This window comes from Chiloscyllium plagiosum, chromosome 7, assembly GCF_004010195.1.
Source record: "Chiloscyllium plagiosum isolate BGI_BamShark_2017 chromosome 7, ASM401019v2, whole genome shotgun sequence".
Taxonomy (NCBI): Eukaryota; Metazoa; Chordata; class Chondrichthyes; order Orectolobiformes; family Hemiscylliidae; genus Chiloscyllium; species Chiloscyllium plagiosum.
The window spans coordinates 47681476-47753564 of record NC_057716.1 but is presented as its reverse complement, the minus strand read 5'-3'; the positions used below and the strand labels follow the sequence as shown (position 1 = coordinate 47753564).

The 72089-nt window shown below is 39.0% G+C and overlaps 2 protein-coding genes across 5 annotated transcripts in view; both read left to right on the top strand.

The window, feature by feature from the left end:
• The window catches only part of LOC122551555 (mitogen-activated protein kinase kinase kinase 20-like), an 84752-nt gene extending 80762 nt beyond the window's left edge, over positions 1-3990 (top strand). For all 3 annotated transcript variants that reach the window (XM_043693613.1, XM_043693614.1, XM_043693612.1), the window contains exons 11-12: positions 2055-2190; positions 3211-3990. In XM_043693613.1, coding sequence (XP_043549548.1) covers positions 2055-2190; positions 3211-3531 — 457 coding nt within the window. In that variant the 3' untranslated portion in view covers positions 3532-3990. The remainder of the gene's footprint in view (positions 1-2054; positions 2191-3210) is intronic.
• A 22025-nt stretch (positions 3991-26015) lies between these two features.
• On the top strand, positions 26016-57602 carry LOC122551556 (mitogen-activated protein kinase kinase kinase 20-like). 2 transcript variants are annotated; one of them, XM_043693615.1, is made up of 6 exons: positions 26016-26101; positions 41093-41930; positions 43278-43394; positions 47877-47951; positions 52565-52709; positions 55413-57602. In XM_043693615.1, the coding sequence occupies exons 3-6, from the start codon at positions 43293-43295 to the stop codon at positions 56261-56263; spliced, it is 1173 nt and encodes a 390-aa protein (XP_043549550.1). In that variant the 5' UTR covers positions 26016-26101; positions 41093-41930; positions 43278-43292; the 3' UTR covers positions 56264-57602. The 2 variants fall into 2 exon arrangements, with proteins under 2 accessions (XP_043549550.1, XP_043549551.1); XM_043693616.1 differs by lacking the exons at positions 26016-26101; positions 41093-41930 and adding an exon at positions 41947-42069.
• The last annotated feature ends 14487 nt before the right edge of the window (positions 57603-72089 follow it).

Below are 72089 nucleotides of genomic sequence, written 5' to 3'. Positions count from 1 at the left end.
TAAACACTGTAAGCAGAACTAAACTTTGGAAAATCTTTGAAAAACAGATTCCTGGTTATGATGCAGCAGCTTCATGAAAATCAGGATAGACAAATACAACAGTGACCTCTCGAATCTCTTCTAAATCTTCAATGGTGTGAAACAGGGATATGTAGCAGCCAGAGCTCTATTCACCATTACCTTCAGCATGCTGCTGTAGAAGGCAAGAGAATAATTCCTGTGATAGTTCATGTCTTGCGTCCAGACTGATGGATTTCTTTTCAACTTCTGACATCTTCAGGCTCATGCAAACACACAAGAGGAACTCATGTGAATGTCTTCTTACTGATGACTGTGCTCTCTTGACTCACAGGCAGTCAGACATGCATTGGCGCCAAGTCATGGGTCCTTTATGAGCGCTTCCACCAATGCTACCACTGCAACATCCTCATGGTCTGCTGGCAGGGTCACATCACTAACATTGAAGTCCTGGAAATGGCCAAAATCACCAGGATTGAGGCTATCCTCCTGGAAGACCAGCCATGTTAGGTAGGGGATGAGGGCTGTGGAATGTGGTGGTAATGGGTTTGTATCTGTCTGGATGAACAACAGTTGCTTGCCCAAGACTGTTGTGTGGAGAGCTGGCCACTGGTAAATGGAACAGAGGGGCTCCAGGCAAAAAATTTGAGAAACTGCTGAAGTTACTCTCTGTGTGACACATTGACCATCGCTAGATTAGATTAGATTAGATTAGATTACTTACAGTGTGGAAACGGGCCCTTCGGCCCAACAAGTCCACACTGCCCCTTCGAAGCGCAACCCACCCATACCCCTACATTTACCCCTTACCTATCACTACGGGCAATTTAGCATGGCCAATTCACCTGACCTGCACATCTTTGGAGTATGGGAGGAAACCGGAGCACCCGGAGGAAACCCACGCAGACACGGGGAGAACGTGCAAACTCCACACAGTCAGTCGCCTGAGGCGGGAACTGAACCTGGGTCTCTGGCGCTGTGAGGCAGCAGTGCTAACCACTGTGCCACCGTGCCGCCCATAGTGGAAAACATCGGCCATAGATCATGGTTCCTGGAGATGCAACATCAAAAGTGCAACAGGGACCTTTGAGACTAATTAAGAACAAGAATGATAGATAAAAGGAGGAAAAGGATAGATCCAAATGTCTCCAGCAGCAACTTCACCTGCCTCTGCTTTGGGAGAATTTGCCAGTTTTGTGTAGCCTTGATTCAGCACCAATAAGCCTGCAAGCACTGAGTATACCCTCTCTAAAGTCTTCATCCACTAAACAATAGTTGGAAGTAGACATTACACAAGAAGTGATACAAATGGTAGAGTTTACTAGAAATGTGGTCTTGGAATGGCAATTGTGGACCATGGAAGCATTGGGGAGTGGGTCCTTAGGTGTGTTGTTCAACGCTATATGTTAAAAAAAAAACTTCTGCTGGAAAACATTTTTGCAAGAAGAGGATAATGAGTAAAATAATGTAGCAAAATAAATGTGCAAAGTAGGGAATTGCCCAGAAAATTTATAGAAGCTATTACATTGTTTGGTCCATAAATTTACATATTTATCGGTATACTTCTCTGTATAAACAAAATATGCATAGTGATGAATTACTATGTATCCTTAAATGATGTTTATTGATTTGCTTAGCCTTGTTAACCATTGTCTGCTTTAAAATTCTCGTTTAGAAATAGCCGAAGATTGTTGTGCATGGAGCTAATACAGTAATACTATAACAAGACTGGGGGATTGTGGCTAAGATATGCCACCAGTCCCAGTTATGGTAACCATTTTACAGTGACACTGGGAAAACCTCCATGCAAAGTTTCTGTTACTAGTCTGTTTCAATCTATAACAAGGTGCCTTTAAACAAATACTTTATATATTTATATTTATAAATATTTTGCACGTGTCTAATTCAAAATATTGTGGCACCAACCCAGTATTTGTTCTGATTATCTAGGAAGACAGTGAAATTTAATTAGGATTTAAGTGGGAATCTAAAACAAATTTATTCTCGTTAACAAGTGCTGTAATTGTTTCCTACAGATGTGAGATAGAGGCCACTTTAGAAAGACTAAAGAAACTGGAACGAGATCTGAGCACAAAAGAACAGGAGTTGAAGGAACGAGAAAGACGTTTGAAAATGTGGGAGCAAAAGTTGGTGGAGCAGTCCAGTGCACCTGTAAGTAATCAAAGCTATATCATTAACTGTAATTTTTTAAATGCTACAACTACTATTCACATTTTCCTCTGCTTCAAAAATTACTTATTACACATGTAATAAAAATGTAATAAATGTTCTCCTGCATAAATGATGGATAATCTATTTTACCAGCAAGTATGGGGCAAAGTATTGACATACGCCCTCGGAAGCCCCTGTCCTTTATGGTGACATCACTCCAATTTCTTCACATTTTCTTCTAACTACATCATGTGATTTTCTGGCAAATGAGGGAAAAATAATTTTCCCTATTCAACCACTGGCCACAGCATTCCAGTAAACATTTTACAGTTTTACGTAAGCTTAGGCAATTGAAAAATCTCAACTGTATAAGGTCTTAGTTTCACAAATTGTGTAAGTCCCAGACTGTCATAAATAATGACAATGTACATATTGGGTTTTCAACCTTATCCAGAAATGATTCAATTTAATGTGAGGATTCTTATTTAATAATCATCAAAACTTATGAAATTTCCTCTTAAAAGTTATTATGCCAGAAAATGTTGGGACAAAATGTATTACCCACATATACATATGATAGGAACAAAATGGCCCACATCTGTTAATTTACATCTGAATTTTAAGTTAATTAATTAAGATTAATAGTGTTCATCAAAAAAATCCAACAGAGTAGAGGAGGACTCCATTGGTTGTAGTAAATATTTTAAGTTAGCTGCTATTAGAAGATAAGTGAAAAAAATGTCTAAGACACCTGCAAGAGAAAGTGATGTGCTGTTACAAGGCCAGTGGTCACAAAAAACTTTCCCAATTAAGTTGGCTAGCTCATAGTATTACCCATTAAATGTGGAGGGGGACTTTACTGGAAGGTTAAGAATTGCTGCATATATGGTGAGTAATCACAAGCTAATAAAAAAATCAATTTTGTGCTTTTTCTAAATATTCTCCAATGCTGATATTTAATCTTTTGTTTGCTGTTGTGTTCATCTATGGTCTCTCTCTCTCTCTCCTCTTTTTACTTAGCTTTTCTTACCTCTTACTGCAAGGTTTTCTGAAGAGTCTTTCTATGAGTCTAAGACAGAGGAGTCAAACAGTACAGAGATGTCATGTCAGATCACAGCTACCAATAACGAGAAGGTAGATGGCATGAACGAAAGTCTGCAGAAAATGATGAGTGGTTTTGGCAATATCCTGTCTATGAACCTAGCAGGACCTGTCATGCAGTCTGGGATTCAGATAGATATGCAAGCCAAGCAGAATTCCTCCAAATCAACTTGTGTCAGAAAGGGGAAAAAAATCAATATGACAATGGATTTTGATCACTGGTCATATGATAGTAATTAAATCTGAGCACATAAAGCTTTTGAACATTATTAAAGCAACCAACTGTATTAGCCTAGTGAATGTTTGTTTTCCACAGCAATTCTAAACAATACAAATATTAATATATCCAGCTTAGTGTCTTATTTATGCTGTGAGCTTACAGTACTTTATTAAGCATAATGCATGGCAGAAATTGAAGCATTGTTACTTTATTAGAATATCAATCTAAACACTGAAAAGTAGTGCAGCCATTCATGAAACGAAATGTTCTAAAGTTTAAAAAGTTAAAGATAATTGTAAGTAGAGTGTTTCGATATCAACTTTTCATTACCGGAGCTCATTTTTATAAGACCTGAAAATATTTATACAACATTTGAGATTATTTACAGTTTGAAGGCTGTTTTAATATGGACGTCTTTTCTGTGTTTTGTGTTACCTATTTTCTATTCCTTTTTTCAATAAACTTAATTTAGTAGCTTATTCACAATTGTCTGGGTTCTCTTTCCTTCAGAGTAGTAATTTTGAAAGAAAATATTTTGTATGCCTGTTTTCTAATACTGTGTATGCTACTTTCACTTCTACTTAGTATTCAGCTATTAAATCCATGCTTTTTAATCTATCCTGCTATACATATTCTAGATGCTTCTCCATGAGAACCTGGTCACCTTCCTAGTTAGTGGAACAGAGCCCTGCATTCTACTGCTGCTCAGTAAACCAGTATTTATGACTCCAAATTTTTAATAGGCTGTGTTTCAGCCATTTTTGAGACCTGAAATGCAATGTAAAATGAACATTTTGGCTGTTCTGACATGGATAATTTGATTCCTTTACATTTAATTTTATGTCTGAACACTAGTTGAATATATTGTTTAGCTAATATATTTGTTTGGGACATTGACCATTACAAATATTGTCCTGGCAAATGGATACCAAATACTTAATCTAATTACTACTATTTTATCATATTTTTATACACACTTGTTGAGAGTTTTTATCTTAGTCTAGTTTTGGAAAATAGAGCTAACCTTTTATTTGCAGTAAGTAACAAAGAAATGAAGATTATGGTCAATCAGTGACACAAGATAAAGAGAAATTGATCCACAAACCTAATTTTAATTGTATCTAATTAAAACAAAACTGACCTTAAAGGTGGAGTTAGTATTTCATTCCATTCATTGTATTAAACTTCTTTTGGTTTCCCTGATGTAACTTATTCTTGTGGCTAGAGCTCAAAATAATTGCTGATGTTGAACTAAGAGTGAATGAAAGTATCTCTGAAACCATAATAAGAAATTTTCTTTGCTGGAATTAAAGTTAGGTTTTATTGTCACGTACTCAAATACAGGAGTAGTGACAAATGTATAAAGTCACCATTTTCAGTGACACCTCAGGTACATAGGTGCCTAGGTACAAAATCTTAAGTATAACTTATAAAAATAAAGAAATAAAGTTTAAAATTCAGCATGACAGACCTTCTAAAGCAGACAAAGAGAGAGAAAAAATAAAAGCAGACAGAGCAAACAAGTCTGCACTGGACTTCAACTTGGGTCCATGCTGGGTTTCATCTGGAGGCTGGGAGTCCGCGTTGGTTTACTGCATGTGATTTTAGGAGAAAGTTAAGCCAGGATGACCTTGCAATCTCACATTAGCAATTAGAGTACTCTAGCCATTTAATAAGAAATTACAGAGTTTAATGGGAGGATAAAATAGGAGTAATATGAACACTGGCTTCTTTGTCACTCATGATTCATTCATTGCTCTCTACATATGGTTAATCAAAGGTATAATCAAAACCATATTTAATCTGCTAGTATCTCCGATGTTTAAAGTATTTTAACAGCTCTTCCACTTAAATTAACTTTAAAAAGGGGTTGTTTCAGTTTCCAGATGCATAATACAATCTGCCAAAATTTTTGCTATTTGCATTCTTCAGAATAATTCAGTAACCTAGTCAAGACTTTGTCGACAGCGCCTCATTCCTGAAGTCAAAACTGGAGTTGTGCACCTTTCTACTTTCTCTCTCTTTGCCCTTAGGCTTCCAGTTGTAATTAAAATTCAAAGTGCTCATAATACGCATGTGAAACATATTTAATTTTGCAGCAGGAAAGCTTCTCATTGGTGAAATATGGAGTAAGCTGACATCATTAGAATGCGAATTAGACAGTGAAAAGTGTACAAAGTCATCATTTCTGGTGCCATCTTAGATACAAAGGTGCCTAGATACAAATTTTAGTATAAGTTAGAAAAATACAGAAGTTAAAAGTTCAGCACTACAGTCCTTCTAAAGCAGAGAAAGAGAGAAAACAAAAGTAGACGGACCAGACATGTCTGTGCTAGTTTACTGTTTAAAAGAATGTTAAGCTAGGATGACCTTGGGATCTCGCATAAGCAATTAGAGTGCCCTGGTCTGAAGATGGCGGTGGAGTAGCAGCGCAGCATGCAGGCTTCTGCCTGGAGTTCATCTGCTCCATCCGCTTTTACATTTCTTTGCTCTTCTCTCACTGTTTTAAAATCCTTTCTGGAATCTACTCACCTTCCGTGGAGCAAGCGAGACCGACATGGTGGAGAATGAGATCCCTGGCATCTGTGGCTACAATGAGAACAGGCAGGAAATAGATTGAGTTTGCCACAGTCTGAAGGTGAGGTTCCCTTCAGGGGAGATATGGAGGTGGGACCCCCTCAGGAGCAGTATGGAGATGAGACACCCCCTCAGGGGCGGTGTGGAGGTGAGACCCCCTCCGGGGCGGTGTGGAGGTGAGATCCCCCCCTCAGGGGCGGTGTGGAGGTGAGACCCCCGCTCCGGGGCGGTGTGGAGGTGAGACCCCCGCTCCGGGGCGGTGTGGAGATGAGACCCCCACTCATGGGCAGTGTGGAGGTGAGACCCCCCCTCATGGGCGGTGTGGAGGTGAGACGCCCCCTCAGGGGCAGTGTGGAGACACCCCCCCCCCCAGGGGCGATATGGAGGTGAGACCTCCCTCCCCAAGGGCGGTGTGGAAAAGAGACCCCCCCCCTTCAGGGGCTGTGTGGAAATGAAACCCCCCCTCAGGGGCAGTGTGGAAATGAAACCCCCCCTCAGGGGCGGTGTGGAAGTGAGACCTCCCCTCAGGGGCGGTGTGGAGACGAGACCGCCCCTCAGGAGCAGTGTGGAGGTGAGACCCCTTCCTCAGGGACAGTGTGGAAGTGAGACCCCCCTCAGGGGCAGTGTGGAAGAGAGACCCCCCCCTCGGGGCGGTGTGGAGACAAGAACCCTCCATGGGGGCAGTGTGGAGGTGAGACACACACCCCCTCAGGGGCGGTGTGGAGATGAGACCCCCCCTCAGGGGCAGTGTGGAGGTGAGAACCCCCCTCAGGGGCAGTGTGGAGGTGAGAACCCCCCTCAGGGGCAGTATGTGGGTGAGACCTCCCCCCTTCAAGGGTGGTGTGGAGACGAGACACCCCTCGGGGTACTGTGGAGGTGAGACCCCCCCCTCGGGGGGGCAGTGTGGAGGTGAGAACTCCCCTCAGGGGCAGTGTGGAGGTGAGACCCCCCCTCAGGGGCAGTATGGAGGTGAGACCTCCCCCCTCAGGGGCAGTGTGGAGACGAGACCCCCCTCAGGGGCAGTGTGGAGACGAGACCCCCCCTCAGGGGCAGTGTGGAGGTGAGACCACCCCTCAGGGGCAGTATGTGGGTGAGACCTCCCCCCCTCAAGGGTGGTGTGGAGACGAGACACCCCTCGGGGTACTGTGGAGGTGAGACCCCCCCCTCGGGGCGGTGTGGAGGTGAGACCCCCCCTCAGGGGCGGTGTGGAAATGAAATCCCCCTCAGGGGCAGTGTGGAAGTGAGACTCCCCCCTTCCCCCCCCCCATCAGGGGCGGTGTGGAAGTGATACCCCCCCCCCTGTCAGGGGCGGTGTGGAAGTGAGACCCCACCCCCTCAGGGGCGGTGTGGAAAAGAAATCCCCCTCAGGGGCGGTGTGGAAGTGAAACCCCCCCCTCAGGGGCGGTGTGGAAGTAAACCCCCCCCCTCAGGGGCGGTGTGGAGACGAGACCCCCCTCAGGAGCAGTGTGGAGGTGAGACAAGAACCCCCCATGGGGGCAGTGTGGAGGTGAGACACACCCCCCTCAGGGGCGGTGTGGAGACGAGACCCCCCCCCCTCAGGGGCAGTGTGGGGGGGGGGAGTGCAGTGTGGAGGCAAGGGACCCCCCACTCAGAGGTCTGGTATGGATGCTTGAAACACTGCAATTCTGGACTTGTTTTTACTTCTTGGTTTTTCTCATTTATTCCTGAGATTTTGTACTTCGGTACCTTGTACTTAAGATGGCACCATAAGTGGCGACTTTGTAAACGTTTCACTGCACTGATGTGAACACATGTGACAATGAATCTAATTGACATTGCATCTACATGTAGCTTATTGAAGAGTCTCCTGGACAAACTGGGTGGTTTTGTATCACAGCTGCAACTTTCTCCCCAATTCTGTTTCCATTAACATAACATTTCAGAGCACAAAGGTGGCATGGATACTTTTGCAGTCCCTGTTTATTGATTATGCATATTAATGCCAAGTGCTGTACCCACCATTCTGTGGGACATGTCTGAACTTGCAGGATTAGCTGGCCCTCCCTTCTGTGAATTGTGATACTGACCCTACCTTTCATATCCTAATTTTGACTGACTAACCATACCACCTCACCCAGGTCACCAGGACCCTCCCACTCCTTCAGACCCCCAATCTTCCCCCCACCTTTTGTCCTCCTCTATATCCATTTCCTAACCTTCCATGCCTTGCATCCCACTCCACAACCCCCTTCACCATTGACTCCTCCTTTCCAGTCCTGAGTCTCCTTGCTCCCCTACATTGTGCCTAAACCAGGAAAACTGCTGTTCACATACAATAGTACAAATACAACAGATGCACATAAACTTCAGACAAAACTGTGAACCAAGCACCTTGAAAATCTAGTGCAATGCCGACTTTGCCCTGAAGATTGGACTTTAAGTTGTTTCACATTAATGAATATTCATACAATGCAAATAAATTTTAAAAAATGAATCCCTGCCACAGGCTGGTGTAATGCTAAAAGGCCACAAACACACCACTTATTTTTATCTAGTATCTCAACATGCCATCCAGAAATCAAAATTTTGCATCCTACCTAACTCAGTCAATCCATGTGCCATTTTAGCCTGAACATATAGATGCCAGAAAATCTCCTCATCCTAGTTTAAACTTGGAAAAATCTCTCCTATTGTATTTTGTTACAAATGCAAAGCTGTTATCCAATTTAAATCCAGCAAAATGGAAATGAAAGTATCAATAACAAATGGATTTGGATATGTACTCTCAGATTCTTAAATGATTAATGCAATTGTTTTATCATTTAGGTTCTCGATAATTGAATAGACTAATGATTTGCACACCTCGTCTGGCTCCATTTTAGGATTAACTTTTCTTATGAAAAAATAAATCTTCTTGTACCTTTTCTGCTATAGATTATTTACACAGAATTGTTCATGTTAACTTGTCCTCTACAGCAACTAACCATGCTAACAACAGAATTGTTTTAACGTGCCTCCTCATATTCTTTGTCTTAAGATGTGTGCAAATCAGTACAATCAGTATCAAAACAACTATCTCAAATCAAAGTAAATATTTTAGGTTCAATGAATGTAATTGGTGTTGTCCCTTCTAGTAGTCCATTTTTTTCATTATAAATAATGGTGACTTGGACCAATCTTTGCAACATCAAAAATGATTCAAATGACATCTATGTATATGGTGTCTTTAATGAACATCCAAAGCACCTCTATTTGAAATTGACAAAATATTTCAGTTGCAACATTTTTACTACAATTCCCAGTGTTGTAAGAACAAAATAAAATAGTGTATTCATTTTGTTATCTTAGTATTAATTAAATTAAGTAAAGCTGGACCATTAAGTATCAGTGGTCAGTGTGGAAAACTTCATAGATGAGAGTGCCACCTACTGGAAATAACATGTTTATCACAAGTGCATGGGGAAAAAAAATCAATTTTTCCATATTTAAGTTTAATTTCAGCTTAGCTCCCTCATTACTTAATGTAACACTGACCTGTTCAGAACAGAATCTTCAATTCACCTCCTGGTCTTTGCTGTGATTTATTTTTATCAGTTAGCAGTCCAAGTGCTTTCAGTGCCTTTTGTTTGCAGAAAGAAGATATCATCCAGGTTTCCTTCTAACTGTTAGCTATGACCATCTCAAAATGTTGCACAAAAGGGCAACCAGGCAAAAAGTGCAACAAGGCCAAAGGAAATATTAGGACAGGTGCTTAAAAGTTTAGTCAAAAGCTATGTTTTAAGGATCATCTTAAAGGAAGAGGTGGAAAACTTTAGGAGAGGATGCCAACGGTCAAGACCTAGACAGGAAATGACATAACCATCATTGGGACGAGAGGCCATAGTGGTGGATATCGGAATCACTAAGGCTTGTAGAGCTGGAGGAGTCATGGTATTGGGAGGGGGATCGATGGGTTTAGAGAAAGGGTGAATCCCAAATATGTAGGTCCACATATATAGTTCACATATATGCATACATGTATGCAATTAATTGGATGACTAGAGTCCCCATGGATGTATGCCACAATGTGAAGGATAAAAAGAAACTGATAAAAATTGATTTTTTTTCCTTCACAAGCTTGTTTATTCACAGTTAATGAAGTATTTTTGGAGTGTAGATGCATAATTATCGTTGCATATTATCAAACACATAAAGTGCATTTTTTATACTGTGTAGTTTTGCTTCTGTGTTTGCAAATATTGATAATTCAATTTACCTAGTATAGCTAATTATTACTAGTCCTATTTATTTCTGAATACCGTTCACTCTTTTTAGATAGCCATCACCAGAGTGGCATTTTGGGAACAGCAGGCAAAGATTTTCAACACTACTGACTAAACTATCTCTATTTTTTTACACTGCTGAGCATGGTTGAAAGCAAGTTAAAGCTAACCTCAGCTCGCCACATATGTTCCTGCAGTTTATTTTGGGTTACTAAATTCCATCTTGAGCAGCATAGTACTTCAACTATGGATTTCAATGAAAGACAATTCTAATTTATTTTTGGGAAGGTGGAAGAATATTTATTACCATGACCTGGCTGCTGCCCATTGGAGTTTTCACAGAAGCTAGCAAAATCTGCTCACCAACCATTAATTTATTTATTCAGACAAAACCAAAATTTGGATTCAGAAGATATATTGTAAGACATACTGGCATGTGTTGCATTTTTATTATTTAGTGTATGGTATCTCTAATCTTTCAATATTATAATTTCTAAAGAATACAAAACAAGTCTCTGTTTGCATGTTTAGTGGATTTTGATTTACCTCAGTATTTCCATATTATAATAATTTCCATATTATAAATTACTATTATACTTGAGACAAATTTAAAGGCAAGTATTGAGGAAATAAGTGATAGATTGAAGAGAAGATGCTACCTGTATTTATATAAATGATAGGTATTTAACATAAAGTGTTAACGTTATCTCACAATACAGCATAACTTACAATGCAAAGCATTGTGGCAGAAAGAGTTTTGTCCTTCAATGAAGACATGCACCATATCATAACAGTACAAGACTTTTATGTTTTATGACACCTATGAATGCAATGTGAATAATACATTTTCTCTGTCCTTTGTTATTTTCCCCTGCTTCTTTAACCCACCCAGGGTGAATAAGAAATCAATTTTTCTGCCAAGGTGTACAAGTCCATTTTTATATTTTAAAAGTATGTACATCACAAAAACTCAATTTTCTAAATGAAAACAAGAAAAAGATTATTGCAAGTACTGTATTTGGTTCAGCAGGACTGCATAATTACCTGTTGTCATTTTAACCACAAACATTGAAAACCAACACTTGCATTTCTTAGCTTTCAAAATGTTCCATAATTTCAAATAAATCTCACCATCGTATCTAAAACTCTTATACCGGAATAAGTTAAATTGTACAAACCTGCTTGGTGAGAGGGTGGCTTTAACAATAGCACAAAATTGAGGCCGGCCTTTGTAAATCACTTGCAGTTTTGACATTTGAATTAGAAGGCCAATCTCAATTGTGTATTAAGGAGGGTTTTTTTTTCCCTAATTCTCTCTTGTGAGTGATGTAACTGTTGATTAATTAAGAATTAAGTTAAATTACCAAAGTGCCATACTGATTATAATGTTAACTTTTTTTTTTAGACTTTGCATTTGGGAATTATTCACTAAAGGTTCTGAACATTGAATTTATATGCACTTTTAAACAATTCTAAATTAATAGTTGGTGAAAAATGTTCAGGCAAGTTTCTAAATATTAACAGTATTAAAATCACTGAAAATAATATTTTCTGCACAGGACTTTCCATCATCAATATTGATTATTAGAGGGGTTTTTTTCTGTCATTGAGAAAAGTTTTGTTCTAGAAATTGCTAAGTTACTTATTTAAATGTAAAATTGCCATAGTCTTACCAGACTATAGAGATGACTGGTGGGGGTTTAACCTGAGGGTCACTATGCCTAAGATGACAAGTGCAGGAATTGAACCCATACTGCTGGCATCACTGTGCATCACAAATAAGGCAGTCAACCAACTGAACTAATTGACACCTTATTACTTTCTTAACTAAAGTGACAGTATTATGTTTTGTACCAGAGTTTTTTTGATTAGATTAGATTCCCTACAGTATGGAAACAGGCCCTTCGGCCTGAAAAGTCCACACCAACCCTCCGAAGAGCAAACCACCCAGACCCACTCCCCTACATTTACCCCTGACTAATGTACCTAACACTATGGGTAATTTAGCATGGCCGATGTATGGATTTAAATGTTACTAAAACTTAAACAATGTTATAGCTTACTTCATTTTAACACAATTATAGTTACAAATTTGGACGTACAATAAATGAAAATCAATACCATGGCCCTAAGATAAGAAGATCGGTGAATTTTTAAAGGCAATGCTGTACATGAATGCTATATCATCGAATAATGCATATGAATTATGATTACAAAGTAGTGCCATTAAATAGAAATAAAATTATGTAGCTTTTAAATTCTGATGTTATTGTGAAAGAGATTATTACCCCCAGATACTTTACTGAAGCTATCCAACACAAAACATCTTGCATGTTTTGGTGAACCCCATTATAGTTGCAATAGATGTTTGAATTTCTAATCATTACTAGGTAATGTGGTCAGAACTTTTTAGAGACCAGAGCACTGTAAAATGAAAATCCAGTTCATAAGAATGAGCAACTTTTCTATTTGGAAAATATTAAGATGTAATTGTCTGAGGTGGTTCGGCATCTCTTTGAGTGTAGTATAAGTTCTACATCCGGGACCCAGATTAGAATTCTAATACTGACCAACATTCACATCTAGCTACCTAACGTCTGCAGTTGCCCACTCCTCAGGTCTGTTCTTGGGATTGTCTCTCTGTATCAATCCATTTCGCTTCAGAAGTTTGAAAGAATCATGTTGGAATTTTTGTAATGTACAATGCATTCCTCTTATTAATGAAGAAAAAATAGTGTTGAAATGTGTGACTTCAAACCTAAACAGTGCTACCCAGTTATAAGAGGAAGGTGTGGAATGAAGAGAGCTAAAAAAGGAGGAACTACAATGAAGATGAAAAACAGTGTTCTTCTTTAGAATGTTTTACAAAGTAGTTACCAACTGTGATATTAAAATGAACATCAATACCATGAAATTCCATCCCAATGACTAAATTAGAATTTCAAACTACTGCAGTGAATTTACTCAGCAGATGCAGGAAACTCAAATTTCCTCACAATTACAGTGCAAGAACCGACTTGCACTTTAAAAGCTGAGCAAGATTATGATGGTGGCAGATACATGAAGGTTTGACAGCCCGCTCTGATCTGTTTGAGATCCTGGCACAAAATCTCTGCCAACATGTTTTTTTTTTAAACAAGGCTATTATGACAGGTGATAATCAGAAATACATATGCATGGGATTCAGCATCTTCAATAAAGATAATAAATGGCCTTGTTACATAAAGTACTGTTAAAAAAATCACATCCCCAATTTTGTTTCACATGTAAGTTCTCATTTCTAACCATTTTATCTATTTGAACATGATCATATTGTAATGTCTATACTTTGCTTTTGTCATACAGTTGCTGCCCTCCTTGGATATATATTCTTGGACAGAAGAGGATGTGGTAAGTATATGGTTCAATCTTTCAATTTAAAATTTTGATGTATTATAACAGTTAAATTCAATAATATAGGACAAAGACTATTAAGATTAACAGATAACTAGATTAGTTAGGAATATAATTTATCATAACAAGGTTTAAATATTTTTTCAGCAAGGAAGATATGTAAAACTAAACATGTAATGTCCAAAGTTATGCAGCTTAGGTGGATTGACCAAGCAAAAATTGACCGTTGTGTCCAGGGATATGTAGACGAGGTGGATTAGCCAGTGTAAATGTCAGGATACAGTATGGGGCTGGGGCTGGGTTAGATACTCTTCAGAGGGTCAGTGCGGATTCAATAGGCTGAATGGCTTCTTTCCACATGGTAGGCAACTGTTTCTTAACTTTCCAATAAATATTTCTTCTATGGCAATTTTTTTTAGTTGGCATTAACATTCGATATTTATCTATGCTCACCAGTACTTGGAGTTGCAGAATAGGGGTATACAAAATTAGAAATTATATTTTTTTCCTGTCCTATATTTTAATTGCTTTCATTTTATTTCTTTTGTGCAGTATTTTTGGATACAACAACTATTAGATAAAGGTAATAAAAGTTGCTATCTGTTTGCATTACTTATTCCAGTTTTGACTAATTTTGCTGATGGTATTTAGTTTTGTTATTTTGTGATCATAGGTGACACAGATTGTTACCAGAAAGGTTATGCTGAATTGTTTAAAAGTCATCACATCACTGGAAGAAGGCTACTTTTGCTAGCAGAACAAGATATGAAAGATATGGGAATACAATCCAAAGGACATATCATTCATTTAAAGGTATTAAAGTAAGAAAGATCAGATGTGAAATGACAAATATTTCAAGCAAAAAAAACTGTATAGGCAATGCTTCAGAATCTTGAACTATAGACATATTAAATTGGTAAATATTCCAATCACCAGGTAATGGAGGCCAAGAATTAGAAGTTTTTTTCTCTTTGATATCTATATCAGAACCAAGTACTTTAGTATTTTCTATTTGTATTTCACACTTCCAACATTCATGCTTTATTACAGGAACAAAGCTATATGAATAGGCCTTTCAGGTTATTCGACCTGCCCTGACATTCTGGATTTGGGTGATCAACTCCTCAATGCCATTTTCCTTCACTGTCGCCATTCCCCACATCCCTTAATGTCATTAGTCTCTAGAAACTTAACAATTTCTGTCTTGAACTAGCTTGGTTAGTGAGTGTTCAAGGTCCTCTGGAGTAGAGAATTCCAGAGATTTAACATCATCTTGAGTGAAAAAAATTCTCTTCATCTCAGTCTTTATTGAATTATGATTCGGAGATGCCGGTGTTGGACTGGGGTGTACAAAGTTAAAAATCACACAACACCAGATTATAGTCCAACAGGTTTAATTGGAAGCACACTAGCTTTCGGAGCGACGCTCCTTCATCAGGTGACCTGATGAAGGAGCGTCGCTCCGAAAGCTAGTGTGCTTCCAATTAAACCTGTTGGACTATAACCTGGTGTTGTGTGATTTTTAACTTTATTGAATTACTCCGTCTTCTGTGATTGTGACTTACCGTCAGGAAAAACATCCCTTCTATTTCGACTCTGACGTGCCCTGTAAAAAAACTTTGTAAACTTTGATGAGATCTCCTCTCATTCTGCAAAACTTTGGAGAATATAGACCCAGTTTTCTCAATGCCTCCTAATAAGACAACCCTGCCACCACAGGGATTACTCTGGTGGGCTTCCATTGCACTCCCTCTGTAGCAAGAACATCCGTCCTTAGATAAGAAGACTCAGTATTTCAGGTGAGATCTCACCAAGGCTCCATATAACAGTAGCAAGACAATTTCTGTACTTGTATACCCTTGAAATAAATGCCAGTATACCATTCAGCTTTCTAATTGTTTGCTGCAATTGCATGCTAGATTTAGTGATGTGACTTGTAGATAATCCTTTGGACATCCATTGTTCCCAAACTCTCTCAATTTACAAAATATTCTGCTTTTCAATTTGTTCTACCAAAGTGAACTATTTCAAATTTATTTACAGTATATCCCAGCTGCCTGTTCAAGCCCATTTACTTAGCCTGTCCAAGTCTTCATGATGTCTTCTTGCATCTACCTCATAACTTATGATTTTCACCAGTTTAGGGTCATCAACAAAATTAGAAAAAATATAAACAGTCCCTACATCCATGTAACTTAAATAGATTTGACATCTGTGGACCAAGCACCGATGCTTGCAGTACCCCACAAATAACAGCTTGCTATTCTGAGAATGATCTATTTATTCCTGTTCTCTGCTTTCTTTTATTAACCAATTCTCAATCCATATTACCCCTAGTCAGATGCCCTCCAAATTTGTTTACTAACATCCTGTTTAGAAACTTAAAGTCCTTCCAAAAATCCAAATACACTACATCCACTGGTTTTCTTTTGTCTATGAAATTAATAAAATGTTCACAAAAACTCCAACAACTTTGTCAAACAGAGTTTCATTTTCATAAATCCATGTTGACTCTGCCTAATTTTGCCATTCTTTTCTAAACATTCAGTTATCATATTGTCTTTTAAACTTTCTCTTACCATTTAAGTTTCTTTATTAATTCCCTAAATATATTCTGCAAAAACCCCATTCCTGTGTGGAATGTTTAGTTGTACAGTTTTCTGAAAAAACTGAATGTTCGTGTTTCAGTTTCTGGCTTTACCCTGCTCACTGCAAAAAAAATCTTTGATATCAACAGAGGGAAAATAGGTTTCCAAATATATTTTAGGAGAAAATTCATTGCAATTTGGAATTCAGAGGAAATGCATTTATAGCAAGATGCAGAATGAATAAAATGTTTTGCTACACATATTTATGTATTCTCTGTCAGAATAACAAGATAGACTGAATAGCCTAATCCTGTCCTTATGTATCATTATATAAAAATAAAATGATTAAAAAAGAAATATTCATTTCTGAAGGATAAGAAGCTGCAGTAGTCAAAACTATTTGAACTACATCTAAAATATTTTCTGGTAAATTGACATGTTGACTGTTAGCATGTAGGTGAAAGTTGTTGAAAAGATGGAAGAGATTTCCTGCTGTTAACAGACCAATCTGTGCTCTCTTTCAGACTGAAATTGAAAAACTGACCCTTGACTACTTGAATCTATTTCACTTTCCTCCCTTAATCAAGGTAGGCAAAGAAAAGTAGTGTTATTTTCAAGTACAGTATATCTATTGTATTTTTTGCAGGCTTTACCAATTTTGTGTATGGAGCTTCATTGGTCATGATGCATTCTGGATCATTGTGATTCCTTTGCTTTTCTTTAACTTAAAATGCAGCTCTGTATTATTTTTAAAATATTAATGAGAAAATGTCATATGCAAAAGACTGACAGAAGCCTTATCACAACATGCATGCTATAGATCTATTAAGCACCTGCTGATAAGCTATAAATGTATTTTGAATTATTAGTTCCAAACTGTGAAGGTTTTCATATTTTGTACAGAATAATGTTGATTACTTGATCATGTGGGTCAGAGCTATAAGGGAATATAAAACCACTGTCTATGGTTTAAGATTTGTGTAGCACCCAGTGAACCTGACCACAAAACTAGCAAGCAATGAAATAAGCTAATTATTACACTCTGTGGTATAAAATTGATATAAGTTGTAATTGGCAGCTGTGCAATGTCTTTTTGCTGTGTTTCAGTTATTCATTAAATCTGCTGGCCCTGACGTAATCTTTATATGTAACATGTACAATAATCAACTGATTGTATATAAATGGAACAGAAACTGAAGATTTGGAAGAAAATACTTACTTTTATAAATTGAAAAACAGTATCTTCTCCACGTCTACTCTGTCCAGGCCTCTCAGAATTCTTCAAGTTTCAATGACATCTCCCCTCAAAATTCTAAACTCAATTGAGTACAGACCCAGAATCTTCAACAGCTCCTCATATGACAAGCTCTTCATCCCAGGATCATACTTGTAAGCTTCCTCTGAACTCCCTTGGAGGCTAGCACATCCTTCCTTAGATACGGAGCCAAAACTGCTCATAATAATGCATGCAGTCTGGTTCATAATATTGCATGCAATCTGACCAGAGCCTTACATAGCCTCAGCAGTACATTTCTGCTTTTACATTCTAGTCCTTTCAAAATGAATGCTAGCATTGCATTTGACATCCTAACTGCCAACTGAACGTGCATGTCAGACTTAAGAGAATCCTGAACAAGGACTTCAAATTTCTGTAGTTTTTCGCCATTTAGAAAATAATCTAATCCTGTATTCCTCCTACCAAAGTGCATAATCTCACACTTTCCCACATTGTATTCCAGCTCCCTCTTCTTTACCCATTCTCCTAACATGTCTAAAACCATCTGCAGCCTCCCCATCTCCTCAACACTACCTGTCCTTCCACCTATCTTTGGGTAATCTGAAAGTTTAGCATTAATACCGATTTGTCCAGATTGTTAATGTATAATGTGATATTGTGATCCTAACACAGATGCCGACATTAGTCACCAGCTGCCATCCTGAAAAAGACCTCTTTATCCCCACTCTCTGCCTTCTGCCAGTTAGCCAATCCTCTATTCTTGCCATACCTTACCCCTAACACTATGGGCTGTTAGCTTACTTAGCATCCTCCTACACAGCATCTTGTCAAAGGCTTTCTAGAAATCCAAATGGATCATGTTCACTGGCTCTCCTTTGTCTCACTCACTCATTACCTCCTCAAAGAATACTAACAGAATTGTCAGCTGTGATCTCCTCTTGAGCAAGCAGTGCTGACTCAGACTATATTACCAAGCACTTTCATGTACTCTGCAATCTCATCCTTAATAATGGACTCTAAAATCTTACCATTGACCAAGGTCAGGCTAAATTGCCTATAGTTTCCTGTCTTCTGCTTCCCTCCCTTCTTAGACAGGGGTATTTAATCAGCCATTTTCCAGTCCTTTGAAAGTTTGCACATTCTTCCCGTGTCTGCGTGGGTTTCCTTCAGGTGCTCCGGTTTCCTCCCAAGATCCAAAGATGTGCAGGTCAGGTGAATTGACTATGATAAATTGCCCATAGTGTTAAGTGCATTAGTCAAGGGTAAACATATGGTAGGCGAATGGATCTGGGTGGGTTACTGTTCGGAGGGTCAGTGTGAACTTGGGCTAAAGGGCCTATATCCATACTGTAGGGAATCTAATCTAATCAAACCTTCCCAGACTCCAGTGATTCCTGATATATCACCACTACGAACTCCACTACCTCCTTCAGAACACTGGGGTGTAGCCCATTTGGTCTGAGTGATTTATCTGCCTTTAGACCTTCCAGCACCTTTGTCCTTAGTGAAGCCCATTACACTCACCTCTGCCCTCTGACTCTCTTGAAGTTCTAGTGTGCTACTGGTTTCTTCCACTGTACTTAGTCAGATCCTCTGCCATTTCTTTGTTCCCAGTTAGAACTTTTCCTGCCACATTTTTTGTGGTCCGATGTCCACTCTTGTCTCTCTCTTACCTTCTATGTATCTAAAGAACTTTTGCAATCTTCTGTTTTATTACAAGGTAATTTATATTTCAATTTCATCTTCTCTCCCTTTATTGCTTTCTTAGTTGTCCTCTGCTAGTTTTTAAAGGCTTCCCTATTCTCTGGCTTCCCACTAATCTTCACTACATTATCTTTTGCTTTTACCATGTCCCTGACTTTCCTTTATCAGCCATGGTTGCCTCTCATAAGTATGTTTCTTCTTCCTTGGGATGAATTTCTGCTGTGCCTCCCAAATTACACCCAGAAACCCCTGCCATTGCTGCTCAGCCATTTTTCCTGTTAGGATCCCCTTCCAATCAACTCTGGCCAGTTCCTTCCTCATGTCTTCGTAGTTATTTTCAGTCTTGGAACAAATAGTGTTTTTTTTTATTTCAGGACTTTTGATCTTAGTTCTGTTCTGTAAATCCTTTCACCGCGATAGGGTCTTATATCTGTTAGTTATACGTTTTTCTGCTAACTTAGTTTCCTATATCATTATCTAATGAAACTTGAATCACATTTGTGTCCATCCTGGAGGACATCAGCTCTCTTGAAACTGGTACTTTCTTCCTTGTAGTATCCTAGATTTCTAGATCAAGCAATCACTTTCTAATTGACAGATGTATTATCTGTTTGCAGTAGACAAGCCAGTTTATTCTCCATGACATGCCTCCTATCTGTACACATTTTTCTGTTTCCAATGAAGTCAAATGTGGCCTATATGCCTCGAGTTGTTGTTCATATTGGAACTTTTCAGTGTCCTATTGTACTTGTATGTGAAGTAAACATTTTCAGAATCTCATGTTACTGAAAGATTGCTGCTCACACATCAACGTTTCTCTTACTGGCATTGAATGTTCTGTGATAGAAAACAGGATTGAACATTTTCATCAATCCTGTGAAGCTTGACTTCCTCAGTGTTGCTAATGTTAAATATTTCCCTTGTGCCAACATCAGTATTCTCACTAGATTTGATCATCTATTTGGGTTGCACCATGAGTCTGGAAAGCCCAATAGAGTCTTCTACTGATATAAAAGCAAAATACTGCAGAGGTTGGAGCTCTGAAATAAAAACAGAATGCTCTGAAGAAACTCAGCAGGTCTAGCAGCATCTGTGGAGAGAGAAACAGAGTTAATGTTTTGAGTCAAATATGACTCTTCATTAGAACTTGAGATTCTGAAAAGGAATCATTTGGGACTTGAAATGTTAACTGTTTCGCTTTCCACAGATGCTGCCAAATCTACTGAACTACTTAAGCATTTTCTGCTTTTCTTACTGAAGTCTTCTACTGCTTAGTCAATAATAGTTTGTTCCTGGTCTAGTGTTTGGTCAGTTGTTTGCATCTCTAAAAAGTTGTCAGTCTCCTCGAACTCTTCTAATGAAAGTTCAGGTCAAGATGTGTGCAGGTTCAAAGTGAAAATGTACACTTTTGTAACGATCCAATATGAGTCACATTATCATGTGACTTGCAACATTCCTGTGCTTCTGACAGTTATTCCACCTGTACCATGTCCTCATATCTTTGTGGACTTGAACTTTTACTTCTTCAGCCATGGTAACTGATTGGACAGAAACACTTGCCCCTTAATCTCATACAAAATCAACAGAATGAACATGAACAAGTTCTGTCTCTTCTTTCTCTTCCAGATTAGCTAATTTCCCTAGGAATGCCACAGGTACTTTTGTCAACAGAGGTACCTTGTTTAATGCAGGTATCTTTTCTATTAACAGTGGGTGTCCTAATCTGTAGACCTGTTACATGTGTGATCACTTGCTCTTGGACTGCTCTACAATTGTGAAGAAGAACAAAGAAAATTACAGCACAGGAACAGGCCCTTTGGCTCTCCAAGCCTGTGCTGATCCAGGTCCTCTATCTAAACTTTCCATCTATTTTCGAAGGATTTGTATCCCTTTGTTCCCTGCCCATTCATGTATCTGTCTAGATACATCTTAAATGATGCTATCATTCCTGCCCCTACCATCTCCACTGGCAACACGTTCCAGGCACCCACCACCATCTGCATGAAGCACTTTCCATGCATATCTCCCCTAAACTTGTCCCCTCTCACTTTTAACTCATGGCCCCTATTAATTCCCCTCCACTCTGGGAAAAAGTTTCTTGCTATCCACCCTGTCTACACCTCTCATGATTTTGTAGATCTCAATCAGGTCCCCCTCAACCTCCTTTCCAATGAAAATAATCCTAATCTACTCAACCTCTCCTCATAGCTAGCACCCTCCATACCAGGCAACATCTTGGTGAACCTCCTCGGCACCCTCTCCAAAGCATCAGCATCCTTTTGGTAATGTGGCGACCAGAACTGTACGCAGTATTCCAAATGTGGCCAAACCAGAGTCTTATACAACTGTAACATGACGTGCCAACTCTTGTACTCAATACTCCATCTGATGAAGGAGGGCATGTATTATGCCTGGCCACTCTACGGACCTGCATTGCCACCTTCAGGGAACAATGGACCTGAATACCCAGATCTCTCTGTACATCAATTTTCCCCAGGATCTTTCCATTTTCTGCATAGTTCGCTCTTGAATTGTGTCTCATTATAGAGTCATAGAGATGTACAGCATGGAAACAGACCCTTCGGTCCAACATGTCCATGCCGACCTGCTATCCCAACCCAATCTAGACCCACCTGCCAGCCCCTGCCCATATCCCTCCAAACCCTTCCTATTCATATACCCATCCAAATGCCTCTTAAATGTTGCCTCCACCACATCCTCTGGCAGCTCATTCTATACACGTGCCACCCTCTGCGTGAAAAAGTTGCCCCTTAGGTCTCTTTTATATCTTTCCCATCTCACCCTAAACCTATGCCCTCTAGTTCTGGACTTCCCGACCCCAGGGAAAAGACTTTGTCTATTTATCCTATCCATGCCCCTCATAATTTTGTAAACCTCTGTAAGGTCACCCCTCAGCCTCCAACGCTCCAGGGAAAACAGCCCCAGCCTGTTCAGCCTCTCCCTGTAGCTCAGATCCTCCAATCCTAGCAACACTCCCTAGGACCTTACCATTAATTGTATAAGTCCTCATTAAGTGTACAAGTCCAAAATGCAGCACCTCGCATTTATCTGAATTAAACTCCATCTGCCACTTCTCAGCCCATTGGCCCATCTGGTCCAGATTCTGTTGTAATCTGAGGTAACCCTCTTCGCTGTCCACTACACCTCCAATTTTGGTGTCATCTGCAAACTTAGTAACTGTACCTCTTATGCTCACATCCAAATCATTTATGTAAATGACAAAAAGTAGAGGGCCCAGCACCTATCCTTGTGGCACTCCATTGGTCACAGACCTCCAGTCTGAAAAACAATCCTCCATCATCACCACCCTGTCTTCTACCTTTGAGCCAGTTCTGTATCCAAATGGCTAGTTCTCCCTGTATTCAATCTGCATATTTTCCAGAAGTTTTGCAAATATTGCATTTCTGAGTGATTTCTGGGCATTGTCTGTGCATGTGAGGTCTTATTTTTGGACAGCAATGGCACTGTTTATAGCATCAGGTGATTGTCTTGCTATCTATGTAGTGTTATCACGCTTATGTAGAGTGTCCATACTGTATGAAGTGAATAGGTGCACTCGATCTTCTTCTTTCAGAATTTGTCCATGAGTCCTTCTGGTTTCTATGTCCACTTAAGTTTCGGTTGATAACTCCCAGAATATTGATGGTGGGATTTCAGTGACAGTAATGCTGCCAATGACGAAAGGAAACTGTTGGATTCTCTCTTGTTGGGGATGCCACTTGGGTGTCACAGCATGGGGACATTAAGTCAAAACATTAGTATTAGTGAATCATTTAATGGAAAAATAAACAGAAGAATAATATTAAGACTTTAGATACAATTTAAAACATCGTAGCTGAGAGTTGCAAATCAACATAGAAACAGGAGTAAGTCATTCAGTCCTTTCAGTTGTTCTGCCATTTATGCCTTGAGGTAATGGTTAATCTGAAACCCACTCTATATACCCACTTTTGCTCCATATACCTTCGTACTTTTGACTAACAAAATCTATGCAACTATTTCCAATTCTACCCCTACCCAGGTGTAAAAGCCAGCATTCCATTGTCCTTTTTGATTATTTTCTGAATTTGTTCATGACATTTCAGTGAAGTGTTCTTGGATCCCAAGATATATTTGGACCTGCACTTCAACCTCTTCACCAACAAGGAAGTACTCTTATCTACTTAGGAAGTAAATTAGTGAAGTACCTCAGATTTTACTAGGTTGAAATCCATTTCCATCAGTGCTATTTACAATGCTGCCTATCTTGTGGCATTGACAAATTTGGACATGTGGCTTGCTGCCCCATCTTCTGTGTCATTAATATATAAGGTGAATAGTAAGGCCAAACACAGATACTTAAAGGATATCACTCCTAATTAAAGTACCTTCACATCATTCCTATGTTCTTGCCTCCTTTTGCTCAGCCGATTTCTAACCAAGACAATTCCTTCAATTCCGTAAGCTTCAACATTAGCTAGCAGTCATTTATAAGAAACCTTCTCAAATGCCTTTTGGAAATTAATTGAAATGACATTCATAGATATTCTCTGGCTCTGTGCTAGTGGCTCTTGAATCCAGCAACTGTGTTGCTATATTATTTCCAGGTTTTATGACCAATTAGTATGATGACTGGCCATGAGAGGTGAATCTCAATTCTAGTATTTAAAGGATTACTCCAAATATTAAGTTTGATGGATCTTGGAGTTAGGAGAAATACAGAAGGAATTGACAGAAAGGATTCCATATGCTCAAAGGCTGTTTTTTGTTTTAAAAACTTCCCTGGAGATGATGTTAAGGACTATAGGGGCTTAGAGGGAGACATCCTTTGGAGAGATACTCTTTCCTTAGTATGGGAAGCTGAAACTTGCAATTGAAATGAAGATATGTGATTGGACGTGTCCATGAAGTCAATAGCAAAAGTATGGTGTGATTCATGTGGATTCAGTGCATGAAGCATTTTAATGGTGAAACAAAAGAGGAAAGATGAGTTCATTGCCAATTTCACACAGATTCCCACAACAACCCCAACTCTGTCTTCTCAAGCCTAATCCAGCACAGCACTCCTCATACCAATACACTTTATAGGGACACTCATCCTTCTCTGTCTTTGCAATTCCTCACATTCCATCGATTCATCCCACCACAGACATTCACTCAACTCTGCATGCAAAGTCATGTCTCTCCCTCATAGTCACCATCAACAAAAGCTGCCCATCTATTCATGACATGGAATTATTCTCACTCATAGACCTCCTCTTTGCCTCCTTGCAGAAAAAAAGGGCATAGAACACATTGAGAGGTAAAGAACAAGAATTAGCTGGCCAGCCATTAATCAGCTAACAACTGCAGTGGTGAAGGTGCTGGATATCGGTGTAGACTCAGCAATACTGGTCATCAGAGATAGGGCCTTCCTGCTACTTTGTGACAAATTAAATATCAGGCAGCACCTTGATGCACAATGCTTACTCATGTTATAAACAGTAAGTGAATGTGACTGCATAATGATCACTCAAGGCATTCTTACCTTGATTGGATTAATTCTACACCTTAATCTCCAGCAGGGTCTTCAGGCATTCCAGCAGAGGTAGTGTAGGGAATTTGACAGGTCCTCAGAGGGGATCATTCACTCATAAGGCACACCATCTCAGGACTCAAACAGGCCAGGCACAGTGCAGTTCCTTAGTTTGAAGAACTTTACCCTTCTTTACTAAAATTAACGTTAACTGGTAAGGTGTTTAATTGGGTTTTCATCTTGAGTTACACATTTCACAAGTGAGGAACATAGGAAATAGAAGCAGGAATAAACCATTCAGCCTTTGACGCCACTCCATCATTCTAGGTCTTGGTTAATCTTCTACGTCAATGCCATTTTCTACACTATCCTCATATCCCCTGATACTTTTTAACATCTTGAAATCTCTTGATCTCTATCTTGAATGTGCTCAATGACTGAGCGCCCACAACCCTCTCAGGTAGGGAATTGCAAAGACACATCCCCCAACTATACACAATATTCCAGCTGCAGTATCACCAAAGGTATATACAAGTCAGCATGACTTCCTTAATACTGTATTAAAGCCTTCTTGCAGTAGGAGGTAGGATACCAACTATATGTGTTAGCTTTCAGTGACTTCTAAATAAGGACACACATATCCCTTTGGACATCAACATTTCCCAATCTCTCACCATTGTCATCAGTATTAAAGTCAAAAACAAAATTTCTGCCTCAGTTTCTGTATAGTTTCAATACTTCAGGTGAGTCAAATGAGCATGCAATACCAACCACTGTCACTATGTGCTTAGGTAAATAGCTGCCATATCATCATATTTTGAGTGAGTCTACAGGACTTAGTGGTCTAAAGGTTTTAGAGGAACACCATTTGGTAATCTATTGAAAAGGAGCTCTTTCCTTGAAAAAATGTGTAATTTATTCCATGATAGTAACCAGGTGCAAGCAATATTAGTGAAATAGACATTGTTACTAAGACTATTGGGAAACCTTAGATGGCAATTCTGTCTCCTTCAAGATTCAGAAATGTTCTGCCTTTCCCACTCAAATCCTTATTGACATCATCAGGTTGGGTGGAGCTTAATTCAGTCTTCAGCATTAACCCTTTCAGAACTATTAAATTATACAATAATTTGTAATTCTTTGCAGATTTGTTTGCTAATGCTGCTGTATGTTAGAATGCTACAATACCTACTGCTCTTGTATAACTAAAAAACTTTGTTTGAAAAGCCAAATATGAATTATTAAACAATTTCTTTGAAGGATGAGGATTCTGAGGAGGATGATTTTGGAGAAAAAGTAGTGAATCTGGATCTGCTTTTCGGTTATCATTTAAAACCAGGCAGAGGATCTCAGGTAAATTGCTTCTGAATATAATTTATGTTGTTCTCTATTCGTTCTGTATAATTTGTTTATTTGTGGGATGAGGGCATTACTGTCCAGGCCAGAATTAGTGGCCCATCCCTAATTGCCAAGAGGGAAGTTAAGAGTCATCCACATTGCTGCGAATCTGGAGTCAAATGTAGGCCAGACCAGGAAAGGATGGCAGTTTCCTTCCCTAAAGGGGATTAGTGAACCAGATGTTTTTTTCTGACAATCAACAATGGATTCATGGTCATCACTGACTCTTAATTCCAGATTTTTCTTTTCATTGAATTCAAATTCCACCATCTGCCATGGCAGGATTCGAGCCCAGGTCCCCAGCAGATTATCTGGGTCTCCTGATTAACAGTCCACCAATAATACTACTAGGCCATCCCCTTAAATATGTCAGGTCTAGGAACCTTTGCTCGAGTTTCAACCTTAATACAGATTTCCTGAAAGATAGGAAGTACTATTGGTGTGAGAAAATGCTGAGAATTTATTCCCAGCAGAGATGTAGTAGTTGCTAGATGCCCCAAATAAAAAGATCTTACTATTAACCTTAGTGAGGCATTTTTGTTGCTTGCTAAAGCAAATCTATCCAGCAAGCCAACAAATTGACTAAACCCCACTTACCCACCATCAGTTGATTTGAATAATTATTCATAGATTAGATTAGATTACTTACAGTGTGGAAACAGGTCCTTCGGCCCAACACCGACCCTCCGAAGAGCAACCCACCCAGACCCATTCCCCTCCATTTACCCCTTCACCTAACACTACAGGCAATTTAGCATGGCCAATTCACCTAACATGCACATCTTTGGACTGTGGGAGGAAACCAGAGGACCCGGAGAAAACTCATGCAGACAGGGGGAGAATGTGCAAACTCCACACAGACTGTTGCCTGAGGGGGGAATTGAACCCAGGTCTCTGGCGCTGAGCTAACCACTGTACCACCGTGCCGGCCGTAAGTTTGTTTTACACCTTTCACCTTGGAAGCCAGACTAATATGAGAAGTGGAAAATTTGGTCATCAGATCCAAATTAAAGAAGTATCTGTTTTGGGGGGATGAATGTCATCTCTGCTTTTATTCCTTCAACATTCACAGTAAATACTTAGCAGCTTAGGTTAAGAATGGCATGGATGAGGACCATAAGGCATAAATCATGTGAAAAGAAACATAATGCAGAAGAAAAGTCTCAAAGCAAATATTGGATTTTTGCAACAACCGATCACTGCTTTGGTAACCAAGTACACTTGCAGCCGCGTGAGGTTGGAACACGTGATTTTGTGCCATTTGAAACTTCAGGCACAGTACACCATTCTTGGCAAAGGGTGATAAACAGGCTTTTTGTTCCGTACACTAACTACAGCATCTGATAACTGATGCATAGAGTTAGCAGACTCAGGCGTGTTTTATACTTAGATCGAAGACCACTGAAGATTGCCAGGAACAGTATGTTTTGGGTTCTAGTGGTGCTGTGGTGGTGTATCTCTGCCTGGACCAGAAGGCTCAGGTTCAAGTCCTACCTGCTTCAGAAGTTAGTTTAGTGACAATCTCAACTTATATTTTTTTAAAAATCGAGAATACCTCAAGTAATTTATAGAAGAAGCTTGATTTGTGACGTACAGTAATATACTGATACCTAGATTGTTCACATATTTGACATTATGCATATGCTTCTTCACCTTGCAGCTGTTTGAGACTGTCTTTCAGTGTATCTAACAAGATGGTGCATCTCAAAATCAGAGTTACAATGGAGAAATATACTTTCTGTTTAAATGTGGGTTGGGAAAGCACATATTTCCAAGTAGTATTGATGCTATCTTTGGACTTGTCTATGCAGTTAATAACCAGTCCGTGCAATCAGTCTCAAGTGCAAGCAGACCATAAACTAAATATGCTTCTCAAATTCTTTCTTGACTTTCGGCTATCCTTAAGAGGGTGCAGAGGAAATTTACCAGAACAGTTCCTGTTTGGAATGGTTGTAACTTCAAAGTTAAGTTGGAGAAGCTGGTTTGTTTTGCTTGGAACATAAGACATCAAGGGAATTTTATAGAGGTGTACAAAATTCATGACAGGTTTAAATAAGATAATCAATAAAAAATTGTACTCATTAGCAGATGATAGGAGACACGGATTTACGGTTTTGGACTGAATTGTGAATTAGATTTTGTTGTGAATTTGATTTAATTTTTTGTGTACTCAAGTACAGGAGTACAGTGAAAAGTGTAAAAAGTCATCATTCCTGGAGCCATCTTGGATATGAAGGTGCCAGATACAAAATCTTAGGTATAAGGTAGAAAAATAAAGAAATACGGTGATAGTTCAACATTACAGTCCTTCTTAAGTGCTTAGCCTCTGGTCTAGATTCTGGCACTTCCACCCTGTGCAGAGACCAACATCAACAGGAAGCAATCGGCCAACCTTGAGTCCCTTCGCTTGTTACCATGAGTCTGCACTGGACCGATCACAACAATGCAGTTGCCATGGGCCCAAACACACCTCTGCTTCCCCCACCAGGAACACTCTCTCGACTTCCTCCTCCTCCACTGCTCCCGCCGGGAGCACAAACTCGCTTCTCTCCGCTGCTAATGAGGAGAACATTCCATCAGATGTGCTGGACACCTTGGAGCTGTCAAAGCTTCTACAGAAGGTAAATAAGGTTAAAGTAAGAAAAGAAAGCAGAGGAAGAAGGAAACAACGTAAAAGCGGACAGAGTAGATGAGCTCCAGGCAGGAGCCCGTACACTGTTCTGCCACTCTACAGCCATCTCCCGGTGACTGGAGATGCAAGAGAGATGTGAGGAAGAACATTTTTTACAAAGCAAGTGGCAGTGAACTGGAGCTCACTACCATGAGAGAGGTGGAAGTGCACACAATAAATGCCTTCAAAAAGAAATTGAATGGATATTTGGGGGAAATAAACTTGCTGAGCCACAGAGATTGAATAGGAGAATGGGATTAACTGGATTGGTCTACAAAGTGCTGGCAAAAGCATAATGGGCCAAATACCCTTCTTCTGTACTGTAATGAGTTTATGACTGTGTATTAGTTAAAATTCAAAAGAAATAACCATTCTAACAGCAGGGCCTATTGTAAAGCACAGTGAAAACTCCCTGAATGGTGGCGATCAGAAGTAAAATGACAAGGTAAGATTAAACTTAAAAAACAGTGAAAATGAACTGGTAGATTTCTGATGAAGAGAGAAATAGAACAGTAATGGGAAACATTGGAAATAATCAGGAGAATGCAGGAGAAATATATTTCACTCATAAACAAAAACAAACCAGCCATAATATGCTGTCAATGTATGACGGAAAAGGTACCGAACAAGTACAGCTTTTGTCATAATAAAGGAAAGGTTCGCAAAAAGGACTTCAAAATGATTACAAATAAGTCAAAAATTCAATTAGAAAGGCCAAGTGAATCTATAAACTAACTTAACAAGGAGCTTAAAAAGTAATACTAAGCTATTCTGCCGACACATAAGTAACAAATGAAAAGTCAAAGTAGACACAACAGTGCGAAGGGTGACAGTTGATGATTTCATGATAATTACTCTGAAATGACAGAAATATTCAATAGTTACTGGTGTTTACCAGAGACCAACATGGCAGTCATGACATTAGAAGGAGAAATCAAAACGATATCAAGATATTTAATATAGCAAAGTGGTTAAGGCTAAATAATTGATCAGTTAAAATGATTAAGGACAAGATTACCAGTTTAGATGGATTGCACTTGTCGATCTTAAAACCAGGCAAGGGATATCAGAAAAACTATTATAAATAGAAAAATTAATTAGTAGTGGAAAAGACTGACAGGAGAAGACTGCTGACGTTTTTGTACTTAAAAAAGGGGATCGAACAAAGGAACTATAGACCAATTCGTTTAAAATTGGTGGGGAGGAAGTATAATGGGATTTTTACTTAGAAATGCAATAGATTAACATTGAGAAACAAAAAGAAAATCATACTAGTTAGAATGGATTTGAAAAAGGGTGATCGGTTTGTTCATCCTTCTCTGAAAGGTAACAAAAATCGTAGATTAAGTTAATGCAGTTGACCTAACACATTTAGATTTCAAAATGACTCCCATTAGAGTACAGTACAGCAGAGTAGACTCAATATTAAGGTCAGATTATTTGGAGTAATGGGACAAGTAGCAGAATTGGACAGTGTTACGTTATATTCTACAGCCAGCATATTTTTAAGAGGCACAGAGGGCTAAATCTGAGTAGATGAGGTCAATGCTTTTGATATAGGCTCTTTGGATTTCAGCAAGGCTTTTGATAAGGTTCCACATGAAAGTCTCATAGCAAGGGTAAGAGCCCAGATCCAATGAAACTTGGCAAAGTAGATGCAAAATTATGTGGCTGAACTCAGAGGGTGATGGTTGAGTGGTGTTGTACTGACTAAAGATCTGTGCCCAGTGGGGTCCCACTGTATTGGATCAGTATTGGAGCCCTTGCTGCTTGTGATTTATATAAATGATTTAGACTTGAATGTAGGAGGGTTGATCAATAAATTTGCCAATGATATAAAAATTGGGTGGTAAATAAGGGAGTATAGCCTTTGATTATAGGAGAATGTAGGTGGCATTCTAGTAATCTACTAATCAGTAGCAAATGGAATTCAGTGTGAATAAATATGAGGTGATGCATTTGGGCAGCACAAACAAGGCAAGGGAATAGATGACAAATGGTAACACCCTGAGAAACTAAGAACAAAGAACAATGCAGCACAGGAACATGCCCTTTGGCCTTCCAAGCCTGCATCACTGCATTTTGCTCTCCCACACTAAAACTGTTTTCACATACAGGATCAGTATTCCTCTATTCCCCTCCTATTCATGTATTCATCCAGCTTCTTGAATGCTGCCATTGTACCTGCTCCCACTATCTCCTCTGGCGATGCATTCTAGGCACTCACCAACCTTTGTGTGAAAAGCTTGCCGTGCACATCTCTTTTAAACTTCCCCCCTCACACCTTGAACCCACACACACAAATGATAGACCTTTCCCTGGGAAAAACCCTCATACTTTCAACCCTCTCCATACCATTCACAATCTTATAAACTTCTATAAGGTTGCCCCTCAACCTCCTGCATTCCAGTAAAAATAAACGCAGTCTATCCAATCTTTCTTCATAACTAAAATCCCCTATATCAGGCAATATTCTGGTAAATCATTTCTGTACCCTCTCCCAAAGCATCCATCAGAACTGTTTTCAATATTCCAAGTGTGGCTTAACTAAAGTTCTATAAATCGGCATCATAACTTGTCTATCCTTATACTCAGTGCCCCTTCCAATGCAGACAAGCATGTCATAAGCCTTTTTTACTAACTTATTTACCTTTGCTTCCACCTTCTGTGATCTGTGGATCTGCACACCCAGATCCCTCTGCTTACCATACTCTAAGGGTTCTGCCATTCACTGTATAATTTCCACCTGTACTTGACCTTCCAAAATGCATCACCTCACACTTGTCCAGATTGAACTCCATCTGCCATTGTTCCAAATTCACTTCATTAACTAGGTAACACATCCCAATGATGCCCATCTCATTCAGTGCTAGTCAGATGCTCTTCTTCACCGTAGGCATAAGTATTTGCCACTGTTGGGACATCGCAGGATTATTGGCCATGATGCCATCTTTAAAAGGTCATTTTGCATCCAGTCAAGTGATAGCAACCCAGAGATGCCCTCCCCATTTTGTGAAATTTGGCATGGCAGATAAAAGGAATTTGATGTGCCACTTTGCAATGGGGTGCTAGATGTCCTTGTGGACGGGGTAGTGCAGAAGAAGACCATCCCAGGACTGGCAGAGGAGACCATGATGCCAGACCCTAACTTAGTATGGGTTTACAATCTGCTTCAGTGTGTTCATAACCATCTGGAGGAATGCTGCAGGAACGTCAATGAGCTCCACACCACTGTGTAAGTGCCACTGTCTTCTCTCAGCCACCTCACACTCACTGTATCACTGTCACTGCACCTACCTCTGATAAAGGCTCATTTTCTCACACTCTCGCTAGTGCATGCAACATCTTTCCTCACTTACTCTCAGCCATCTAACCCCATCCCAGACAACTAACCTTTCATGACCTCTGTGCCTCCAACTCAGTCACTTGGGACACCACCTTGCCACTATTTGCACAAGTACCAACAGTTTTCATCTTACTCAATCCCTCGCTTTTCCTCATTTCAGTAGAAACCAGCATACAGCAGTGCAGAAGAAACCAACACAGATGGTTCCCCTAGTGAGGAGAGGATCCTTATCATGACCAGCCTGAGTGGCTGACTGACTGTTTCCATGCCCCCGGACTGATACTAGACAAAGCTCTTGAATGACTGTACCAGGATATCCTAACTGACAGTAACCCCCCGGACTTGATTGAAGGCTACTCCCCTTTGACACTGAGACATGACTATTTGGTTGAAGCAGTGTGTTTGCTGTGTAGGCTGCTGATGCATGCTCTAGGTATGACATTGAGTTAGGACAGTGTGTTACATCAAACTGTCTGTCCCTTTGCTGACATCCATGCCAATCTGCCTGGCTTTTTGTCTGCACTGAACAGCAAGGCAAGTGAGAAGTACTGTGGGCCTTTAAACTTTTTTGTGTTGGGGGGGGTGAGGGTGTGCAAAGGGCAAAACATCAATGGAAGGCAGGGTCCTGTGAGTATCTAGGTAGGTGCAAAGTGAGTGGGTGTTAAAGGAACAAGCAAGCAATCCTAAGAAGCTCACCGTAAACTGGGTGCTTGTCCCTGTATAGGCGAAAGTGAGGACTGTAGATGCTGGAGATCAGAGTCAAGATTAGAGTGGTGCTGGAAAAGCACAGCAGGTCAGGCAGCATCCGAGGAGCAGGAAGATCGACGTTTCAGGCCGGAGCGCTTCACAATTCCTGATGAAGGGCTCCTGCCCGAAACGCGATTTTCCTGTTCCTCGGATGCTGCCTGACCTGCTGTGCTTGTCCCTACATGCAAACTGTCCTTGCAGCAGCATTACAGTGGAACTAAGTTAAAGCTAAGTTAAATTGCTTTTGCATTAAAGTGCAAAAGCACATTTGAAGTGGATTGGAAATGGGCCCTGATGATACAGTGAGCATGTAAGGTGCACGCGTCTGCTGCCCTGGGGTGTGCCCTGAGATGTTGGTGACCGTGTCCAAGATGAAAGTTTGGAGAAGCAAGTGGCAAGCTGAGGTCACCAAGTACCCATTAAGACTTTAATTTGGGAATTCTCGGCATTTAGTTTCTTTCCAGAGGGTGAGAAAATGGGAACCTGCATATCAAAGAGGTGACAGAAGGTGGCAGTAAGGATAATGAAGCACATTAATCCCTGTTAATAGGTCTCACACTGCTCACTAGCAAGTATTTCATTTTGACATCCTGGACTTGGTTAAAAAGGCAACATTTTAGTCTCAGTATTGTAAATGGCTTCACTTGACAGCTCTTCTAAGTTTATCCAATTTCTTGCAAAAGCTCTCATCACTTGGGTTTGGGAGGATTGCACCCAACCTGTCAGAATGTGTTTAAGAGAGATGCTTGTATTATCATCACTGTGTGTGACCTGAAGGTATAAAGGTTTCCATCTTACCTTGTATCACTTGAAGTAATACATGCTACTTGAAGCATTCTGCTCTCCATAACCTCATAGCTTAAACCTATCTGAGACTTAAGTGCCTGTGAATGTAAGTATGTATAGAAAGCTTTGTTTTAACTGGCACCTTATTAACAGGAGCTCTTAATAAACCTGCAAAAGTTATACATTTCAAATACCATGATCTACATCGATATTTTGATTTGATTTATTATTGTCACATGTATTTAGGTACAGTGAAAAATTTAGTTGTGCATGCAATGCAGGTAGATCATACCTTACAAAGATCATCAGGTGATAGAACAGAGTGAGGAATACAAAGTTACATCTGTAAAGAAGGTGCACAAAAAGCAAGATCAACATTATCTTTGTACTTATGTTGTAAATTATACTTGTACGTAATATGGTGCCATATATAGCACCATTGAAAAGTTTTCACTGTAGTCCTGTACTTCTATTCTTGAGGAGAAGTGACAATAAAATTTATATCTGAATACACTATAACAGTGATGTATACACCTCCCTGAATTAACCTTGTATGGTTTTACATTGATTTTAGGAGATGCATTGATATTTTTACAGAGATTTTTTCAGGAATGTCGATATCTCGAAGCTTTGCATGGTCAAAGTTTATTATGGTTGTGTGTACCCATTGATTATCTGGAATCCTGGTCCCATTGGTGCCAGTTAATAAAAGGGTTGGTGTATACAATAGCTAGTTGTAATAAACGACTGTTGATTTCCTGAATACCTCCCTCATGCAATAATAAGGTATATGGGATATTTGCGATTATTAGCTGAGGCAGAGAGTTGAAGAGCAGGGAGGTTATGCTGGAACTGTATCAAATGTTTTAAGATTAGATTACTTACAGTGTGGAAACAGGTCCTTCGGCCCAACCAGTCTACACCAACATGCAACCCACCCATACCCCTACATTTACTCCTTCACCTAACTCTACGGGCAATTTAGCATGGCCAATTCACCTGGCCTGCGGGAGGAAACCGGAGCACCCGGAGGAAACCCATGCAGACACGGGAGAATGTGCAAACTCCACACAGTCAGTCACCTGAGGCGGGAATTGAACCTGGGTCTCTGGCGCTGTGAGGCAGCATTGCTAACAACTGTGCCACCGTGCTGCCCTGATGTTGGTTAGGCCACAGCTAGAGTATTGTTTTAAATTCTAGAATCCACATTATAGGAGGGATGTGATTAAAGTAGAGCGGGGAAAAAAGGAGATTTACCAGGATGTTACCTGGCCTGGAGAATTTTAGTAATGAGGAGAGATTGGATAAACTTGGGTTGTTTTCTTTGGAGCAGAGAAGACTGAGGAGGGACCTGATGGAGATGCATAAAATTATAAGGGCATAGATAAGGTAGATGGGGAAATAAGTTTTCCCCTTTGTGGAAGGATCAATTACCAGGGGCATAGATTTAAAGAGGTTTAGAGGGGATGTAAAAACATTTTTCATCTAGACATGGCAATCTGGAACTCACTGACTGTGAGGGTGTTAGAGACAGAAACTGACATAACATTTAAGAAGCATTTAGCTGTACACTTGCGATGCCAAGGTATACAAGGCTATGGGACAAATGCTGAAAAATGGGTTTGGAATAGTTAGGTGGTTATATTTTGACTAGCAGAGACTCAATGGGCCAAAAGGCCTTTTTTTCTGTGCTGTGTTCCTCTATGACTGTATGACCATGACATCCACATCCAATTTCTTAATTTACAAAGGATATTATAGGCGTTGCCACATCAGGTAAAATACCCTGCTAGAGGCAAAACATGAATCTAATAGCAACCTGGTTACAAATAGAAATCATAGTTTAGGCATTAAAGACAGGTATTCAGACCTTTAAAGATGCAATGAAGTGAGCAATTTGGGCTCAAGAATCGGAGGTGTAATTTCAAAATTGGGTGGTGTTAATGCAGAAGTGTGCAACAAAATATAGAAAGATGTTAATAAGCTTGGAGACAGACATGTAATTGGCAAATGAACAACAGTATGGATAAGTGGAAGGTAGTATGTTTTAGTAAGACGAACACAGAGGTCACATATTCATTTTAACATGACTGTATAAATAGGGAAAGAAAACAGGGTACAGATGCACAATTCACTAATTCACTGCAGTGGTGCAGATTAGTTAGACGATAAAAGAAGCAAAGGATCAGGGTTCATTTCCAACAGTGTAAAGGTATAACTTCTAGGAAGTTTGATTAAATTTGAATTTAGCTTTGGTTAACCCAGACGTGGAGTATTGCAAACACTATTTACCTCGACTTTATAGAAGGAATATAGGAACATTGGAGATGATGTAAAAACATTACTAGGATGATTCTAGAACTGAGAGGAAGTAGACTAATCTGTTGTTGCTGAGTAACTAGGCATTTAAGTCTTTATGTCTAGAAAAGAGAGGTTAAGGGGGTAAGCTGGTAAAGATCTTAAAGATCATGAGGACGATTCATAGAGTGGATGCAGAGAAAATATTTTTGCTTTCGGTAATATCTAAATTAGGGATCATAAATGTAAGTGAATCACAAAGAATTTAGGAAAAGGCACTTTACTCAGAGGAATGTTAGAATGTGGAACTCTACCACAAGATTTGGTTGGGTTGAGGCTAAAGGGAGAAATGATACCAATTGGCTTAAATTAAGATGAGTGAGACAAGGCTCAGATGAAGAGTAAACAACAGAATAAACCAATCGGATTATGTAGCACATTTTTAATTATGTAAATTCTAATCAAATAATTGTACCCAATGAAAACCAAGAAGATCAGAAACACAAGTTATCAATCAAATACAAAATTAATTAGCAACTTGTCAACAATGCAACTTCCTGCTTCCCCATCACTATCAAAAGCCAAGCAGTGCATCATTGATGTATTCCCAGCATTCTGAATCAGCACTTGCCCCTTCCCAAATTCCCACTTCCAAGCAGAAAATCTGACCTCATATTTAAAAGTCAGGATAAGGAGCAGTCTCAATAGTGTTACAGTTGGTATTTTAAGTTGTTGGTCTACAATGTGATGAAGCATGCTCTGTGTTCAGTATGGTAGAAGAAGTTGTAAGTTCTATAGTTGCGTGGTATTGATAACTTGTACAGTTTTTTTGAGGATAATTTATGATCTTCATTTCAGTAAACATGGTTGGTGAAGTATGCTGTTATTTCCGTGGTTTGGTGGAGGTTGTTAATTCTATTGTTCAACAGTAATTGTTAATTCTGTGGTTTGGAGGAAATTGTTTGTGTTTTGGAAAAGGCTATCATGCACTTTGTGGTTTAGTGAAGGGTTTATGGTCTGTGGTTTGGTAGAGGTGTGGTGGATGTTTCACATATGGTGTAGGATGTGTTTCATGTTTCACAAAGATAACATGCAGGAGATTTGTTACCTTGTGCTTTAGGTCTCTTTTATTCTACTTAATAGGATTCAAAGGAGCTGTGGTTGCAATATAGAACTCAAACTTTAAAATATATCCTCAATTTTATAAATATTGATTTATAAATATTCTTTTACTGGTATTGTATGCATTATGCATATTCAAATGAAGCTAGTTAGCACTGGGCAATTAAACATTTTTTGCACATTATTGTACTCAATGATTGAAATCTATTATAAGTCTAACACAGTGTACAGCTACCTTTACAAAAGTATTCCAAACCCATCTGCAAAACATATCATTCAGCTTTTTTTCAGACCTTCAGTTCTTATGGCTTATTTGAATGATATTGTTTAATTTGTGAATGTTTTGAGATATATCTTGTTTCGTCAACTCCTTGGAACTCCTGAAAATTCAAACTGCGCTTGAAATCCTCATTCACTGTCAGAGAAAACGTATCACAGATTTTAAGACAGTCAGTTATTGTGAAGATTTTTGATTTGCTTAACAGCTGATCTTTCATAACTTTTTAAGGTCAATACTTTATATTCTACAGAGTTGATTATTCATGTTTGATTTTCTGACATAATAAGCACTGTTTGATTCTAAAACTATGAGGTGTGTTTTCAATAAATAATCCTATTTTCTGCCTCCTTCTGTTAAGCTCACATTGTTGTTTCTAATACAACAGAAAGCAGCATTAAAAGTTAATGGTGGTATGCTGTCCTTGTTGCTATGCTTGTGAGGAATCTTGACTTTAGATTTGAAATCCTAGCAGTTACAATATTTTTTCAATAGCTTTGTAAATGCTAGTTTAAATTTTAAAATCACAATTTTCTGTTTATTTGTATACTCCAGTATATAGTGAAACACCAAATTGCTTCCTTAAGTTGCATTTTATTTTCATGCTTTTAGCTGTAAATGACTCATTTTGTGTCCTTTAAGGATCCTATATCACATAGGCAGGCCCCATTTAAAACTGCTGCGCTGAGGCTGGTTGAATATAATCAAAAATGCCCCATTTAGTCAGAAGTCATTTTCTTTTCAAAAGGCAAATGTTATTTAATCTTTCAGCTGTTCATTGTGCCATCATAAATACTTTCTTTTTGCTGCAGTTGTGGGGCTGAAATGAGCCCACTAATTGCCTCCTATTTCCAATGACATGTGGTGGTTTAGTGGGAAGAGAACGCAGCAGGGAGGAGGAAATAGGAGGCTGAGAAAATGAGAGCTAATTATTTTCACTTGCTCATGTCAGGTTGGTGTCAGGCTTGTTTTTACAAACTAGAAGGTTTAGCACTAAATAAAACAAACTGGCGTCATGTTTTTATATACTGGCAATGTCATGAAAGCAGCTGCACGGCAAATAATGCCTGCAATTGCATGGACACCATCTGACTTCCACTGTGTGTCTGTGCTAATGAGTATATCACAGTGGTGCCAAGTGAAAGGTGCTGAATTATGTATGATTCTTCATTAGTGCAGTAATAGTTCTGTACATCATTATGGGACATTGTTTCTCCTGAGGCGATTAAAAAAAAATCCTCTGTTCAAGACCTAGTAGTAACCCCTACATGCTAGTGAGGTCCACTTGTGTAGTTCTATGTGAGCAGCTTCCTGTAGATTCTTTTTATATATTTACAATTGTCCCAAGGGATGTTGGAACAGTAGGCAATGACATTGTAAACAGAATGGAGTAACACAGATTAACAGATACTTATCTGATCTCAGGCCTCATTTCCACTTAAAACCAAGCACAATGACATTTGCTGATCTGTAGACCAAGATAATGATGCAAAGTAAAAATGTTGGTAGGCTTAGATGTTTGTCAGATACTGTCAGTTAATATTAGCAGTTTATAAAGTTTTATTTCAGAACTTATAGAAATCCTTTAGGATTCTAAATGAAAATCTTTAATAATAAAGCTTAATTATTAATTTAAAAATCACACAACACCAGGTTATAGTCCAACAGGTTTAACTGGAAGCACACTAGCTTTCGGAGCACCACTCGGTCCTTCACCAGTCCAACACCGGCATCTCCAAATCATGATTATTAATTGTGATCCATTTCAAGTATGCCTCGATTTAGATGGATCCACAAACATTTGCTACCTTAAAAGTGTCATGATATGTTTCTATAATATAATGTTTTTTGCATATTAATCTTTGGACGTAGAAAGTGATGTGAGTTTGTTGATATCTTGCAGATCAAGTAGAGAGAGCTAAATCCTTTTGATTAGCTTATGCATCTTTCCTTTACTTACCTCATGCATTGTTCCCTAATTAAGATGTGAGAAATAGATATTTGTTCCAAGATTTCTGATTTATGGTTAATTGCCATGAAGCAAATGCCAAGTGGCTATGGATCATCTCAAGAAAAAGACTGTGGCTTTAGAAGGGCTACAGCACAGAGTCACAAGAATGGATATAGGTTCCAATTCTTTATATTCCATGTTTGGATAAACTTGAGTTGTATTATATTGAGCTTAGGAAGTTAATGAGTGCTTTAATCAAGGTATTTAAAGTGATATGGCTATTTGATGAAATGGCTTGAAAGAAACTGTTGCTTCCTGAGGCAACGTCCAGAGCAAAAGGGTGTTCTTAAGCTACAGAGCAAAGCCATTAAGAAGGAGGAGGTTTGGAAAACTGAAACTCTTCACAAAGGCAGTGTATGCTGGGTGAATTAAGGTTTTCTAGACTGAGGTTATTAAAGGGGATGAAAGATTAGGGGTAAATGGGACTGAGGTATAGATCAACCATAACCTAAACTAATGATTGGAAAACTCCACGGGCTGAATGGCCTGCTGCTATTCTTATACTTGCATGTTTTTACAGAAGAATTTGATTGTGACGAAAGAAGCCACCGCTGGCTGAAACATTCTTTCTGAGATGAGAGCAGAATTTAATTGCATGTAGTGGATTTTGAACAGTAATGGGAATGCATCATATCCTGAAGAGTCCCCATTTTTATGTTTTTCCATAAGGGGAGGCAGTGATTCACATCAGTTCTGGCTCAGTTGGTAGCACCTTTGTCTCAGAGTCACAAGGTTCTGTGTCCAAGTTCCTCGCTTGAGTGTAGTACTGAGGGAATGCTGACTGTCAAAGGTGCCATTTTTCAGATGAGGCTTTAAATCCAAGCCCGTCTACTTACTCAGGTGGGTGCAAAAGATCCTATTACATTATTTCACAGAAAAAAGTGGAATTATCCCTGGTGTCCTCACCAACATTTGTCTTTCAATTATTATTTAAAAAAACAAAATATTTTCTGTTTATTATCCTATTACTGTTGTGGGAGTTGTGGACAAATTTTCTGTTGCATTTCCTTCGTTAAAACAATAACCACATTTGAAAAGTACATTGTTAGTTGTAAACTGTTTTGAGATGTCTGGTCAGAGAAAAAAATCTCTGTAAATACATGACTTTTATTTGGTTGGCACTAGAAATTCACTGTGTGATGCAATACAGCATATGCACATAAGGCAGACCCTCCTTCACCCTGGTGACATTCCATTGTCAACAAAGTGATGATTTCACAAAACCTCTACAAGATGCCATATTTTATTGCTGCAGACATCTAGCAAATCTTGAAGTAAATCTTTAACATGTAGGACTGATTGAAATCAATGCAGAAAATCATATCATGCCCTGGGAGGTGAAAAAAAGTTGCAAAGCAGGATTCATTGTCATTGCTTCCATGGCATAAAATCCAGCAAATTGATGGAGGTTTGGGGAGTGGTTAGCCAGGAATCATTGTTTTGCACTATTAAGTTGCACGCATGGATTAAATATTACAAAAAACCTCACATAGTTATGTGATTTATATATCAGATTTTACAGATTAGTGAAGTGTGCACATTTTGGTGTAATGATCTTTCGGCAGTTGACTGAGAAAAATGGATACACAAAAGTATTCTCTTGTGAGTTGTATAGTTTTTGTGTTTTTTTCAATGTATCCCACGTAATTTGTACTCCAGTCTGCTTCTGTATATTTCTTCTCACCAAGGATGAAAGTTATCAGACAGATTTGCACAACTTTTCTGGAAAGGAGGGGGAAGGGAATCAAGAGGTCCACTTACACAATCCGCACAGTGCTGCCAACAGCGAACAAGCAGAAATCATCTGGTGCTAACAAAGGACATGTCACCTTGTCATGCCTCTCTTACAGAGAATGCAATTCCTATGTACATCATGAATAAGTATTGAAAGGGAAAGATTTGTGCCCTTTTGTCCACAAATGCATTTGTAACTCCATTTCTAACTTAAGCATGCAAGCACAGGGAAAATATCTCAATGTGGGCTCAAGTTGCAAATATATCAAATCACAGATAAAAATCAATTCTGTTTCTAACAGTCGTTTTAGTTTTGTGGGAAGGAGAAACATTCTTGATTTTGCATTAAAAATGAGAAATGTTTGATGTGCAAGAAAATAGAAAAGAATTTACATATTTTTTTAAGCTAGTATTATGGGAATAAAGAAGGATTTCTCAGATGCAAGTCCGTTGTACCTATTAAGTCTTTGTAATGTTTTATGCCAGTCATGGAAATGATCATGAAAAATGCAAATCACACAGTCTTAACAGTACAAAATGGCCAGTGATGCTATGTCAGCTGTTTGTAAAAACAGATGTTACTGGCTAGTTACATAACTATTTGTAAGGAAAATAAAGTGTGCATCAAAAAAGTGTTACCTCCTCTTTGTGAGTAACTGAATTACTTGATATGGTACTCGATCTCAGAAATCAGAGAGAATCCAAGTTTGGTTTCTTGGTCTGTGTGGATTGTTGATCACAGAGTGACGTCAGGGTCTCACAAATGACCTTAGTATGCCCTGATTTCTGAAGGTAAGAAAATTAACCAGGCTTTCCACTCCCGATCATTTCTATCGTCTGTATCTGTTGGCAACAGGATTAAACCAGGTTGCAACACTCTCTGCCAAATAACCCAGCAAGACCCAATATCTGGGTTTGTATATGAAAAGAGGTCATTTGATGAGATCGTAGAAAATTAATAGCATCAGTGGAGCTAAACCTGAGCACTGGACACCACAACCTGCAAAGGAAGGAAACATTTTGTGTAAACAGATGAGCTGCTTTAATCAAAGCCACATATTGATATATGTTTTCTGAATTACTCTGAAATCTCATTTATTTCTGTTTTGTAACATCTAGAAAAAGATCAATTTCTACAGTAGGTTTTACTTATGTTTCTGAATAACTGTTTCCTTTTGCTGCTTTTGTGAGGGAAAAGATTCAGTCTATTAGGAAATACAAGGTTGACTATGGCATTGCTGTACTGGTCAGTTAGTATTTATAAATATGTTGTTAATATTGCTGGATTTAAGTACCTTCAATCAGTTTCTCTACAGGTTGAAAGCAATTGTAGTGCAAGTTTGACAATTTAATACATGAGGAATGTTTTCACAATTTGGGGAATGTTTATTAATGGTAAATGTTTTTGTTTCGATTATATAATCAATTTCTACATCTCTCTGCAAAGAACTAATCCCTGGTGTATTTTTAACATAACACTATTGTATGTCTATAGCAGCCTCTAGGTTGTGCTGTTGAATCACCTTTCACATGGTGAATAATGTTTTGTAGATTTTCACTCGTACAAAATTAATTAAAATAAATAAAATAATTTCAAGTACTATTCCTTATATATTCCTAACCATATTAGAAAAATAAAGTATTGTGAAATTATATTTGTAATCCAATGTGCCCCTGAATAAGAGATTTGTAACAATTAAGGCACACTCTTCTGTATAACCATTATTTCTCATGTTTATAAACCAGAAAACGTGAACAATATATTTCTTCAATAAACTAAATCCCTGTTTGTAAAATAAAACAATATAAATTTGGTTAAATCAAAAAGAACTTTGAAATATAGAAATATTTAAAAGGTTAGTCTAATAGTAAATAAAAATAATTGTTTCAGTTTTGAAGTGTTTGAGCATTCAAGTATGACAAGAAATGTTTTTGAGTTTAATGCCAGGCCAACCCCATCTGACCAAGATCTGTTACCTGGTTTCACTTCTAATATTGCTTGTCATCATGCTTTTGAAAGAAGATACAGTTGGCATTTATATATGTCAAAATCTGACAGTAAAATAGATGTAAAGCTTCTCTTTGATGGGATGACATACTCATGTAAACCCTGTTACAACTTGTTTTTGTTCTTGTCAGGATTCTAAATGGAAAATGTATGTGGAAGTGGATGGTGACAGTGTTGCGTTGACCTATATCAAAGATGTAACTTTCAATGCTAATCGGCAAGACACAGATATAATTAAAATAACCAAGGTACAGATGTTTGTGCAGACCTTTTTGTAAATGTATTTCATATTGAGCATTTGAGTAAATGTATTTAAGCATTTTTCTGAATTAAGATGGGTGTCATGATATCAGCACAGTGGAGTCTAGTTTACAAGAATTAGAATTTCCTGCAATGTTTTTGGTCATACATTCTCCATGTTGCTACATTTATAGCTTTATGGTTTAAATGTAAATTATTTTTGGAGATAAAAATGAAGGAATAAATGGTTTGTATTTATCCCTTTTTGGTATTTCAGATCTCAACTATTAGTATTTCAGAACAATGATTGAATCGTGCCGCACAGTTGTAAAGATGTAATTTTTAATTTTAGATTACAGTGTATCTGATTATGTCAGTAGTAGCAATCTAGTCTCTGAATCTGAAGACTGAGAGTGCAAGCCCCATGCCAACAGATATTATTGAGACCCTTTCTGTCCATCCGAAAAAATTCCTTTAGATAACCCGAATGGCAAGAAAGTTCCTCTGATGGCCTAATCGATGTGTATTTCTCAAAAGGTATCACAAAGAGCAGATAAAATTCATTGAATTTAATTGTCTTGTTTACCTACAAACAAAAGCAACTTGAGAATAATTCATTTACGATGAAGTAACTCAAGATGTAAATCAAGTCTTTCTTATAGTAGTAATGCAGCATAATGACACTTGTGTATCATAGTGGAAATTTTATAGAATTACAACATTGACCCAACCTATTTATGTCAATGACAATCTTCATGACAGCAGCAGTCCTGCTTTCATGTGGCTCCTTTGTTTCCCAATCCCCTCGTATCACTTTTCTTCAACTACCTAATCCTTCTTTAACACACCGCATGGGACTGACTTTTATGGGATATCACTGAGCCTAGCCTCCATCCATCATCATAACTAGCTAAAACTTATTGGGGGAGGGTCTCACCCATGATTCCTACATCTGCCATTCAGCAATTTAACACTGGGAACAGTGTTAATTGTTTTAAGGCATTACCTCTACTCCAATCTTGTGAGGAAGACTAGTGTTTCTGAGCTGCCTGCCAATCCAATTGGTCACCAACTCTATAGTACCACCAGCATCAGCGAAAGTTGTAGGAAGTTCCACCACGCTGAGGAGCACAGGTAAATCCAGGGCTGGGTGCCTCAGCAGCAGTCAGAGATGTGGGGGAAATTTCATAGAATTACAACATTGACCCAGCCAACTGAGCTAACTGTTCTTTGTATGTATACCTTTGCTGAAAGTTAGGTAGCAGCTCCATACCTTCAAACACACTTTATGAATGAACATCTCCATGAACTTATCTGCTAGAAATCTGTGGGTAACTATAAATGAGGTGACTGACAAAAACTGTTACATCACTCCTCAGTGCAAAATCCAGACCTATGCTATAGATGGAAAAATTTGATTCTTTCAAGACCTCCCAAGGCTCCAGCTTCACGTACACCACCATAGTTTTAATCCCACTTTCCGATTTGACTCCATGTTCTTATACTTGTGTTTGTGTTTGAAAGGACTTCAATTCAACTACTCCTGATGGCAGAGAATTTCCATGTCCGAATCCCCTTTGTTTGAAAAAGTCTTCTCAAAACTTCCCTCTAACTCTTTAATGCACAATTTAAGCTCAAACATGATGCTAGCGATTCACTGTTTTAAAAAAATTGCTAATTAGGCTAGCATTTATTGCCCACTCCTACCAACTCTTTAGAAGGTGTTGGTGAGTGGCCTTCTTTAACGCATCATAGTTTCTATCATGATGTCTGTCATATGAATGCAACCTATAACTAGTTGCTGACATTGCAATGGACTACTTCTTGTTCAATACAATCCTTTCTGCAATTCTCCTCCCTATAAAAAAAAACCCTCATTACATTCCAGCTGCCAAGTTTTTGCCAACTCATTTAATCTGTCTACATCCCTTCACAACTCAGTCTTTGAGTCATCCTCACCACATGCCTTCCCACCTATTTTTGTGTCATCTGACAACTTGACATTCACTTTACTCGCTGTAAATAATTGTGCACCAGCACTAATCCCTCTGGAAATTCATTAATTACAGGTTGCCATCCTGAAAATACCCTTTTTATCCCAACCCTCTGTTTTCTATCAGTTAGGGACAAGGTAAGAAAAGAAAATAGTAATATGGGAAATGAGGATCAGACAAAGGCAGGAAAGGGCAACGAGAAGAAAAAACCTAAGAAAACAACACATTTAGTTAACCAAACCTATATCCATACCAATTCAAAAATACAAGACCATGTGTTATATCATTAAGTAGCGTGTGGTACCTTTAAACACCTTTTGAGGCAGACAACTCTCTAACAGCTGGGAGCAACACCAAATTAGGGACATTCCATGAGCTGACAATATGGAAAAGATGATAGAGCCTAATTGGCTACATTGATCACTGTTAGATAGGTTGAAGAGGACAATGAATAATAATGCATTACACGCGTCAATCATTGGGGATATCAATCATGACTAGCCAGGATAGCTTCACTCCTGTGAAAACTGAAATTTCATAAATTTCAGCAAGGAAGTTTGGAAAGCTGCAATGATGATGAACTTAGAAAGGAAAATGAGGACCTAGCTGGTGTGACAGTTGCAGTTTATAGGCAGAACAAGGGTAGAAAACAGAATGAAAATGATGACTATCAAGCAAATACAATCATCAGCTATCCACTTTCCAAAGGAAGCTTGCAATAACACTGGAGAATCTCTCTTTTAGCTTGAAGATAGAAAATCACACATGATTACTTCAGGCCATGTAGATAACTGTTCACATTAAACCCATGGGAGTGTTAACTCGACCCTCTTTGCTAGATGTAACTGTCATAAAATTTACCAAGATTCTCATATATATTCTGATCCACATAGGACCAGAGGAATGATTGTGTTCTAGATCATTCTCAGTCAAAAAGTGTGGTGCTGGAAAAGCACAGCCAGTCAGGCAGCATCCAAGGGGCAGGAGAGGCAACATTTTGAGCATAAGCTGTTAATCAGCTCTTCCTGATAAAGAACTTATGCTCGAAACGTTGACTGTCCTGCTGTTCGGATGCTGCCCAACTGGCTGTGTTTTTCCAGCACCAAACATTTTGACTGTGATCTCCAGAATTTGCAGACCTCACTTCCTTCTCAATCATTCTATCCAGTCTAGAAATGAAGAAACACAAGATAGAGAAAGTTCTTTTTAAATTCATTTTAAATATAAGGTCATGATGTAAAGTTTGTTCTTTTTAAGAACAGTTCTAATCAGTTTTTGATCACTTTTGTGCTGAAAGAGTTAATTCTTTGTATATTTAATTTTGCTGAAAGTTAGGTAACAGGCTCCATAATGTTCAAGCACATGCTATATGAATGGACATCTCCACTAGCAGCCAATCACTACCCATTTATTAAAGTGGTCATTGTCCATTGGGAGTAGGAGATGTCACAGTCAACAGTATTTTGTTATCAGTCAATATATATAAACATTTACTTAACAATGCTTGTTTCAAATATTAAAGATAAACTCCCACAGGACCATAGGGCAGCTGTCTTATTAGAGAGAGAGAGAGAGAGAGAGAGAGAGACAGCAGCTGGTACTTTAAGCTGAAAGTCACCGCGCCTCAGGCAAGGGGAGATGTGGAGAAGTTGTGACCTTCATAGTGACTTCAGGCAGTATGGGAATGAAACCCACACTGTTGGCATCCTTCTGCATTGCAAATCAGCTGTCCAGCCAACTGAGCTAACCAACATTTAGATAGTAAACTCTAAATGGTAGTCAGAACTGGAAATCCTGGGCTGGATTATATGGAGTGTCATGCTGTAATGATTATAATGAGGTCAGATAGGTGGGCCTCATAGAATATGAGTTCCCTGACTGGGGCAGTTAATCTGGATATGACAGATATAAACAGGAGTGTCAAAGGTTCTCTTCAGTCTGAGAGATGGCTCTGAGGAAGCTGGTTCAGTGTCAAGAATTCTCCGTGTGTAAATAAAGGGTGACTTTGTGATGGGATAGTGGCCTCTGTGGAGTTACTTCATGTGCAACCTGTTTCCCCTCCCTGCAAACTAAAACATCACGGAGTGGGAAGATTGGCTGCTCTGCAGTCACTGAACAGCAATTAATAGGGCAGAGGCAGGAGTTTCCCTCCTCAGGGAGAGGAAGAGCTGACTCCGTTGTAGGTCAATAAAAGGCTAGCGTCCCCAAAGTCCTGGTAGCACCAGTGGGTGTAGTTGCCATTGCTGGTACTGCAGTCAGGTTTTGAGGAGATGAGCTGTGATAGATTGGATATGTTTTGGGATGGGCAAGGCGGGGAATATCAGATGTGCCTGGTATTCAGTTCAGGAGGAACCTTCCCAGCCTGTATAATGAAATTTGTTGACTGGTCAATTAGCTACAGTCTCTCCCGCCACATTAAGTGCCAGTGGCAGCTGGATGGAACCCTTAAATGGACATTCTTAAAGTCTTGGACCTGAACATGTTCTGTTTTCACAGCCTCCCTACCTAATGGAGAAGTGGATTGTGGGAATCAGTGAGAACCAGATTGTTGAATGTATTGTTAATTATGAGGTAAGTCTTGAAATTAAACAGTTTGTTTTCTTATAAAATGCTTATAAGATCCACATATGTTCCATGTGAAGTTTCAGATTGAGACATACTGCTTTGAGAATGGTTTGAGAATCCTGAGGAGATTAATTCTGCTGTGACTTGGGGCAGTCTTCAAAATAATTTCATTCTCCCTGCCACCATCTTTTAAAATGACTCTTGGGCTATTCCAGCCCTCCCACCAATCTTATGTTATTAGTTTTCTGCAGTCAAAGTGGCTGACAAACCAATTTCACACAGTTACTCATGCAATTCTGAAACTAACTGCTGGGAGGGACATAGAACCGGTTCAAGTTGAACTCTCCAATTTTCTTTCCCTCCCATAGGTAAGACCTTGTGTTCGTATTAAGTAGATACAAAATATGAGCCACAGAGCAGGATAATGTGAGAGTAAAAGTAGTGTAACAGAACCTAAAATATACAGTTTATTTAATCGTAAAATTGAAGTTACCTCTGTCTGAACAGCATGCATGTGCTGTTTTGTTTTATTCTGATCCCACAATAATCCTGTACAAGTTCAGGTATTTGATATTTGGTGTGGTCAAATTTCAACAGTGTTTTATTCCCTTTTTCTATCTGATTCAAAAGTGATAGAATTTAAATTACTTTTCATCTTTTCTTCTTCCTCTTGCATTCTGAGCTCAAATACAGGTCTTTTGTGATTATTCACTGAACTACAGCAAAGTACCGTGATTTTGTTTTGCTATGAGCAGGGTGAGAGTGCAGGCCAAGTCTATCTCAATGGAATAGTGATTGAATCCTGTTTTTCCAATCAATCTGTTCAGAGATGTTATTACACACCTCCAGACCAGATGGGACTTGTACACCTCCCAGTCCAGAGGTAGGGATATACCACTGCACCTTAAAAAGGTCCCTACTGATCGAATCCTATGCTGATGGCATTAATTTGATCCACATGATGGCCATCTAGACAACTGAGTTAACTGATCTCCACTTTTCAGCAAAAATTGCCACATGATCTGCAGTATTGATGAAGGATTTCTGCAATGAAACGTATTCCAAACTCACATGAAAACAGAAAATACTCGGTTTTTATGCAACATCAGTTCTGACCTATGTACCTCCACACCAGTGCTTCCAAAACATCCTCCTCCTCTCATCTCTGGGTTCCCATGCATTATGGTAAACATCCATGATGGCATGGCACCATGGCTCAGGGGTTAGCACTGCTGCTTCACAGTGCCAGTGTCCCGGGTTTGATTCCACTATTGGGCGACTGCATTTGTGGAGTTTGCACATTCTCCCCCTGTCTATGTGGATTTTCTTTGGGTGCTCTGATTTCCTCCCACAGTCCAAAGATATGCAGGTTAGGTGGACTGGCCATGATAAATTGCTCATTGTGCCCAGTGATGTGCAGGCTAGGTTGATTAGCTATGGGAAATGCAGGGTTACTGGGATAGGGTAGGGGGTTTGGTCTGGTTGGATGCTCTTTGGAGGATTGGTGTGGACTCAGTGGGCCAATTGGCTTGCTTCCATATTGCAGGGATTCTATGAATAACATATTTATTAGTTCCTTCCAACAGGTCTGTCCTGTTTCTTGCTCTTATGTTCACATTCCTTCCCAGTTTCCCAATTATGATTATACTCACCTTGTACCTAATCAACCTCCACATTTAACATTTAACATAAGATATTCTGTCATCTGCAATATGATGCCCAAGCTAAAATGCTGCACATTCTGGAGGACCATTCCCTTTTATGACACGGTGATTCATTGTTCCTTGACACATCCCCATGCAAGCTGTCATTCAACCCCCAAGCGATCTGATGGGAAAATGATTAATTATGACCATAAACATACAAATTGGGAGGAGAAATAAGCCATTTGGCCCTTTCATCCTCCCCGTTATTTAATCAGAAAGTAGGTGATCTGCTTGCTTTCCTATTTTCACGGACTCATCTTCCAGTAATAACCTTTGATTCCCTTGCCTAACAAGAATCTGTCTAGCTCCTCCTTAAAAATATTAATTGGTCCTGTCTCCAGCATCTCTGAAAGAGTGTTCCAAAATTCGAAAACTCTGAGAGAAAACATTTCCCCTCTTTCTGCAAGCACCCACAAGGGAAAACATCCTTTTTCACATCAACCTTGTTAAGACCATTCTTCAATCAGATCACCCGTTGTCCTTCTAATCACCAGTGAAAGTAATCCGAACCTCAAAGGAACTAATTTAATCTTTGTTAATCCTGACAACTGCTGCACCAAGAGTGAGTGCAGTCATGACTTAATATTTCTTTCTTTCTTTCAGCATTGAAAATCCTGTGTTCTACTGAAGCCACAGGAACCAAGCTGAAGGTTCACCTCAGGCAGCAAACACCCATACACTAGCCATAATAGTCATGATTTCACCAACTGAGTTCACACTAGAGCTTGCTGACTTCCAATGCCTTCTTCTCCTCTAAGATACTAACAATAAGAAAAAGCTAGCCTAATGGTAACCATGTAGCCAATAAAGGTTGTTGGAAAACCCATTACTCTAATATTCTTAGTATCATAGAGATGTACAGCATGGAAACAGACCCTTTGGTCCAACTCATCCATGTTCACCAGATAGCCTAAATTGATCTCATCCCAATAGCCAGCATTTGACCCATATCTCTCTAAACCCTTTCTATTCATATTTGCATCCAGATGCCTTTTAAATGTTGTAATTATACCAGCCTATACAACTTCCTCTGGCAGTTCATTCCTTATGCACACCACGCTCTGCTTGAAAAGGTTGCCCCTTAAATCCCTTTTAAATCTTTCCCCTCTCACATTAAACCTCTGCCGTCTAGTTTTGGACTCTCTCACCACAGGGAAAAGACCTTGTCTATTCACCCTATCCATGTCCCTCATGATTTTATAAACCTCCATAAGATCACCCCTCAGCCTCCGACACTCCAGGGAAAATAGCCCCAGGCTATTCAGCCTCTCCCTATAGCTCAAATCTTCCAACCCTGGCAATGTCCATGTATTTCCTTTCTGAACCCTTTCAGGTTTCACAACATCTTTCCAACTGCATACAGTATTCCAACAGTGGCCTAACCAATGTCCTGTAAACATGCATGATGCACCAACCCATCTGCAACATGACCTCACAATCTCTGTACTCAATGCACTGACTAATAAAGGAAAGTGTACCAAACGCCGCCTTCCCTACTCTGTCTACCTGCGACTCCACTTTCAAGGAACTATGAACCGTAGATTATTTTGTACAGCAACACTCCCCAGGACCTTACCAATAAGTGGATAGGCTCTACCAAAATGTAGCATGTTACATTTATCTAGATTAACTCCATCTGCCACTCCTTTGCCCAATTGCCCATCTTATCAAAGTCCCATTGTACGCTGAGGTAACTTTCTTCGCTGTCCATTGCACCACCAATTTTGGTATCATCCTATTAACCATACCTCCTATATTCACACCCAAATCATTTATATAAATGACAAAAAGCGGTGGACCCAGCGCCAATCCCTGCATTACACGGCTGGTCACAGACCTCCAGTCTGAAAAGCAACCCTCCACCAATTAGAGACGGAAATCTGCTGTCCTTACCTGGTCTGAACTACATATAACTTCAGATACTCAGCAAAGACATTGATTCCTAACTTCGCTTTGCACAATTACAGATGGGCATTCATTAACTTGGCCAAGCCAGCAATGCCCACATCCCATGAACAAAAACAAATCTGTGCGACATTTTAACATTGCTTTCGATTGTTCAGTCCTTACTTGTACGAACATGTCACTGTTTAAAAATGTAACTCCATCTAAAGTCACTATATAAATATGTTATTTTTGGTCTAGCATTTTATACACTTAGGCTAATGTTTGCTAAGTTATTTTTCTTTTTCAATTCATGTTTCCCTTTTTTTGGATTAGTTTGAATTATCTTTAGGTTCTCTTTTTTTTGTCTTTTTGGCTAGTCCTGCAGGCAAATGAATTTGTAAACATCAACAAAAGGCCTCAAAATCCTGGGTTAACATTGGCTACATCATGATTTCATCAGCAGTCTTCAAACGTCTTATTTTAAATAACCTTTGCCTGGATCACTTGTCTTCTGGATATGCAAATAGAATTTGAGCCTGTTCAATTTAAAGTAAATGCATAATTACTCAGCAGAAGAAATTAATGTTCCCTAATGCCACAGTGGGAGATTGCACTATTCATGTAGGTCTTTATTATATGAGCAATTAGGAACAAATTTGACCCCTAAGTTGAGTTTTGATAGTTTATCACAAGCAAGACACTAGAATTGGCAAATGCACATCTGCAAATACTAGACAAAGACAGGATCGTGCTAGACTGTGATTTTCCCTTTTTCCTGCATCCTCTCCCTCTCGCCTCACTAAAGTTAGATATCTATTCCAGATTTTCACCTGTTGTATGAAAACTACCTTCTTGCGTAAGTTATTAGAGAATGACTGGCGCCGGTGGGACTTTACCTCACAGGAGTGTGGGAAATGTTTATCATTGGGCTTAAATATGAGGGAAAAATGTTAAAGTGAATCTTTAAAGACATTGTTGGAATCTCTAAGATGTCTCTAAAATTTTCTATTGTAAATTATTCAACAGAATGATGTCAAAACTCCAAAAACAACTAAGCACAACCACACTATCACACTGAGTACTGCCAACGTTGAAATGAAGGAAGTGGTGCTAGTCATCCAAGCCATGCCAACAAATACAGAAAACAAGTTTCAGAGCAAGTGCCAGTTAAGTAAGTCATCTATTAAACCCATTAAATTTTACTTTCTAGAACTACAGAAAATCCAACAGTATTATAGACTTTTTTTTTAACTAACATTTATTCAGATCAAAACTAGGCTGGAAAGCCTTCCTGCAAATGCATTAGAGTTAAATTAGGTTGTGGTACCTCTAATGTTAATGCTAGTATTCCTTTTATTTCATTTGTTCATTGTCTGTGAGTGTCACAACCTCACCAGCATTTATTGCCCATTCTTAAATGCCCTCAAATTGATAGCAAGTTGTTGTCTTGAACTACTGCAGTCATCTGGTGCAAGTACACCCACAATGCTGTTAGGAAGGGAGTTCAGGATGCCGTGTGGCTTGGTGATGATGTTCCCATATATCTGCTGTCTTTATCCTTCTAGGTGGCACAGAATGTAGAATTGAATGTAGAATTGCTGTTGAAGGAGCCTTGGTTGATTGTTGCAGTGCTTGTTGTAGATAGTAGATATTGCTGCCACTGTACATCAGTGGTGGAAGTAGTGAATGTTAAAAATGGTGAATGGGGTGCCAATCCAGCAGGCAGATTTGTCCTGCATAATGTTGAACTTCATGAGTGTTCTAGGACCTTCACTTATTCAGGCCAGTGAGGAATATTCCATTACACTACTGCTTTATGTCTTGTAGGAAGTGGACACACTTCAGAAGTTCCTTGCCTCAGAATTTCCACAGCTATAATATCCACGGTCATTAAGTAGCTGGTTCAGATCCACTTCTAGCCAATGATAACCATCAGAGTGTTGATAGTAAGGAAATCAGTGATTGTAATGCAATTAAATATCAACGTGAGTGAGATAGCTGGATCCTCTCTTCTAAGAAATGCCCATTGCCTGGTCGTGAAATTGTAGCTTGCCACTTACCAGGCCAAACTTGAACATTGTTCAGGTTTTGCTGCAAATGAAATCGGCTGCTTTAATGTCTAAGGAGTTGCAAATAGTGCTGAACATTATGCAAACATCAGGGAACATTTCCTCTTTTGGCCCTATGTTGGAGGCAAAGTCATACTAGGAATTTCTTTGGGAGCTGTCTTGAATCTTCTTCTTCATGAGTCTCAATGCCTGTAATGTTATCTTTGCCAATCTGCTGACAATATGTAACAACATGAAAAAATAGGAGCAGGGGTACTACATCATCTGGCCAAACTTTCTGTGAGAGTATCTTTCAATCCTACTGCTTCTTCTGCCTAGAAGGTCAAGGATTGTAGATGCATGTTCCTCTCCAAGCAACACATTATCTGTTGGCATGCTTCTCAATGGCTGTTAGGGATGAGAAATAAATGTTGTCCTTCAGGCAATGCTCACATCCCGAAAATTAACTTTTAATATCTTCATGCACCTTTTCTAAACCAATGCAACTAGATCCTCCTTAAATAAGGAAAAGTTGTGTTGGATGATTGGAAAATCCCTGAGCCACTGTCTTATTATACATCCAAAGAATTGTGGTTTAGTTTCTGCACCAGAAAACAGTGAATTTTATTGGATCTACAGACGAGCAAATAGCCAATGTGCTTGAAAAGATTAATAGGAAAAAATTAATCATGTACGTGATTTCTACATATCATAAATATCCTCTTATACACTAAATTACCATTATGAGGAACATAGATGAAAAGCTTCTTTTGCATCTGAAAAGTTGAATATTTCCAGTATTTTTTGTTTTTAATTTTAAATATGTTGTATCATCCTTAATTTTTTAAAAAAATTTCATTTACCACTACAATTATGTATCTGACTTAAGTAGATATGAGTTCTCAGAACTCCTAAGTACTGTGTGATTGAAATGCTGCTTTCTCTCCTTTAAATTGACATACAGAATTTTAGATATTACAAGTTACTAGCAGGCAGTTACATGGGTTTTTATATACACTAAATTTTTTTCAGTTTTTCTTATGAAAAATTAATTCTGGAAATTAATCTTCAGTGCATATTACAGGTTTATAATCATGTTAAGTAAGGTGTTATGAAAATTATTTGCCAGTGCGTTATGGTGTTGACATATTATGGCAGAAATCAAAATAACTTTACCAAAGTGACAAATGCCTTTACTGTAATGTCACCTCTGCAGAATTTATACAAACTTCCCTAAAGCTAGACTGTTAATCCACTCGTGATGGCACAACTGTTTTGTACAAATCAGTTTTTTATTCTTACATCAAGCAATGGGATAATATTGTTTTAGGATGCTAATTATATCGTAGTTGTTCAAAATCTAGAATATAAGTGGATTAAACTGTATAAAAATGAGAAACGAAACTTGCAGAAGCAACCATAGATTAATCTTTATTTTAAAATATTTCAATTTATATTATACAAATGTACTGTTCAAAACAGATTCTCCTCAACAATAAAACCTTAATGAGGTAACATTAAAAGTCTACCTTCAGTCAATCCATTGATCACTTGTTCCAGGTTGCTATGATCAGGAGTTTTTGATCAAATGCAGTTGGATATCAATTACGACTATAGGGATTATAAAAAGTGAATATATAGCCAAATACATGCACTGCTGTTTCTTGAACATTTTACTATGACTTTTTAAAGTCAAAGTCACCTTTATGAACTTGTGGACTTGATAAGCAAGGAATAAACACGAATGATTTTATTTGCAAAGACACTATCTTCAAAATTATTAATTTCAGGTGCTCAACACTTTTTGTACATGTTTTGTATTCCAGATGTTCGTCAACAATGGTTTGATACTTTAAAATTGCGCAGAACATCAACAGGCGACTCATCACAATATTCTGCCATTTTACCTCCTAACCAAAATACTTCCACTTCCATTACACAATCTCAATTGTTTAATTTATTTGCTAATCAAGATACTTACGCAGCAGTTGTAAGACGTATGCAGAGCCCCAGTAGATACCACATTGCTACTCCTCTGACTCAATCCAGACAAAGCTCCAGCCCACTACCTACAACGCCAGTGTTATGCAGTCGTCTTTCTACTGTACACCTCAGCTCTGAAGGAAGCAGCCTGTCAAGCACCACCTCAAACAGCATTTTGGAGAGGGACCATATTACCAGTAGACAAAGCAGTGGCTATCAGAGCAATGAGTCCAATGACTTCCTGTTTAATAAAACAACCACTTCTGAAGGATTTAACCACATTAGTAAAAAAGGAGTTAGCCCAGTGTTCATGCGTGGTAGTGGAAATAGGCACATGAGTAAGGAATATGGTAGGGAGAGAAGCAAAAGCACACCTCTGAGACATTACTCTGGATATCAATCATCAGAAAGGAGGTATTCTCAATCCACCCGTTCTCACCATGCTAGGTCATGGGGCCCTGACAGAAACCTACAAAAGCAATTTCAGCAACAATTAGATACAGATATTAATGGAGTCTCAGGCATGAAAGGTGCTGGTACTAAAAGTACAAAAGACACAGGTAAAGAGAGGCAAAGCAAATCCAATGAAGGAGATTGGATTAAAGTTGAACGGCACAAAAAATCTCATAAAAATGACTCTTTTAAAGTATCCAGAGGTAGAGGCCGAGGAGCAGGACGTAGCCGACTGTTCTGACAGAGAACCTCAGAAGTTGACTTGTGTTTGTGTCAACTTAAATTGTTATGTCTATTTGATCATCTTTCTGTATTCTATAATATTTAAGGCAGATGGATATAATTTGCTAATAGAGATTGTTACAGATTTGAGTAGGATCTGAAATGTTCAAAAGAACTCAAGCCTGTCACTGAGCCTGTCGTGGTTATTCGGTCAAAACTCAGCATTCAGTAAATGGAATCAGGGTTAATGTATAGGATACCACCCCATCACCCCTACCCATTACTTTATACTGGCACAGGTTTTAATAAAACCTGCAGTTCTATGATAATTTACTAATGTAGGTGTATTAAAGAGAGAGACTGAGCTATGTAAGAGATAGTGAGTGTGTGTGAGTTGAATGTTGTGTAGAGAGGGGGAGGAATATGGGGCATTGCCATAAACACAAACACACACTATGCATTGACAGTATATGGATATCCCAACATCACCTGTTTTTCTTGCCATCCCCACTGAAAGTTTGGACTGTAGTGAATAAAAACCCAGACACACATCCTAACATAGAATTGAAGGCATTTTTTATAAAATTCATGGAATTGAGGACAAATGATTTAAATTTGTTAAGAATTGGCAATATGCGCCCAGTGTTTCCTACATAACTTTGTTTTGGAATTGCAACTATTTTCCGCATTTGTTAACACAGGGGTAGTAGAATAGAAAAACACAAATCCAAATTTGCTGATGATACAGAGGCATGTGACATTGTAAATCCAAAAGTAAATTTAGATATCGTGGGCAAAATTGTGGCAACTAGATTTCAATCTAGGTGAATGTGAGGTATTCCTAAAAAGGATAGAACAGAGTACTTTTTATTACAAAAAGGGTAAATCTCAGAAGAGACATCGGTGTTCATGTTTCATGAACATGTACAGAAAACAATGAAAATTCTGACAAAATGTTGGAATACAAGGTTGTAGAGGGTAAACTGTAGCTATACAAATACCCAGTTAGGCTAAATGGGTGAACAGATCCAAACATCACATCTTAGATTGAGAGAACATACAGCACAGACATACAGCTAGACTGATAATGGGATCCCAAGAATTAAATTATGAGAAAAGATTACATAAATTAGTCATGTTTCTGCACTTTAGAATTTAAAGGGATAATTTGATTGATGTTTTCTGACATTAAGGGGAATAGATAGGGAGATAAAGAAAAACTATTTACACTGGTTAAGGAGTCTAGGTGTAGAGGGGGATAGTTTAGAAATTATTACCAGAGTAAGAGTCATAGAGATGTACAGCATGGAAACAGACCCTTCGGTCAAACCCATCCATGCTGAACAGATATTCCAACCCAATCTAGTCCTCTGCCAGCACCAGGCTCATATCCCTCTAAACCTTTCCTATTCATATATCCATCCAAATGCCTCTTAAATGTTGCAATTGTACTAGCCTCCACCACTTCCTCTGGCAGCTCATTCCATACACGTACCATTCTCTGCGTGAAAATGTTGCCCGTTAGGTCTCTTCTTTATCTTTCCCCACTCACCCTAAACCTATGCTCTCTAGTTCTGGACTCCCCACCTCAGGGAAAAGACTTTGTCTATTTATCCTATCCATGCCCCTCATGATTTTGTAAACCTCTATAAGGTCACCCCTCAGCCTCTGACGCCCCAGGGAAAACTACCCCAGCCTGTTCAGCCTCTCCCTATACCTCAAATAATCCAACCCTGACAACAGCCTTGTAAGTCTTTTCTAAACCCTTTCAAGTTTCACAACATCTTTCCAATAGGAAGGAGATCAGAATTGCATGCAATATTCCAACAGTGGCCTAACCAATGTCCTGTACTGCTGCAACATGACCTCCCAACTCCTGTACTCAATACAGTGACCAATAAAGGAAAGCATACCAAACGCCTTTTTCACTCTCCTATCTACCTGCGGCTGTACAGGTCATTGGTTAGGCCACTTTCAAAGAGCTATGAACCTGAACTCCAAGGTCTCTTTGTTCAGCAACACTCCTTAGGACCTTACCATTAGGTGTATAAGTCCTGCTAAGATTTGCTTTCCCAAAATGCAGCACCTTGCATTTATCTGAATTAAACTCAGTCTGCCACTTCTCAGCCCATTGGCCCATCTGATCAAGATCCCGTTGTAATATGAGGTAACCTTCTTCGCTGTCCACTACACTTCCAATTTTGCAAACTTACTAACTAGACCTCTTATGCTCACATCCAAATCATTTATATTAATGATGAAAAGAAGTGGAACCAGCACCGATCCTTGTGGTACTCCACTGGTCACAGGCCTCCAGTCTGAAAAACAACCCTCCACCACCACCCTCTGTCTTCTTTGAGCCAATTCTGTATCCAAGTGGCTAGTTCTCCCTGTATTCCATGAGATCTAACCTTGCTAACCAGTCTCCCATGGGGAATATTGTCGAACACCTTACTGAAATCCATATATATCACATCTACCACTCTGCTCTCATCAATCCTCCTTGATACTTCTTCAAGAAACTCAATCAATTTTGTGAGACATGATTTCCCATGCATAAAACCATGTTGACTACCCCTAATCAGTCCTTGCCTTTTCAAATATATGTATATCCTGTCCTTCAGGATTCCCTCCAACAACTTGTCCAAATCACTTCTTCATACAAAGGATTGGAGAAGTCTGGAATTCTGTTCTGCAAACAGCAGTCGGTGCTAGTTAATTATAATTTGAGATTGATCTTTGTTAACTAAATGTGTAATGGGACACAAGTATGCAGAGCAAAGTTGCAGATCAACTATATGGAACAGGCTCAAAATGCTCAAAGGCCTACTTCTCGATGTATTTTTGTAATATATTTGTGAGTTTGTTCTGATCTGATTTTGTAAATCTGTTTGAAAATGTATTTTTGGTCACTGCATTTACTAAGGTACATCTTATGGAAACAGAAGACTGTATACTAAACGCCATGCATACTCATTCCTTGATCTTTTTGTCTTTTTGGCAATATACTTCAGCCAAAATAATGGTGCTTTATTTGATGCATTAACTTACTGAATCTAAATCGTTTATTTTTTTACAATTATGTGCATTACACAATAGATATCCAAGAGGTTGAGATGTATAAATTTGTACTTCGCACCAAACCAGGCACCTGGCCTGTTGCAACTTTCACACAGATGAGGTCACTAAGGTCAAGGATGTAACTGAAAATTATCACGGAGCATTTAGCCTATGTTCTCATTGCTAAGACAAGAACCAATTTGTATTAGGAGTGTGATTGCCAATTTACAAGCTACTACTGTTTGTTTTTACTGCAACTTTAAGGGGATTCTTCTGGCTTAAGCATTACAAAATTGAACGATGCGTGATCTAATTGCTCCTCAAAAGAACTTTGTAAACATTTTTGCTTTTGTTTTTTCCTTAAAATTCAGCATCTTACTTTTGACTTTCAATCTGATCTCCTTATAGATTTTTGCTCTCTTATTCCTCCTATTAAGGCAAGTTGAAATCCAGATTGTTTCTTCAGATGGACATAGGGTCATAAGCCATTATACAGGGAAGAACAAGGAGGCTCAAATACTCTGGTCAGAATTTCCTCCTTAATCAATGGCACTAAAAGGACTAACTGGTGACTTCACTTATTTGGCTGTTATATTTACCTTCCCAGTAACAATTAAATTACAGGTCATTCTGCTACATTTCGTTAACACAAATTTGCTGTAACACAATTGACGAATTGGCAATGCTGTTTCTGAAGCGCAAACTTTTAAAACGTGTTGGCTGTTACACGATTGCATTACCAACACTTTAAGCGCTGGTTCTAAAGCGCGATATTTCTATAGTGCGGGGTTGCACAAGAACACAACTATTGCAGTATAGAAGAACTAACTGTACAACCAAATTAACTCACTTATGGCAAAGCACTTTGGAAGGCACTATGTAAATTCACTATTTTTTTTCTTCTTTCCTTCTTAATATATCTTGTAAGTAGGTGACCTAGTGATAGATGTTGCATTTTCACCCAACCACTCGATTCTACCAACATTAGCCAGATGAATTTGAAAATTCTGATTGGGTTGCATTTGTTAAGTTGTTCCATCTCTGTGTGAGGGAAAGCAAGATCTGACATTATGTAATTTGCATCTCTTGGATCATGCCAGTACTATTCAAATGGATTGGCATTGATGGCAATTGTGTATTAAGGCCTGGCCTATTCCATGCTTCCCTACAAAGAATAGGATATGTCTCAGTTACAGTAATTACTAGGCATTTCCTGTACTGCTGAGTGTGTGTTTTTGAATAAATTCTCAACACCAATACTTTTGGCACAACATGTAGAAATGTAGAAGTGGTATAATTTCTATATACTTTGCATTTGTGGAAATATCTTTATACATTGATCAATAAGGATCGTAGCTTTAAAGAGGGTAATTTCATTAAATAAGTAATTGTGCACATAAGTGGAGCTTCTTATTTTAAATCCACTCGCATATAAAATGAATTCCACAGAATTGATTAACTCTTTAAGATATATAACTATTGCAAATTCAACCATCAGATTGGTAGGATTCCCTTTTTAGATTCATAATTAAAAGAGCAGAATGGATCTTTTAACAAATAGAAATTCTGACAATTCAGTATCCCTGCAGCAGCAGGATTCCACACAAAAGGTCAGCTTGGGACTCCTATATATTTTCGAACCATGATAGTAAATATTACTCACTTAATTTGGTGTCAATCTGTACAGATATGACTGTGAAAAGAAATATCTGACACAGGCAAATAAAATTAGTTAACAAATGATCATGCTAAGAATGAACAGCTATTTCCATTGTGTAGGTGTATTTGTATTATAGCAAGTTAGAACATGATGCATTAACACTGGCTGCATAGTCATAATGCACTCTCTCGCCCGACTTTCTAAACCTGTCAGCCTGCACTGTATGCTCAATGGGGTTTTAACACATAACGTACTAACTCAGAAGCTAGTACTACCACTGAGTCAAGTTAATATGGAAGAGCTGATTAAGTATCATATATTGTTTTATTTAGAACACAATGGTTCACACGTTTCAGGACATTGTCAGCAGACAACTTTAGTCCCGATAGTTTGTCAAATATTCTGTCCCACGTGATAGTATCTGTTATGCAATGTTTCTCCTATTACTACCTTACCTATCTGTTATCTTTAGGATGTTTATGGTGTCCTTCACACTAAAGATTGATGCAAATTTTTAATTTAAATTATCTACCCTTTCCCTGTTCCCAATTATTAATTCCCTAATTGCATCCTTCAAGGACTCCAGACTTACTTTAACTACTCTTTTATTAACTTCTAGAAACTCTTTGTTTTCATATTTCTTGAAATTTAATAAGCAATTTTCAACCTTTTCATTAGCCTTTTACTCATCTTCTGTTGATTTCTAAAAACCTCCTAATCCCCTTGGTCTACCATTAGTTTTTGCTGCTTTGTATGCTCTACTTTGACTGGATACTGTCCTTGACTGCCTTTGTTGACAATGTGTAGTTCATCCTTCTGATAAGTTCCTTCTTTTTGACCAGAATTAATTTTGCTGAGTGTTATGAAGTATCTGCTTAAATATCTGTCGTTGCTCATCCACTGACTTTCTACTTACCCTATTTTTCCAGCCAGCTTCAGACAATTCTTTCTTCATACCTCCGCAATTGCGCTTATTTAAGTTAACACTGGTTTAAGTCTGAGTTGCTTGTCCCTCAAGCTGAATTTAAAATTCTACCATGTTGTGATCGCTACTATCTAGAGGATCATTAACTGAAAGATGCCTTATTAATCCGACCTCATTTCCGTTACAAGAGCTAAAATAGCAATGTATTGTTCTAAGAAACAATACTTGATGCAGGCTGGAAATTCAGCTTTCATGTTACCCTGCCTATGTGATTTGTCCAGTTGATAAACCGATTAAAATCAGCCAAGACAATTATCGTGCTTTCTCATATACCTCCATTATTTCCCAGTTTATACTTTGTCCTGGAGTGAAGCAACTCTTTGGGAGCCTATAGACAACTCCCACCCATTCCTTACCCTGCTATTCCTTATTTCTACCCAAACTAATTCAATATCTGGATCTACTACTATCATTACTCGTCACCAATGCACTTTCTTTACGAACAAAGTTACCCCATCTCCTTTTCATTTTTGGCAAAAGTGAGGACTGCAGATGCTGGAAACCAGAGTTTAGATCAGAGTGGTGCTGGAAAAGCACAGCAGGTCAGGCAACATCCAAGGAGCAGGAAAATCGACGTTTCGGGCAAAAGCCCTTCCTGGTGAAGGGCTTTTGCCCGAAACGTCGATTTTCCTGCGCCTTGGATGTTGCCTGACCTGCTGTGCTTTTCCAGCACCACTCTGATCTAAACTCCTTTCCATTTTTGCCTATTCTTCTGGATGTTGCATCCCCTTGAATATTGAATTCCCAGTATTAGACCCCAGCTATCTGTAATAGCTTTCAAGTCATAGTCAACCATTTCTATTTCTACCATCGATCCAACTAGTTACAAATGGTGTATGCATTCAAACAAAGTCTTAAGCTTTGACTTTTTATCTTCATAACTTAAACTGGTTCTAATTGCTGCTGCACTCTTTTGCATATATTTATACTGCTTCCTTTAACATTTTGATTATTGTTCACATCTTCACCATCCTTTGCACTTATTTCTTTTTGATTGTTAAAACTTTCCTTCAATTGAACACTCCCCTGACTTATTAGTGTAAAGTCCTACCTACAATCCTCGTTATAAGATTCGCCAGGACTCCAGTTCCACTATGGTTCAAATGGAGCCTGTGCCAACGACACAGCTCTCTCTCCTAAAAACTGGTTCTCTTCCTCATGAATTGGAACCCATTTTTCCCAAAGCAATCTTTGATCCGCACGTTTACCTCTTTAATGTTATTTGCCCTGTGTCAATATTCATGTGGCTCAGGTACTAATCGGAGATTATTATCTTTGTAGTTCTGTTTTTAAATTTACAACTGAACTGTTCATAGTCCCTCAGAAGTGCCTCTTTTCTAGTCCTACCTTTGTCATTGGTACCTACATGGACTATAACAACTGGATCCTTTTCCTTCCACTCTCAAGTTTCTCTCTAGCCTGAAAGAGAGATCTTTAGCCTTGGTACGTTTAGGAAACCCAAACTTCGGCTCTGTCTGTCTATGCTGCAGAGCACAGTTTCTATTACCTTAAGTATGTTAGACTCTGTTACCACTACATTTCATAGTTTCAAAGTACTAGAAGCAGGATTATGCCATTTGGCCTATCGAGCCAGCTCCACCATTCGTTAAGATCATGGCTGATCTGTTGTCTCAGCTCCTTCTATCTGCATTATTCCCATAACCATGCAAAAACCCATCCAACTGTGTCTTGAATATATTTAATAGAGCTGCCTCTAATGCTTCCTAGGCAAAGAATTCCATAGATTCACTACTCTCTGGGAAAAGCAGTTCCTCCTCATTTCCGTCCTAAATCTACTCCCCCTAACCTTGATGCCACGTCCCCAAGTTCTACTCTCACCCAGCAGTGGAAACAACTGCCTGCCTCTATCTTATCTATCCTTTTTCATAATTTTATGTTTCTATAAGATCACCTCTCATTCTCTAAATTCCAGTGAGTACAGTCCCAGGTAGCTCAAACTCTCCTCATAGGGTGACCCCCTCATCTCCAGAATCAATCTGGTGAACCTTCTCTGTGCTGCCTCAAAAGCCAATATATCCTTCCTCAAGGAGATCAGAACTGCACACAATTATCCAGGTGCCTCACCAAAACATTGTACAATTGCAGCAGAAGCTCACTGCTCTTAAATTCAATCCCTCTAGCAATGAAAGTCTATATTCTGTTTGCCTTACTGATTACCTGTTGCACCTGCAAATGAACTTTTACTGGTTCATGCACAAGCACTCCTAAGTCTCTCTGCACAACAGCATGTTGCAATCCTTCAGCATTTGAATAATACTCTTACCTACTATTTTTACTTCCAAAATATTTTAAACGTAAACTTGCTTTCTGGATTCTTCAGCTACAATAACATTTAGTTAATCAAAACAAACACAAAAGGAATACCAACCAATCAACTACCTTTTTCTGTGTAATTTTACATTTTGGCTCTGACAGGCAGAAACAGGTTAAAGAAGCTCTGTGCTGCTGGTTTTTGGTTTCCTCTATTGCCGCCCTTCTCACATAAGTCAGCTCTTCTTTTTAAGACTGCTGTTCCCTGCTCTCTCTCATTGTTTGAGAAGCTACCGAGCCTGCACTGTCTCCCACCTTTTTTGAAGCTGTTTTCCCTGTGCACTCACGCGCTGATTCAGATACACAGGGCCTAATTCTCTCTGGCTGTTTCATTATATAAGATTATGAGAGACAAGTATAGCTTGGATAGGAAGGGTTTTTTTCCATTTGTAGAGAGGTCAATAACCAGTGGCTTTAGACTTAAGGCAAGAGGTAGAAAGATAAGAGAGGAATTGGGAAGAAGTTTGTTTGACCAAAGGATAGTGGAAAGCTGGAACTCAGCCTGAAAGGGCAGTTAAATCAGAAATCTTTATAACATTTAGACCGTGTTTCGATTTTCACTTGCACTGCCGTAGCCTCCAGGGCTATGGGCCAAGAGCTGGATAATGGGATTATTGTAGTAAATCTTTGTTGACTGGCGTGGATATGATGGGCAAATACCATCTCCTTTGCTTTAAATGTCTTTGAATCTAACTACAGCTGGATCAATTCTCTGAGCAGAAGTGGCCTATCCTGCAACCTGTGCTCCAAACATTCCAATGCCTGCTTAGTTTCACCTACTGACTGTTTACAACGCAGGCACTCTCTATCCGTCTGAGTTTGAGAGGTTGTGTTCAAACTGCTCTTGCATTAATCTGGTGAATCTACTATATTATTTATTCATTGACAAGACCAGGATTTGCTGCCCATACCTTACTGTCTTTGAGAAGGTGATGTTGTGAACTACTACAATCCATGTGCAGAAACTTCTGTCTCAGTGTTGTTCAGTAGGATGTTCCTGAATTTGTTTGGTGACAATGAAGGAACAAAGTTGTCTTTCCAAGTCAGACTGGTTTGTGACTTGGAAGTGACAGTCCTCCCACATTACTGCTGTACTTATCTATTTATGCAGCAGAGTTTGTGTGTTTGGGAAATGCTATTGAACAGGCATTATTGTATTGTTATCTTGTAAATTCAGTTACATGATTATTGTACTATACTTTTGTGTGTGGAATCAAGTAACTAAAATGCTATTCCTTTTTCCAGTTTTTTAATTATTTTTTCCTTGATGAAGAGGATTAAACATGATTTGAACGAGAAGCTAGTTTGATGTGCAAAACCATCTTTACTGCTGACTTTACATTATTTTGTGAAAATAAGAATTGTAGTACACTGGGGGTTATTTCCCACAAAGGGTATTGTGTATAAAATTACAAAGCATATGGAATTTGATCTTCAAAGTACCACTAACATGCACAAAATTCTATGTAATAAATACAGAATCTGACTTCTATTGTCATTTTTAATCATTGTTAGACTTTATATGTTGGTTGTGTTTTAAACTGTCCGATTTAAAGTAAAACAGAATGTTCTGGAATGGGGATGGTGATAAGCCCATGTGATTTGTTGGACATGGGTCAGAGGTCTAAAGTCGAATGAAACTCATTGAACTTTTTTGATGTCAAAAAAGGGCAATTGTTCTTTCTGAACACAACCTCTCAAACTCAGACAGATAGAGAGTGTTAGAGAGGAAAACTAAAAGCCAAAATCAAGTAAATGCAAAGACTTCTTTGTGTTAACTACCAGGCAGAATGTTGTTAAGAATGTTTGAACAGATGGGACTTGAGAATGTTTAAAGATCAGAAGCTGGATCAAATGGATCAGGAGATTGAGTGAATGGGGACTTTTAAAGGAAACATTTGGTGTGGTATGAAGACAGCCTGTTGTAAAGTTGGAAGGTGGTTGGGAGTGTAACCACAAGCTGAAACTGTGGCATCAAGTCTCAAAGTATGAATTCTTGTGTGAATATTTTTAGGTTGCTGTGAAATCTTTAAAATCATTTTTTAAGAGTCAGATTTTAACAGATTGTAATAACAGTGTATTGTATTGTTGTTCAACTTGTTTAAACTTAGAGAAAACATGAAACCTCTTTTCATAAACTTATGACTAAATATCATATTTCATTTAAATTATTTTTAAAGACAAAATCAGAAATACCAAATGATCAATCCTCAATTCCTATACTGTATTTCCATTCACTTTTCTTAAATAGTTAAGTATTTTTCTCTGTTTAATCAATAAACTAGAACAATACAGTTTAAGTTATGTTTTTCAACTATGTCTGCTATCATACCTTTGTTACATTTCCAGTTAACAAAATTCAAGCTACAGATCTGAACTCTTAACTATGAGCATGAGGATAACATATAGGGCAGCATGATGGCTCAGTGGTTAGCAGTGCTGCCTCACAGTGCCAGGGACCCAAGTTTGATTTCTGACTCAGGTAACTTTCTGCTTAGAGTTTGCACATTCTCTCTGTGTTTGGTGGTTTCCTCTCACAGTCTAAACATGTGCAGATTAGGTGGATTGACCATGGTAAATGCAGGGTTACAGGAATAGCGTAGGGGGTGAAATACTATTCAGAGGGTTGCTGTGGACTCTCTGACCAAATGGCTTGTTTCGATGATTCTATACAGGATCAAAAAACTGGTAAGTGAATCAATTAAATCTTCAACAAGTTCACCCCAAATTGGGTGATGTGTCAAACAAGGCTCTTTTCAGTGCTGAGATCAAAATATCACATTTTCAACCAAGTTCCAAACATCGAAATGGATTCTCACTAGCGAGGGACAAGTGGCCTATTAATGGGGATTATCACTCATTATCAGCCGTGTTACTTACACAAGCTCCCATTCGTCCATTGCCAGCTAGAAACGAGACACAGAGTACCTAATGTGAAAGTCTGAGTAAATACCTGGCAACTCCTATTTGCTGCTCCAACTTGGACAACTACCACCTGCTATGGCACATTCCATGAGCAGCAGTCTCATGCTTCCCATATCCGCAGATGCTGCTATATAATAGGTACCACCTTCACTATTATCATGGTACATCTCTAATCCAGGTTTACTAGGCTTCTGCACTTTAATACTGCAGTTTGGAGTGCACTGGCACTTTTCTTTGCAAGGCTGCTGCAAGGACAGTTTAAGCACAGGGGCAGACACCCAGATCACAGACAGAAGCAGGCTACATCTCACGGCAACTCACTCACTCTCTGAGCACATACTCACTTTGAGCCTACTTGGATGATCAAAACATCCCGGCCTTTTCTTTTTGTGCTTTGCTACTCAGCCAGATCTTGAAGGCTAACAGTACTTCTCTTTGCTTTGCTTTTCACTGCAGACAGGAAGGAAAACCATTTGTCATAGTTGGCAGCAGTTGGCAGGTGCTGAATGACACTGCCCTATCTCAATGTTGCATGTACAGAATACGTCTTTGGTCTTTCTGCCCCCCACTGTGGGCCATTAGCTCCTGAAAGAAGGCAAAGGGAGGGATTAAATTAAATTAAATTGGATAGCATAGATATAGGTGCTGGCTCAAGATCGAGAAAGGCAGTGAGGTATGTTGTGTGAGTGAGTAGGAGGAGAAATGCCATGTGGAGTTAGTAGTCTGGGGGAATCAGGTGAGTAAGATCAGTGATGAAGATGGTGCGTGTGACTGTGAGAGTGGAAGAATATGACCCTTGTGGGAGATCTGTGCAATATTACATATCATGGCAGGGCAGAGAATGCCATTGACCTTCTTGCAGCATTCTGTGCATACCTCCATTTAGTTGTGGCACACTGACCCGGGCTAGCAGGCTCTGGTGTCATGGCCACCTCTGCCTGTCCTGGTGAAAGAGGACAGCTCTCTTCCTCACCAGCCTACCTACCAGGAAGTGCAGATTCCTGTGGCATTCCAATTTCCCAATATATTCCATGTCTGGGGCAAAGTACAAAGCATGTAGAATATCTCTGGACAGGCAGCATGAGAGTGAATGCAACAGCCTTTTAAAGATGGCACAGGCACCAGGAATTCTGGATTGTTCTGGGGCAGTGGTGAATAAGGCAACATTGAGGCATGGTACCTAGCTAGTGAAATGAGTTTGAGAACAATAACATGAGGCCTCATGGAAAGAAACCCTCCACATGACTCAATTAAAATGATACTTACCTAATTTCTGGTAAGAATTAATCCACAAAATCATTACTGTGCAGAAGAAGGCAATTTGGCCCATCATCTCTGCACCAACTCTCTGTTCATTCTGACTTAGTGCCAAACTCCTGCCTTTATCTCTTAACCTGTACTTTATTATGTGTAAATAATCGTCCAATGTCCTCTTGAAGATCTCAATTGAACCACATTTCTAGGTAGTGCATTCAAAATATGGACCATTCACTTTGTGAAAGATGTCTTTCTCACTTGACATTTAATATTTTTTTTACCTTCAGCAGAAGGAGCTGCTTAGAATGAGATAGAGTATGTGATTCATACACTTTTTTTTTAATTACACTAGGAAGAAAATAATCATTGTTGCATTAAAATGTATTTTACTGGAAGTCAATTTGAGTGAACGAAAATCTGTGCTAGCAAAATGAATTTATTTTCATGGTTTGAATGTAAATAGGCTGAGCTTTAATGAGAGTGATGATGGCAGTCTTGCCCACTGATTGGAGAACAAATCAAAACCCTGAATAATCTTCATGGGGAGGCATGACACATTTAACCGACACCCAGGACTTGGATCCAGGAGATGGAACTTTTAACATCTGAGAGCTGCCATTCAGAGACAATGTGAAAAAACATCCTTGACCTGAAATATTAACTCTTTTTCTCTCTGCACAGACGCTGCTGGGCCTGATGACTATTTACAGCATTTACTGCTCTTTATTCAGCAATCATAGTACTTCGCTTTTCTAACTAAAAAAATAGTATCTATTCTTGAGTTGGACTCTGAATCTGTCCTATATACAAAAGTACCCAGCATTTTTGATACAATTGTGTATTGTATAGCTTCAACTTGACTCATTTGTTAACACTCTTGCTTATGAGTTAGCTTCCCCTGCCCCTGCCACCGCAGGAATTGCAAAACCTGCGCCCACACCTCCTCCCTCACCTCCATCCAAGGCCCCAAAGGAGCCTTCCACATCCATCAAAGTTTTACCTGCACATCCATCAATATCATTTATTGTATCCGTTGCTCCCGATGCGGTCTCCTCTACACTGGGGAGACTGGATGCCTCCTAGCAGAGTGCTTTAGGGAACATCTCTGGGACACCTGCACCAATGAACCACACGCCCTGTGGCCCAACATTTCAACTCCCCCTCCCACTCAGCTGAGGACATGCAAGTCCTGGACCTCCTTCACCGCCCCTCCCTCACCAGCCGACGCCTTGAGGAAGGACACCTCATCTTCCGCCTCGGAACACTTCAACCCCAGGGCATCAATGTGGACTTCACCAGTTTCCTGATTCCCCCTTCCCCCACCTCACCCCAGTTCCAAACTTCCAGCTCAACACTGTCCCCATGATTTGTCCTACCTGCCTATCTTCCTTTCCACCTATCCACTCCACCCTTCTCTCTGACCTATCATCTTCATTCCATCCTATTCATCCATTGTACTCTTTGTTACCTTCCCCCACCCTCCTCCCTGATCTAACACCTTCATCCCCACGCCCACTCACCTATTGTACTCTATGCTACTTTCACCTCACCCCCACCCTCCTCTTATTTATCTCTCCACCCTTCAGGCACTCTGCCTGTGTTCCTGATGAAAGGCTTTTGCCCGAAACATCGATTTTCTTGCTCTTTGGATGCTGCCTGAACTGCTGTGCTTTTCCAGCACCGCTCTAATCCAGAATTTGGTTTCCAGCATCTGCAGTCATTGTTTTTACCTTATGAGTTAGCTGTAAATTCAAGCCAACTGAAGACTAAATGTTAGTGAGGATTAAGCACTTTGATTACCACATTGATTTGACTAACATTTAATACTAAAGACTGCTGTGTTTATACAAGTATTGCCTTTAAAACAAGATCCTACCTGTTCAGATGGAATGAGAAGCTTCTGGAACTATTCACAATAGAAGTGAATTGGGTAGCTTGGTCAATAGTTATCTCAGTCACCACAAGAAAAACAGATTATGTGGATACTTGCACAAACACAAAAAATGTTATAAATGTGCAGCATGTCTGGCAGCATGTGTAGACAAAGATCTCTGACAAAGAGCTCTGTTCAAAGATGTAGACTCAATTTTTCAGGTCAATGATGTTTCTTCAGTGCCCACATCTCTGCTGTTTTTCCTGTGGTACAGAGTGCACTGCGACACATAAATTGGTTGTCTCATTCATTTGCACAGCAACAATGGGCATTTTTCACAATAATTAATTTATTGTGAGACTCTTTAGAGGCTGTGAAAGTGTTGTTAAAGTGCAAATTTTTCTTTGTATATTTTTCCCACCTCCTCTGTGAAACATGTTTCATAATGGTAGTCATGATTCGGGGATGCCGGTGTTGGACGGGGGTGTACAAAGTTAAAAATCACACAACACCAAGTTATAGTCCAACAGGTTTAATTGGAAGCACACTAGCTTTCGGAGCGACGCTCCTTCATCAGGTGATTGAGCGTCGCTCCGAAAGCTAGTGTGCTTCCAATTAAACCTGTTGGATTATAACCTGGTGTTGTGTGATTTTTAACTTCATAATGGTAGAAAGCCATTGTGACTATTAGGTTCAGAAATACCGGCAGAGAAGGCAGCATTTTCTCTCAATGTGCCTCCACTCTTTCGATTTAAAGTTATTTGGTGAGCTATGGGTGTCAAACATGTGATCCTCTGCAAAACATCAAAAGAATTGCAGATGCTGGAAATCAGAAACAAAAACAGGAATTGCTTGAAAAGCTCAGCAGGTCAGGTAGCATATGTGGGGAGAAAGCAGAATTAACATTCCAGGTCCACTGACACTTCTTCAGAATGGAAATGAAGTATGTTAAATTGACCAGGTGACAGTGAAGCTGATCCCGGATAAAAATGAGTTTCCACTCTTCCAGCCCCCACCCAGACAAATACAACCAATAAAACAAATTAGTGAAATGACTGACTTCACTATGTGCTGCTCTGACTTATTTTTTTCTCCAAACTTCCAAAACAATGCAACGGCATATAAAACAGTAATCGCTGTTCCTGGAATTCGAGGAAATCACCACCAACACTTAAAATGCCTCAAAAAAGGAGCAGCCTGTTATAGCCAAAATTTTTTCCTGTCCTTCATCTTGAATTACCAGAATCCAGCACTAGAGGGCATAGGTTTAGGGTGAGAGGGGAAAGATATAAAAGCGGTCTAAGGAGCAACTTTTTCACGCAGAGGGTGTTATGTGTATGGAATGAGCTGCCAGAGGAAGTGGTGGAGGCTGGTACAATTGCAACATTTAAGAGGCATCTGGATGGGTATATGAATAGGAATGGTTAGAGGGATATGGCTGGGTGCTGGCAGGTGGGACTAGATTGGGTTGGGATATCTGTTCTGCATGGCCGAGTTGGACCAAGGGTTTGTTTCTGTGCTGCACATCTCTATGATTCTATGACAGCCAGAAGTCCAAGAAAGATACCTGGTTAGGTCTTTCAATATATAGTACACATTGGTAAAGCTTACATCCATTCTTCATCATATGTTCTTCAAAGGTACAATTTGGAGATGTTGACATTGAAGGTCTTCTGTCAATTTTCAACTACCATCAAATTATTTTTCAATGAGAATCTGGTGACCAGCAACTGATAATAACCTCTCTCATTTAT

Excerpts from the sequence above, each read along its gene's own strand:
- LOC122551556 (XM_043693615.1), top strand. The coding sequence starts at position 43,293 with ATGTATGTGGAAGTGGATGGTGACAGTGTTGCGTTGACCTATATCAAA. Across the intron at positions 47,952-52,564 it reads AATGTATTGTTAATTATGAG|AATGATGTCAAAACTCCAAA; the intron begins GTAAGTCTTGAA and ends ATTATTCAACAG. Across the intron at positions 52,710-55,412 it reads TCAGAGCAAGTGCCAGTTAA|ATGTTCGTCAACAATGGTTT; the intron begins GTAAGTCATCTA and ends TTTGTATTCCAG.